The 54,755-nt window shown below is 51.2% G+C and overlaps 4 protein-coding genes across 7 annotated transcripts; 1 reads left to right on the top strand and 3 right to left on the bottom strand.

Moving 5' to 3' along the window:
- Positions 1-907: 907 nt before the first annotated feature.
- LOC122393673 (eclosion hormone-like) lies at positions 908-1,735 on the bottom strand. The gene is made up of 2 exons (XM_043389910.1): positions 1,653-1,735; positions 908-1,349 (listed from the first exon to the last, which is right to left on the bottom strand). Exons 1-2 carry the CDS (start codon positions 1,691-1,693, stop codon positions 1,115-1,117), a joined length of 276 nt encoding a protein of 91 aa, XP_043245845.1. The 5' UTR covers positions 1,694-1,735; the 3' UTR covers positions 908-1,114.
- A 10,284-nt stretch (positions 1,736-12,019) lies between these two features.
- On the bottom strand, positions 12,020-14,892 carry LOC122393671 (peptidyl-prolyl cis-trans isomerase NIMA-interacting 1-like). 3 transcript variants are annotated; one of them, XM_043389907.1, is made up of 5 exons: positions 14,785-14,892; positions 14,148-14,206; positions 13,661-13,861; positions 13,046-13,200; positions 12,020-12,838 (listed from the first exon to the last, which is right to left on the bottom strand). In XM_043389907.1, exons 2-5 carry the CDS (start codon positions 14,200-14,202, stop codon positions 12,773-12,775), a joined length of 477 nt encoding a protein of 158 aa, XP_043245842.1. In that variant the 5' UTR covers positions 14,203-14,206; positions 14,785-14,892; the 3' UTR covers positions 12,020-12,772. The 3 variants fall into 3 exon arrangements, with proteins under 3 accessions (XP_043245842.1, XP_043245844.1, XP_043245843.1); XM_043389909.1 differs by having other exon boundaries at positions 14,848-14,874; XM_043389908.1 differs by lacking the exon at positions 14,785-14,892 and adding an exon at positions 14,507-14,742.
- A 344-nt stretch (positions 14,893-15,236) lies between these two features.
- LOC122393659 (Golgi-associated PDZ and coiled-coil motif-containing protein-like) lies at positions 15,237-52,885 on the top strand. 2 transcript variants are annotated; one of them, XM_043389887.1, is made up of 11 exons: positions 15,237-15,300; positions 24,090-24,207; positions 24,342-24,514; positions 36,830-36,997; positions 37,384-37,559; positions 37,850-37,975; positions 44,688-44,784; positions 45,141-45,266; positions 45,620-45,744; positions 50,376-50,535; positions 51,208-52,885. In XM_043389887.1, exons 2-11 carry the CDS (start codon positions 24,120-24,122, stop codon positions 51,379-51,381), a joined length of 1,413 nt encoding a protein of 470 aa, XP_043245822.1. In that variant the 5' UTR covers positions 15,237-15,300; positions 24,090-24,119; the 3' UTR covers positions 51,382-52,885. The 2 variants fall into 2 exon arrangements, with proteins under 2 accessions (XP_043245822.1, XP_043245821.1); XM_043389886.1 differs by having other exon boundaries at positions 15,281-15,332.
- On the bottom strand, positions 25,705-36,089 carry LOC122393660. The gene is made up of 9 exons (XM_043389888.1): positions 35,297-36,089; positions 32,407-32,565; positions 30,571-30,696; positions 29,978-30,082; positions 29,510-29,761; positions 29,110-29,239; positions 27,745-27,961; positions 26,735-26,843; positions 25,705-26,576 (listed from the first exon to the last, which is right to left on the bottom strand). Exons 1-9 carry the CDS (start codon positions 35,429-35,431, stop codon positions 26,406-26,408), a joined length of 1,404 nt encoding a protein of 467 aa, XP_043245823.1. The 5' UTR covers positions 35,432-36,089; the 3' UTR covers positions 25,705-26,405.
- Positions 52,886-54,755: the final 1,870 nt, after the last annotated feature.

Genomic DNA, 54,755 nt, shown 5'->3' with positions numbered 1-54,755 from the left:
TTTGCAAGCTAAGGTCATGACCTGAACAGAAAAGGTCACTTTTCTGTTCAGGTCACAATGGTCCATTCATATTGTTACGCGGAACATGCCCATGTATTTTCATTGTTTCACTCATCTTTCATGCCTCGATTATAAAAACTGCATTTGTTTTGTTTTAAGTTGTTTATGGTAGTGAGCTGATAAGTCTTGCCTAATCCTCGTCTCAGATATACATAAAAATCATAGTAACCGAATCGCTAGGCACTCCACTGGTACAATTGCCTACGGAACAAAGTACCGGGGCTTGATCCACCCTTTGCCCTTTGGGCTCAGTCCATGGCAGCAGTTAGCACAGACAGCAGCCGCCTGGGACCGGTAGACTGTGCCGCTTGACGTAAGTGCTTGGCGGCACAGCCTATCCACGCCGTAAGACACCGGCCCTGGTCGACATGGATATGGAATGCTGTGCAGACCAGTCGTAAGTAACGTCAACGCAGTGCAGACCCCGATGACTTGAGTCCTGTTTCGCGACACGCCGCTGCCCACTGCTATCAGATATTGGTGCTTTGATTCCATCGAAAAGTAAACAAAATTACAAATTTGCTTTTGCTTCCATAGAAAGCGAACGCCAACGCCTGGTGGCATCGTGCAGCGCTGTGCAGCGGTGCGCCGTGAAGCAGGCCCAGCGCTGCCCGGCGCGGTGGCCCTGTTCGGTTTGGCGGCTGGCGCAGGCCGGGGAGTAATATTGGGCGTGAGCACCAAGCGTGAACCAGTGCAGCAACGGGTGGGCGAATGTGGTCGCCTCTCGGTTGGCACCGATGTCCGATCGTGTGGCCCAACAAATGCGCTCGAGCCGATGAGTTTTTGTTGCGATTTGAATATTTCTTGTGATATATGAAAAGAGTCCGTCTTACACACATACAAAGCCTGTTTGCTGAACAATCATGCTATATTTCATAATTCACACCAATAAGTTCAAACCACAGCAATGCATAGCAATGCCCAACGGACTGGGTCCACTGTACACCGAGATCATATGAACGGTCTGGCAGCTAGTGACAAAGGCAGCTGATGAGACGTCCCGACCCAGGCACTGGCTGACGCCCGTGACGAGATCGTGAACATGCCGCGGTTCCTACAGGAGTGGTGACGCTCCGGGGACCGCCGGCTGGCCGTCCAGGCCGTAGTACTCGTATTTGCCGCCGGAGGAGGCGTCTTGAACAGCGAGCGGTGCCGAGCGGCGCTTCATGAAGCGCGAGACCATGGACGGGTTTACGCAGTCGGGGCCCTCGTTTCCGGCCAGACAGGCGTCCGCACAGGCGGTGCCCTGGAAGAACCGGCCGTACATGCTCTTGCACTGGCCGCAGTTTCTGCGGAGAGAATTAAAGGAAAACGATATCAGTTGTTGACACGCTCAATTAAGAACTTCCTTGGATTGTTATTTATATGCGGAGACAGCTGGGAATATCGTTGCTGAGTACACTACTAATGTAATTAAATGCGTTTAACCTTGCTTTTGTCAGACGCTATCTAACATCAAAGAACTGAGAAAATCAGATGCCAGTAGAAGCAAGATCTTCGAGCCTCATCGTCCAAATTCATGCAGCAGTTATTTAATTGTTCGAGTCTCGCATGAAATCATTTCAGGCCACCCAGATCCAAACATGTCTTACCTCACGCAGGAGCCTATATCGGCGTGGGTCGGTCGGGTCATCAGGAGACAGACGAGAACGGAGCAGAGCAGCACGAGGGTGGACGACTGTGGACAGAGGTGGACAGCACGGTCAGACGAGAGTGGACGACTGTGGACGGAGGTGGACGGCGCGGTCAGACGAGAGTGGAACACAGTGTAATAGAGTGGACGACTGTGGACGGAGGTGGACGGGGTAAAACGGTCACAACAAAGCGCCCGACCGAACTATAGAAGAGCTCCACAGCCCATAGTTTTCAGAAAATCATTTAAACGTTTAGCATGAGTTTTCGCTATAGGATTTAGTCTTTACGCCTAACTTTTGGGTACCAGAAAAATCACTTAGGAACAATTCACAAGGAAAAAAAATAAAGAACACATCATCATAGGCATAAGAATTGTCCTTTTCGCTAAGTACCAGATTCTGGGTAAAACGGCAAACGTGTTGCGGGTAGGTATACCTGGCTCATGTTGATGTGTATCTGAGCTCGGTGGTGGAGCAGCCCAGCCTCAGCGGAGGTGACGGACACGGATGAGGTGCACGGCGCTCACTGGGCCGCTCTCAGCTGCTGTGCACGTGTCGACAGCGACGGAGCACACCTTATATGGAACGTCGGCGGCGACGCCGCGCAGACGCCTTGTCTTTGGGAGAAGTTTTCCCGCCCATGGCTCAATGAGAGCGCAGTGGCGGCGGAATAGGGGGTGCAGGGGGTGCAGCTGCACCCCCATCGAAAAACATGGGGGTGCAAACATATCTTTTTGCACCCCCAAAATCCGTACAAGGGGCCCATCGCACCATCCAATGCAATTTTCTCCTGAAAACCAGTGATCGGGAAACGAACACTGATCTGGAATCATCCGGGATGTCCAATTATGATCAGGAGCGCCCAATGCTAGTCTTTGGGGCCCCCACACCGGCTAGAAGTGTCCCGAGAGCGTTTGGTGCTCCACGCGGCATCTGAGGGCCCCCACGACGGCCTCAGAGGGCCCATTTATGACGATCTCTGAGGGATCCCACCTGAGGACTTTGTCCCCTGGGGCCCTACAACGGTCACTAAGGGCCCTCATGACGACCGCTGAGGGTCCCACAGGACTCCAGGGGCCCACTGGCCTCTGAGGGCCTCTACGACGGTCTCTGAGAGCCCTCGTGACGGCCCTAGACCCAACTCAAGTCTGAGAGCCCATTTGGCTTCAGACGGCCCAGCGACGGCCTCTGAGGGCCCCAACACAACCAGGCTGCAGGAGCTATGCTGGCATCTGAGGGCTCTGCAACGGTCTATTGAGGACCCTAACAAAGATGGCCTCTAGCGGTCTTACCAAGGCCTCTGAGAGCCCTGCAAAGGTATCTGAGGGCCCATGAAGACCCTCAATATGGCCAAGGACCCTCATGACGACCTCTGATGACCCTCTCGAAGGCTTCTAAGGGCCCTCACAACAACTTCTGAGGACCCCAGGACGGTCCCTGACGGGCTGAGGGCCCTGACGACGACCTCTCTGGGCCCTCACGATGGTCTCTAAGACCCAACGCAAGCTCCAAAGGCCCACACTAGCGTCTAAGGGCCCCACGACGGCCTCTTAGGGCCTCGACGCAGGCAGGCTCCAGGGGCCGTGCTGACCTCTGAGGGCCCTCTTGACGGCTTCGAGGGCCTAACGAAGGCTTCAAGGGCCAGCGCTGGCCTCTGAAGAACCCTACGACGGCGTCGGAGGGTCTCAACTCAACGCAGGCAGGTGCCAGGAGACATGCTGGGCTCTGAAGGTCCCGCAGAGTTCAGATTCAGAGGATCCAACGACCTTTGTGGACCTTACGAAATACGAAGGTCTCCGAGAGCTCACGCAGGCTCCTGGAATTCCACACAGATTTTCAAGCCCCATGTCGGCTTGTCGAGGCACTTTATCTGCTCTTGGTGCCCCGTCGCCGGCCTCTGAGAGTCTCAATGTCGGAACTTATGGGGCCATGGGCCCTACACCGGCTTTTATGGCCCTTACATCGACTCTTGGGACTCATGAACCATGAAATGTGGGTCTAAGCAGCTTCTAAGAATCCCCATGCTGGTTCTAGTAGCCGCCAGCCGAAGCGAGCTCCTGGGACCCCATGCATACCCCAGGGGTCTACCTGCCTCTAAGACCCCACACATACTTTTGGGGCTCAAACGCTTGCCCCTGAAGACCCCACTGAGACCCCTTTCCTCTATTCAGTCTTCCATACCGGCTCTTTAGGCTAAACATCGGCTCCTGTGGCCTCCATCCCGGCTTTGGAGGGCCTCCATACAAGCTTTTTGGGGGTCCGATGCCGGTTTCTGAGAGCCCTTAAAGACTTTCGAGCCTATACTGCCTTCTGAAACCTTTCAGCAACTTTCAAGGGACCGACCCTGATCGGAGGGCTTATTCAGTCTGGGGAGTCATGTAGATCTCTGGAGGAGTCTCTATGTGGTCGGTTTCCAAGGGGCTTCTAAACACGGTCTTCTTGGAACGGTCTCGTAGGGCCCTCAATGGTCCACTGCGGATCCAGAAAAGTGGTTTGAGACGCTGCGGGTGGTGGCTAGACTAAAAAATTAGCTGATACAAAACTAGCTGCATTTGCTTCTTTATGCTTTCATTATTTGAGACGGGTAGGTACACTGCAATTTCAAACCTTTTACAGAACTTGTGTGTATGGGCCATGGGGATAGTTTTCCAAAATCTTCGTTTTTCATAAGTCAATAATAATCACTAAAAAAAAACTGAAGGGGCCCAAAACTTCCAGAGGGGCCCCTTGAGAAAACTTTGCACCCCCATCCAAAATTACCTTCCGCCGCCACTGTGAGAGCGAACATCGTAGGTATGTGGAGAATGGAGATCATGTATTGCACAAACGATATTTGCCAACGCAAAGATATGAGATTGATAAAAAAAAATCAGCAATGAGTGAGCATGCTTTTTGTCAGGTGAAGGGATTACAATCTTGGGTGGCGATAGCATTTCATTCCGATCTCGATCGAGAAATGCCGACAATGCCGGTCATGAAAAATATCGGCAAAATCGCATGCAAAACCTATACCTGGGTCGCATGATCGTTGTGAGACTACGCATGCTTATTAACCCTCGCATGTGTGCGGCGTTTGCCAGCTTCTAATGTGTAGGGGGGGGGGGGGGGGTCGGTTGGACCCCCGCTTGCCGTTTGGCCCCTGATTGAGCTAGAGCTTCGCGGAAAAAACGAGCGTGTTGCCCGTGACGAGAGGAAGCCGATGATACCCAATTTTAAGGTCCTAGGTCATTGGTTGACCTTCCAGGTCAGGTCAATGACCCAAAGTCGGGAAAATCGGGACCTGTTAGAAAGTCGTAAAGTGTGGCTGCTAAGGGGGTTTTCGGGGTGCTGATCACGAATATCGTGTTAGTTATGATCACAGATGATGTCTTCAAGCATTTAAACCAGGTCGGGTCAGGTCAGGTCAGGTCAGCCAGTAGGCGTCGTGACGGGTATTCGTAGTACGTGTCAACCGCATCTGACAGCTTCGTAACATGTTACGAAGGCACCAAAACTACTTCGTAAATGTTCAAATGGTTGCTAAATTCGAATTCAGCTAAAAAAATAGCCTAGAAACATGTACAGCTCGAAAAAGTGAACCGAGGTCACCCGAGGTCACCAAAGGTCAATGACCTGACCTGACCTTCAGATGACCTTGACACCCACCCTTATGCATGGAAGCAACATCAAATCACATGTTTGAACGTTTGAAACCACGAAAAGCTTGCAAACGCGCGGCTAATGCGAGCCGACATACGCAGAAACGCGATTCCGGCCAAACATGGTCTCGGAAAAGAGGTCACAGGTCAAAGGTCATTTGGGTCAGGGTCATGAAATTTTTAGAGTAGGTGTAAAATTGATCAATGTGAGGGTACTGAAAGTTTCGTCGCGATCGGCCGCTTTTTACGCGAGTTATTCGCGAAAAACCATGGGGGGGGGTCCATCCGACCCCCCCTACACATGCGAGGGTTAACTATATAGTAAGCACATATAAGCACATAGTAAGCACCGCAGTCGCCATACATGCACTCATATGTCACATATTCACAACTTAACTCGGAACTCCTTTTCAACAATAATGTCTCATTTTGCAACCTGCCAACCGGCCTATAATGCGACCAAGGTTAAGGGTTACTCGTTTTGAATTATCTGAGTTGAAAATAGTTGCAAAACACATAGATTAACGACGTCATCATGAACGAACTTATACTTTTGTATGCCAACTTTACAGAATAAGTAATTAGGAACTTTTCCTGCACAGTATCTTGTAACATTTTCTTACATAAGAGAGCGTTACTTCAGAATTATTCTGGTACTAATTATTCTTCTCTTTATTTTTGCTCCCAGTAAGTGTTGGCAAAGCACCCTGGGACCGCACTATCAAGCCCATTAACCCACGAGCCGCTGGAGGGGGGGGGGGAGGGGGCGTAAAGTTGCCCCCCTTTACGTTTTGTAGAATATCTCCGAAACCTGATAAGGTACGAACGTGAAACTTGGCATAGCTTCAAATGAATACCTAGCCCCTAGCCAATGTTTGAGAAAAGTTTGGTGGTTGTAGCGCGATGACGTCAAAGTGTCGTCATAAAATTTTGTCGTTTTCCGATATGGACCATTTCTGATGTCGCTGAGCATGAAACAACTGTAAATGAACTAGACAGCACCTGCTGTCATCCTAAAACATCTAAGTACACTTCCAACTAGTTCCTGACCAATAATCGGTCCTTTATATTCGGTATCATATATCGGATATATCGTGAGGAAACCAAGAGTCGCAAATCTATACTTTGAATTCTGACGTCACTGTGACGTCATTTCACATGGGATCGACACCAAATTTGGACACAACCTCGGCTAGGTATTCAGGAGAAATTGTTCAAAGTTTCGCTTCTCTATCTCTTCGCGTTGCGACGATATCGTTGCAGAAGTAAAGGGGGCAAATAGGTATATGCCCCCCCCCCCCCCCCCCAGCGGCCGGCGGGTGGCGCGGAGACCCAGCGGCCGCCGTGTTAACTTAATTTAACATAATATACACTTATACAGGCAATCCACTATTTAGGTAATGACTTTTAATCATCAAGGCATTTCCTCACACCCTACAGAACCTACTTTCATTTCGAATCATTCTGGTATTTCGATCATTTTACATGCGAAGATTCAAACCATAAAAATATCGCATTTCCCTGTGGAAAAGTGTGCCTTCATAGCAGGAAAGAAATGCAGTTACAGTCTAACAGTCGAACTAGCTCAATGAAATTAGGACAGATTTAAGTGACAAATTCAACCGAGCTGACCACCGACTGCTTTCCAAATGGCTTTCTAAAATCTAATCGTCAGACGACTTACGCGCAAGAAATTGGATAAGTGTATAGAGTATCGTCGTTTTGAAGACCGACTTGGTCAATATTCATTTTGTAAAGCCTAAAGGGGATAATAGAAAGGTATGAATAGGGAGGCGCTAGTGCGCATGGTCGTGTGGCAGACTAATGCCTTTACTTCATACTTATTCTACATTTACTCAGCAAACGCAGTCATTTTATGAATAGATAGGTAACTACTTAGTGTTAGGAGACAGCAAAGTGCCGAATCTCGCTGATCTCGAAGCTATAATACCTTTTCAAAGTCGGCGGACCAAGGCCCCATCGGACTGACGTACAAAAGTCGTACAAACGAGGCCGCCGAGGAACACCGTATAAGGATTCCTATAGGAAGAATAGGTAGGTACAAAAATGTACCATTCCTCCTATCATAATGCATGATAATAAGAAAGAAGAAAATTATCTGCAAGACGGTAATGAATAGGAATCATCGCCTCGAAGTAGATATGTATACATAGGTATTTTCAAGTGACTGGTTTGAAACGTTCTTTTACACTCCTGCGCTGAAAGAAAAGCGGGACCAATGACTGACTGACCTGAGAGTGGTAGGACTTTTCCTTTTTCTAAGGTTTGACACGGATGCGATACATCATGGACAGTTTCTACAAATTTCGGTCTAAGCTGGTAAGTTCCAAGAATATAACTTGACAGCACTGGTTGACGTTTAAACGTAGGTATTAAACTGCTATTCAATCAAACAGCTTTTATGCATTTCAGTTAGGTAGCCCTTGGCGTCCTCAATAATCGGCCCGAGCTCAACGTCTGGCTCGAGTCAACGTTCTGACGTCCTCGGATGGATACGCTATTGCCAACACCAATATTAGGTACACATTTTGGCCGGAATGACAGAGTTACAGATGCCTTGAAATAGGGAAGTGCGACAGGTTGAGTCCACAGGTCGTGCCTACAAAAAAAGTTACGACGATCTTGTCTACAAAGAAGTTACCGCACTCGGACGGACCAAGTCAACTCTTAAATGCCTGAAGACAGTGAAGAGCCGCAGGCTGCACAAAACACAAATCATGGTTCTTTGGCGTCTTTTACCAGTGGCAGTCAATTTCATATCCTTCCACTTAACCCTCGCCGGACCTATTGGTTTTCTACATACGCGCCGGCCGAGGAGGGGGGGGGGCGGGTACGACCCCCCCCCTCGCCGTTTCGCCCCTGGTGGAGCTAGCGCGTCGCGGAAAAACGAGCGTGTGCGCCGTTACGAGACGCAGAGATTGGTACCCGATTTTAAGGTCCTAGGTCAACCGGTGACCTCTGAGGTCAGGTCAAGTGCCCCAGGGTACGGTTCAGTTTTTGGTGAACAACTTCGCAAAAAACGGCCGCAGAGCCGCGATTTTGGCAGCATCGTGTTCGCCTTGCTCAGGCGCGTCGAATGATATACTTTTTGTTCGGGTCAGGTCAACTTAGGGTGTTGACCTCAGGTCAAGGTCAGGTCAGCACCCCCAGGTCACGAAGTTGGTCGAAAGAGGTCATGTCGCATATCATTCGATTTGACAGGTCTTCCTGAGTCCATTGGTGGCTTTCTCGACTCGCTAGCTCAATTTGGTCGGGAGTTATTGACGAAAAACTAATATGACCTTGATGACGTCATAAATGACGTCACGGAAGGTCAACATTGCAAAAGTGACGCATCTAACCTTGCAAGGAGTGCATCAAATCACGATTCTGTGTGCTTGAGATAGTTGGAGATCGTTCCCGGCGCCAGAATAGCAGTTTTCATTTTTCCCCATTGACTTATAATGGTGAGGTCACGAAAATGACCTGACCTCATATGACCTTTAGGAAAAATCCGAGATATACAAGTTGTGAGACTCATAATGGATACCAGATCCTGCAAGTTTCATTTCCCTGTGACATCTCCTCTGGCAGTGAGGGCGTGCGAAGTTGCGACATCTGAAGACCGTGCAGAGGTTCACTTATGACGTCATAGGTCAGTGACCTGACCTGACCCAAAAATGCGGTTGGTGTCAAAAGATGCGGCTTGGATCAAAGGTCAGGTATGCCAAGTTTCAGCTCTCTATCGCCAGCGTGTCCGGAGTTATTGCGAAAAAACCCTATGGGGGGGGGGGCGGCACCCGCCCCCCCCCCCCTCGGCCGGCGAGGGTTAAGGATTGCATGCGAAAATTTAATAGCGCTTATCGCTGAAATTAAATCACTCGTCGTGATTTGATAGGTAAAACATAGATTGCAGTAACGAACACTGGTCTTCATTGAAGTGTCATGAGCACTGAGCATGAGCATGAGCCGGACACGGCGTCTGCGCGGCGTCACCGCCGACGTTCCATATAAGGTGTGCTCCGTCGCTGTCGACACGTGCACAGCAGCTGAGAGCGGCCCCGTGAGCGCCGTGCACCTCATCTGTGTCCGTCACTTCCGCTGCGGCTGGGCTGCTCCACCACCGAGCACAGGATACACATCAACATGAGCCAGGTATATATACCAATAGCCAACAATAGGTAAAATCAATACCATCGTTATAATTAAAAGACCTGGTAAAATAAGGTAAAATGATGCTCTTATATATATGTGCGCTTCGTAGGAGAGGACTTTGGGAAAGACGTACCTACTTACGCAAATTTTAGCTTCATAGTAATGGGTGACGTGTTCCACTCTCGTCTGTCTGCTGCTGACCGTTCTGTCCGCCTCCGTCCACAGTCGTCCACTCTGTTACAGCTGTGTCCCACAGTCGTCTGACTGTGCTGTCCACCTCCGTCCACAGTCGTCCACCCTCGTCTGACCGCCCCGTCCACCTCCGTCCACAGTCGTCCACTCTCGTGCTGCTCTGCTCCGTCCTCGTCTGTCTATTGTTGACCAGGCCGGCTGACGCAAACATAGGCTCCTGTGTAAGGTGAGTTTTTAGATTTAAGTCAGAGATACTTGAATTCGATATTAGGCAATAACTACGCAATCTCGACATCTGAATGCTTTACACGGTGACGTCCTTTCTATCTAACTACGAGACAATGGATCTATTTTAGGGATGACGATTTAGCCCTGAGAAAATGGTATACATCAAGGAAAGGAATGGTTACGTCCTTTGGATTAAACAAATCGATTTAAAATGAAAATCTACCTATACTCCTTGTCCTGGCCTACCTATTGTTCAGTGTCATCCATTTCTGAACGATTGAAAGTCGTCCCTTTTGTTGCAGAAATTGCGGCCAGTGCAAGAGCATGTACGGCCGGTTCTTCCAGGGCACCGCCTGTGCGGACGCCTGCCTGGCCGGAAACGAGAGCCCTGACTGCGTCAATCCGTCCATGGTCTCCCGCTTCATGAAGCGCCGCTGGTCGCCGGTCGCCGCGTCGGAGGTGCCCCTCAGTGGCAAATACGAGTACTACAATGTCGATGGCCAGCCGGTAGAGGTGCCACTGCCGAGTGGGCCCGCTCTATTCAAAATGCTTTCAGCCGGGGGAACGGAAGCAAGAAAGTGATTTAACCGCCATACTAGTCCATAAGCCATAAACACTAAACAGCCTGCCAGAAACGTTCTCTTAGTCTCCACGAGGGACTAGTTCTCAGTCAATGAAACTATCGTGAGATGTATTCGCAATTTGAAATAAAGATTAAAACCGCACCGTAAGTCGCCGAAATTTGTGCTCCAACAACTCCCAGAGTAACTGTCGATTGGAAATAGGCAGGTCTGTGATCGATTCTAGGACTTCGCCCCGCAGTGACCTCACAAATCACACGTACCGCTCCATTTTTGCCCGCCAGCTACCGAACATGCTCCGCTGCCACAAGCCACCTGTTTCAATGACTGATCGGTAACCGTCACCGAGGAATGCTCATACACACACAATGCGGGTAAAAAATGACTGCGTGGGATGAGGTGACCGAGGGCTGAGGGTGTCCTGAGTCTGCGCTACAGGTCACCAACAAACCAACGTGAAAGGCTTATCGACCACAAGGCGTCGCCTAGACACATCTCGATGGATATATCGTTGGCATGGGCAGTGGCGCGGGAACTTCTTCCAGACTGGGGGGGCTGAACCATCATAGAGATCAACCTAGGGTACCCCCAAATCTAGTTTTCTCATCGGTTTTAGGCCACTTATTTTTCAGACCTTGGCCTTTTCAACGAAAAAAAAAGAAGAAAATATTTGCAAAAAAGTGAGATAGGTATTCCGTCTCAGCTGAGTGAAGAAACTACCGTTTTGGCAACCTGGAATAAAGGTTTTAAGCTGCCAAATGAGTTGCCGAGTCAGTAAAATAGGTAGAGTTTTTCACTTACATGCTTTCTTTCTTTGTGACTCACAACCCCTAATTTGGGGAGGACAAGCTGCCCCAACGGTTCCTGGCCTCATAAAAAGATGTGAGGCACCGCCCCCACGGCCCCAGAGTTGTGAGGGCGAGCTTCCCCCACTGCCCTCTCCCCCGGTTCCCGCGCCCAAGATTACTTTCTCGCGCCTATGTATGAATCTATGAAATTGTGTTGGTAGATTTCCGATTTCGATTCCTCCAGCTGGGGGGGGGGGGGGGGCTCAAATACATTACGAGCCCCCCCAGCCGAAAAGTTGGAGGGGCTCAGCCCCCCCTAGCCCCCCCGTTTCCCGCGCCACTGGGCATGGGGTCATATCTGCCGTGAAGTCATGGTAAACAACCCAAACAATTTCTTTTCATCGAAAGATCACGTTTAGCTCGCCCCATATGATTTTCAGCGACCATTGCCGCTGTGGTCAAATTCAAAGCCCGTGTATTTTCGCGAGGCTGTGGACTCTGTTCGATAGCAAGATAGCCTGCGCAGTGCGCAGTGTGCTCATAATGCAGATTCGTGTGCTTCATCAGCACGTAATTTTCGATGGGAGGGAACGATGCGGTGAGCACTGTCTTTCGTCATCTGCTTGCAGTTCATTGCTGACACCTTGTCACAGGCCACCCCCAATAACTTCCAGATCAAGATCAGCTACGAGGATTACCGGCGCAAAAACTACATCTTTCATCCCCATATTTCAGAGCGAGCATCATTTCTAACACATTTATTGGCAAACAACAATATGTTGTCCAAGGGCAGGCTAGCCAAACATTGCAAGTTCATGAAAGCGGCGACAGTAAAGTGAAATTCCAGTAACAATTATTAGCTCGTCAATGCAAATGCCACCGCCTCAATCACACGACACTGTAGCAAGGTCGATACTCGGAAACACCAACAAATGATTCGACGTGCAACCGTCCGAAAATAGCCAGTCGACGCCTAGCTCAGGCATGAGGCAGCCGGGAGGCCGGGAGAGGGGCAGGTTCACCGTATCTTGGAGCAAGACAACTCGATGGCAGCGGAACAAAAGGCCAGCGCATCACTTTCCAAGCATGATTCCCATACGACTTCCCAGCGTTGAACTGATTGTAAGTGCGTTCCCATCCAGCAGCTTATACACAGCCCAGGCAAACGAGCCGACGGCTCGACGGCCGGTGCTGCCGGGACACATAAGCTATCGGGAGTAGAGCGGGGAACGGGGCTCTACAGCACGGCGATCGTCCGGAACCATCCCAACTCAGAGGGACCCGCTGGCAAGGGTCCGCGGCTACGGCTCACAACACTGCCTCCATCCGCGAGCGGGAGTCGTCCACGGGGAGGGACACGACACCGGTCCTACTGCATTCCCGGTCGGGAGGGTCGGCTGGGAGGTGCTCACGTCGCTCCGGGAGGGTCCATGTAGCGGAATGTGCCGGCGCTGCTCCGACGGCTGATGGCCGGCTCTGTGGGACGGGCTCGGAGCTCAGGCCAGCCGTTTTATGATGTGGACGCCGGAGTCGGTCCAGACGGGCTCACTCATCTCTCCGACCTGCGGGCGACACGGAACGTCAGCGACTACTACCGACTGGGACCAGATAAGGAATGCAAAGCAGTATAGCTTCTTCAAAGAAAAACTGATGAAATGTAGAAAAAAATCGACAGCGATGCTGAATAATCTAGGACTGAGGATTTATTCTAGCAGATAAAAGCCGGAAATGATACAAAATCGCACCCCGCCGCGATCGCCCGTAGTCACCTGCAGCGCGAAGGCGGCGTCCTCGAAGGGTTTTTGCATGGCGCCGCGTCCGAAAGGCCCGAGGTCACCGCCACGCTTGGCCGAGCTGCAGTCGGAGAACTGAGAGGCCAGGTTCTCGAACGTGTCCTCGCCGGAGACAATGCGGTCCCGGTACCCTGCCGGACCGGAACACACCAGTAAGAACCGGAAAACACAGGTCAGAGCCGGATGACAGCAGTCAGAGCCGGAAAACAAAGGTCGAAACCGTAACGGAACCGTAAAACAGCAGTCGGAACCGGAAAACGCAGGTCAGAGCCGGACAACACAGATCAGGAAGTGGAGAACAAAGGTCAGAGCCGGAAAGCACAGATTAAAGCCGGAGCACACAGATCAGAACCAGAAACTGCTGATCAAAGCCGGACAACGGTCATAGCCGAAAACACTGATCAGAACCGGACACCGGAAAATAAAGGTCAGAAGCGGCAAGCACCGGTTAGATCAGAGCCGTGGTACAGTGTGGATCACATGGAAAGCATATCAGCCGCATTTATTGTACCAGGTGATGCTTGAGACAAACATCATCCACTCTCAATGTTAGGTATTTCCCACTTTGCGGAGAACTACCGGCGGACTTACCCTGCAGGATCTGCAGCGCCTCCTCCTTGGTGCGGGTGATGGGATCCTGGCGCCAGGAGGCCGGCCGGCGCGAGTCGCGGTGCTTCACCAGCAGGTGGGACGCCTGCACCTTGGCCGGACCGTCGCCGCCGCCGCGCGCTGGCTCGGTGGGCACCTCCCACTGACTGTCCTTGGTGTACAGGTTCAGGTAGTAGACCTGACCTGGGGTGGATTACGCATAGCAGAGGGTCACCAGTCCACACAATATACATCCTACCAATAACAGCCCATTGATAATGCATAGGTATCCAGTTACTGCACATCCAATTTCACCAATGGCAACATCATTAATCCTGCATCTATAGTTGTTAAAAAGTATGAAGCCAGCCTTCATTCTGATATTAAGCATTTAATGCTTCTTGATATTTGTCTAGTTAGGTAGAGGAGAGGATAGGTACCTACCTACATCTGCAATTCTACAATGACCTTATAATGTAAAAAGTCTCACCTGTGGACCTGCTGGTCTTCTTCTCCCATCCTTCAGGCAAGTTATCTCCAGCCATTTTCCTGAAATGCATAATAAATGTTGAATCAAAGCCTGAAGGTATGTACAGTCAGTCTTTAAAGTACCGCTCAACAGTGTGGTGGATCTATCAAGCCTGACTGAGGAAAAGTCTGCTATAATTTGAGTCACCGAACCAACTGAACTGGGGAATAGACAAGGATGTCAACTGCTTCAGTGACTCAAACTTAGCAGTCCTTCCATGGTCGGGCTTGATAGATTCCCCAAAGTGTTGCTCAGTACTTTTTAGACTGACTCGACTGGCTGTACAATAGGCAGGATCGAAGGTAGGTACATGTTCTTACCAAAATTTTAATTACTAGAATGTAGGCAGATGGAGAATGTATGCACGCAAACTTCACCAGAATTACTAAAATTTGAGTACAGGCTTTGAAATGCGATGTCACGACCGACTTATACCAGAATTTAATGAAAATTAGTTAGCCGGCTCAGCTCAAGCTTGAGCTTGAGTGTAGGCACGCCGTCGCCAGCCTTTGGGATCGGTCTGCGACTGACAGGAGGAAGACAAACATATAGAATCATGGAGGGGTGGGTTATCTTGGCGCTCTGATGATCTACCTACCTGTTCAAACAAAATTTATCAGAAAAACACAGCCAGCTACCACTCAGCTCTCCCAATTCACACCTTGTGTACCAAACACACAGCGTGAGCAGCGACGGCGCTTGTGTATTCGTCCCACTCGCGCCAGAATTGACGCATGTAATTACAAAAGTCAACGGTGAAGTAGCTTTTCTAGAGGTAAGGTAAATATCTAGGGAGTTTATGAAAAAGCTCTCTTATTCTGGCGACTTTCTTAAAATCATTTTTGAATGTTTTTATATTATTTTATCTTTTAAAGTAACAAATACATTAAAGTTACATCAAATGTATTACCTCCGGTCAAATTTAAAGCTTGTGATTGATCGAGAAGCATCTTTTTAATTTTTTTGCTGAGTACTATTTCCAGCCTTTTCAGCATTCCCAAGGATTCCCTATGAGCTAAGACAATAGTTGCAGTAATTGACCTGCGCCTCAAAACAAGTGTGTGCATTGCCGATTCCAGCCGATTCCTACTGCTTCACAACACAATAGCACGGTGTATTTAAATGGGTGGCTTGGGTGCACGATAGGTGCTTGTTGTTTATTTATATTTACTGGGGTCTGGTTTGTCTTTAGTGAAGAACCTTACCTTACCTTACCTTACACTATCGGGAATTTTGAAAGGCAACTTGCCTGTAGGTCCCGCTCTCGTCGAGCTCGTGACTGGTGGTCATCTCTAGTCGTGAGTAGGAGTCAGGTACATCAGATTGGCCCAATGCTTGTCAAGTCTGGATTTGAAGGCATTGAGGGATGGGGCCTGGACAACTGTTGCAGGGAGGGAGTTCCAGTCGTTGAGCGCTCGAATAGTGAATAGTTGTCTTCTGGCTCGTGACTTGGCATGTGGTTTGTACAGCTTCCAGGGATGGCCACGGTTGGACCTCGTGGACGCAGGCTTGACAAACTTGTCCGAGTCGATATCGATCTCGTTATGCAGCAGCTGGTACATTCCAATCATGTCACCACGGCGTCTTCGGTGGAGCAGTGAAGGAAGCTTCAGGCATTTCAGTCTCTCAGTATATGGTTTGCTCCTGATGCTGGACACTAATCGAGTAGCGCGGCGCTGGACTCGCTCCACAAGCTTGATGTCTGCACGATTGAACGGGCCCCATATGAGGTTACCGTATTCAAGGTGGGGCCTGACAAATGCCTTGAACAAAATCGGCAGGGTGATCTCGTCCAGATTCGAGAATGACCTCCGGATCAGAGACAGAATCTGTGAAGCCTTTGATACAGCTGAGGAAGCCTGCCTCCTGAACTTCAGCTCGGGATCGATGATGACACCCAGATCTCTCTCAGCTGAGGTGGAGGCGAGGCAGACACCGTTCATAGAGTAGGAGTGACCAGAGTTCTTGGCCCCGACGTTCAAGGACGCACACTTGCTCTGGTTGAATGCAAGCTGCCACTTCTTGGACCAGGTGGTGAGAGCATCAATGTCGAGCTGGAGCAGGGATGCATCACTGGGAGTATCAATGCTGCGGTACAACTTCGTGTCATCAGCAAAAATCTTGATGCAGGACCTCACCGCGTCGGGGATGTCGTTAATATATACAAGGAACAGAAGGGGCCCTAGTACAGAACCCTGTGGCACCCCGCTGGTGACAGGAGACCAGGTGGATTGACAACCTTGCACGACGACTCGTTGTTGCCGATTGGATAGAAACGACCTTATCCACTCAAGGAGGTGTCCAGTCACACCGTAAGCTCTCAGTTTGACCAGTAGGCGTTCGTGAGGGACGGAATCGAAAGCTTTTCTGAAGTCCAGATATATGACGTCGACCGGGCTCCCGTCTTCAATCGCACGGCTCCAGTCATCCAAGACTTCCAGTAGCTGAGTCGTACAGGATCGGTGTGGGCGAAAACCATGCTGGTGACGCGACAACAGTCCATTCGAGGTGAGGTATGCCATCAATTGGTCCCTTATCAGCGACTCCATGACATTGCACGTCACTGCAGTTAAGCTAATTGGACGATAGTTCTCTGGTCGTCTTCTGTCTCCTTTTTTGAAGATGGGCACAACTGTGGCAAGTGTCCAGTCGTGGGGAACACATCCTTCATCTAGTGACTTGCGGTAGATGGAAGCGAGAGGAGCACTGATAGAGTTGGCCGACTCAGACAGAATTCTTGGGTGGATGTCGTCGGGGCCAGGAGAGCTCGTGGTCTTCAGGGATGCCAGCTTCTGTCGGACCATTTCTGGGGAGATGGACACATCGCTGATGTTGAGTGAGGTTTGCTGCCGGGCGAGTTCGGGAACTTCATGTTCCTCAGTAGTGAAGACACTGGAGAAGTAGTCATTCAAGATGTCGGCTTTTGCTGAGTCGTCACTGACTGACCTGCCTTCGGGGTCGAGAATATCTCCGATACCCGTCCTCACTTTCAGGCGTGAATTCGTGTACTGCCAGAAGGCCTTTGGATTGGTTTTGATCTTGGCCGCCAGTTGGAGCTCAAAGTTTCTTCGCAAGCTTCTGGTGAGGCTCCTGAGCTCGTTTCGACAGCGTGCAAATCTGGCATGATCAATGGGGTCTTTGGTTACCGTGTACTGGCGCCACAAGGTTACTTTCTTCTTTTTGAGCTGGTTGGCCTTCCCGTTGATGTATAGATTCTTCTTCCTCTGTCCTGCCCTAGCAGTGGGAACAGAGGCCTTGACAGCCCCAGCAACTGAGTGTTTGAAGAAGTTGTAGCTTTGGTCCACATTCAACTGGGCCAGCACACCCCAGTTAACATCGCTCAGCAGTGCATTCAGGGTGGAAAAGTTTGCACGCCTGAAATCTAGCTTCGGGATGTCAGATTTCCCTGGGCCAGCATAACAATTCAGGTCAAACTTCAGCAGAACGTGATCGCTGTTTCCTAGACCAGGCATGTAGTTTAAATTGGAGACCAGTCCCGCTTCATTGGTGAGAATCAAGTCCAGCACATTACAGGCTTCACCTTGTCTATATCTGGTTGGTTTGGAGACATGCTGCTCGAGGAGACAGTCGTTGAAAGTTTGCACCAGTAAGTGAGAGTAATGGTTGTCAGGAGCGGTTGAGAAGCCACTATCCCAGTCGACATCAGGCACATTAAAGTCCCCAGCAATAAGCAGATGGGATGGATTCAGTGAACACACCTGTTCAAGAAGGTCTGCAAGCTCATGCATGCTTTGGAGATTGTTTCCTGAAGGACTTCGGTAGATGCACCCAACAAGCAAGATGTCAGAGTTCATCAGTTCAAACCTCACCCACAATTGCTCCTCGAAGTTGTGGCCACTAAATTCAACTAGAACAGCCTGTAGATTGTTTCTCACATAGATACAAACACCCCTTTTTCCACTAGAGCCGAGATTGGGTTGGTCAGGCTCAAAGTTACAATGTAGAGTGAAGCCAGGGATAGACAAGATGGCTGGAGAAATAGGATGAACTTGTGCTTTCGGGATGACCTCGGTGAGCAAGATTACATCAGGTTCGTTACCAGCGATAAGCATGCAAAGGTCGTCCTTCTTGTTAGGGAACTGGTCAGTGTTCGTATAAATTACTTTCAGCCCCGTTTTGCCATGTTCCTTGAGGTGGGAGGCTAGTCATTTGTGACCACCTCTCTGGTGAGTGCTGGTTGGTCTAGCACTTGGAGTTGGATTGAGAGCATCGGCTGAGGCTGAAGCAGACTCCTGGTTGGCTCCAGATTCCTGTACAGGGAGAGTTCCTTCCTGGCCAACAACAGTGCGTGGCCCTGGAGCAGGAGCTTGGGGTGGCACTGAGTTGAGGTTTGGTTGCGGAGCAGATGAACGAGCTGTTCCCTCGGGAGCAGATGCGCGAGCTGCTCCATCATCTCTCTGGATAATTCTGCCTCTTCTGATAGTGAGGTTTGTTTCGCCAGCTCTTCTACGGGCAGCAAGTTCATCTCTTAGCTTCTTTCCCAGTTCCCGTTCTTTCTGGGTCATGTCTGGGTTGATAAAGATGTCGCTAAACTCATCCGAGCTCCTTAGTTGAGGGGACATCTTTAGTATGTCATACTTGGAGGACAAGCTGTCAAGTGTGACTATAAGAAGTCGTGGTCTATCAGGGAGTTTCTTTCCAACTCGAAATGTTTTCACAGGAGTGACAGACAACTTAAAAGCATTCTTTATCATGGATGTGAACAGGGCAGCATCTCCCTCAGACCTTTCCTTGAAAGAGTCACCCGGGGACTCCTTCAGATTGTGAACAACCACGTTTAACTTCCGCTTCTCTTTGTCGAGGAAGTCATCGAATACAGATGAGATATCCTGGACAGTTTTCCCAGATGCACCTGTGGTCTGAGCTTCACCCTTACCATTGTTGGCTGGAAGGGATGCCACCCTTTCTGACACCTTTTGGGCAACTTCTTCACATGTACCTTTCAAGATTTCTGCATATGTTTTTTTCTCTTCACTGTAGGTTTTTAGGCTTTGTTCTAGCTGTTTACTTTGCTCCATGTGAGTTTTTTCCTGGTCCTTGAGGAAGTTCTCGACAAACTCCATGTGCTTACGTACATCCGTGTCAAGGTTGTGAACTTTTGTTTCGAGACAGTCTACCTTCTTGGACTCATCCTTCTTTTTGATGTTGTACTTGCATTCGGCACAGAGCCATGAGAGAATCTTGTACTTGTCCAGAGCTCGGATTGCTGGGACTTCGATTCCCTGACATGTATCGTGGAACCACCCGGAGCAGCAGTCACATTGGACCCCCTCCTGGCTATCAAGAACTGGATTCCCACAATCCATGTTTAGGGGCCCACCTTTGCAGATTGCTGATTCACTCCCAGTGTCACTAGATGCTCTAGAACAGCCTCCCCAGAGTCGGTAGGCGTTCTCATCGAGCTTCTGAATGTTTCGTTTGCACTTACTAGCAGCTGAAAGGGTTTTCTCACCTTTTTCTGGGGTTATGTCCTCATCTCCGCTCCTCTGCTGTTCCACACCACCGTCTTTTGACTCGGATCCTCGGATCCTCCCGTCTTTTGACCCAGAAGAACACATCCCATTTATGATTTATTAGTTTTCGTCTCAGTATTCATTGTGTAGTGCAAGGTTAACCTAGTTTTTATGTCAGGCTTAATTCAAATTGATTCACTAGATACCTTTTGATACATTGGGTTGATAACTTAAATATTTAATGTTTTGAGGTATCTACCTACCTACTGGTGACCCTGCCCCTGGTCATGGGCATGGTTATCAATATTTGACGGCCTATGCTTTTAAGACTGCAACATTTAGTCTGGTGCATGTTGTGTTGTAGAGGAAGCAAACAGTTCTGAATCGGAACGACCCTCTCCAGCGCCGCGAGGGTCCTCATCCTAGTGGTGGCCACTCAGCTGCTGCTGGGTTGCTGAGACTCCCTTCTCTCAACTATTCCACAAATCTAACTCCACAAGATCTTAGAAGTACATTGATGCGATCACAGTGTATATGAATATCGTGCGATCATGTCCATCTTTATGGCACTCCAGTCTCCAAGTCCAATGCTGGGGCCCAGGCGGCCAGGCCTGACTGGATGGTGCTCAGGGCTGGCAGCCTCGCACAAGCTTCAAATATTTGAGCTAGATTGAGATCAAGAAACATTTTAGCTAGATGGATTACAAAGCAATATAGGCATAAAGAAACTGCTGAGGAATAGCTGTATCTGATGTCTCTGTTTGTGCTTTGTTTTGTCACAATAGTGTTTATTAGGGTGTGTCGATAGTCGCAGATTCGCGTTAGACAAAGATATAAATTGGCGCGAGCATGCCAAAACACTAGCCCTGCAGTTGGTTTTGCGTAAAAATGCGATTTGACGAGGCTCGGGCAGGTCGAAGTTACAGCGAAAAAGTCGCAGTCGACGGTGCTGCCACCTACATTGCCAATAACGGGCACTATCATATCGTGATAATTGGGGTAGTTTCAAATGAGAAATGACTTCTATTTTTGTTGAAACTGCTTAAGAAGAAATAAAACTTTTCGGAAACACACATTTTTCCCAAATATCGCGTTCCATTTTTTCCTGTTGAGTTGTTAGGAAAGTGGTAAATTTCAAGGTTGACGGCTAAAAAACGAAACAGGAGGAACAGAGCAGGAATCACCAAGACGTGTGCCGCGCCGATGCTGTAGCCTGTAGATAAGGGGTGAGCAGCAGAACCAGCATACCTAACGATTTTGATTACTGATAGATATTTTTCTCTAAATGGAAGACTTTTAGTAACTCAGGCAAGCCTTCTAATATAGGTATCGACAGGGTTGCGGTAAAAGGTACAATCGATGGCACATTTATACAATTATTCTGAGTTGGGTGACAACACTCTTCAGATACCTACCATCAACAACCTCACTATCTCCTATATGGGAGCTATATCATCTGATTCCAGCGCCCTGAAAACAAACAGGTTATTACCAAAAATCTCTATATTAGCGCCTACCGACATACGCTGAATGACGCTATCAATACCCGACATTTGTAAAAGGTGATTCGCCACACAGCCCGCCGGCGTCTGAGGGGTTGAATAAGTGAGCCAGATTGCCAGCGACTCACCGCTGAACTACCGGGCATAACAAAACGGACGATGCGACATGACTCAGAGATCATCACAGACGCAACGAAAAATGTAACCGAAGGCCATCTGAGCTGTTGTTGTTGTTGTTGTTGTGTGTTCCCTCCAGCCGCGTCACCGCGGTGTAGCCGTGCGGCTCTGGAGGTCCCTCACGGCGGCCGCCAGGGCCGCCACCTCTCCGTCGTCGCGGACGTCTTCCGGGTTCAGGAAAATCGTTCCGTACATCCGGAGACGCCAGCCCATGAGGGCCGGGCACCGGAAGAAGAAGTGCCGGGGCGTGTGGCCTCCTCCCGGCACACGGTGCACCGGCCCGCCGCACAGTCGGTGTCAGGGCACTGGCGGCAATCATCGGAAGGGTTCCGTCCAATCCGGTGAAGGTATTGGCGGGATCCTGACCAGTGGCCCGCGCGGAGCTGGTGGACGTCGACGGCCGACGATCTGTCCCCCGTCGCGGCCGGCGGCGGCAGCCGGTTCTCCATCAGGGTCCGGTACCAGCCCTCCGGCCAGGCGGCGATGGTGCGGTCGCGGGCCAGTCTGGCGGCCGCGCGGTGGGCGGTAGCGACGTCCACCGGGACCGCCGCCTGGGGGAGCGGGGTCGCCTCCTTGGCGATCTGGTCGGCGCGCTCGTTTTCGTCGACGCCGCAATGGGACGGCACCCACTGTAGGTGGATCCGGCGGGACGGACCGGCCAGGGCCGCTAGTTCGGTCCAGATGGCGGCTCCTAGCAGGGTCTTCTGGGACGCCGGGCCCTCTCTCAGCGTCGCGAGGGCCGACTGCGAATCCGAGCAGATGGTGATCGGCGCGCTCGGCTGGTGCGGGTGGTCGCGCAGGTGGTTCAGGGCCGCGCGGAGTGTGACCATCTCCGCCCTGAAGCTCGAGCAGAGTTGACCGGCAGGGACGCGTAGCTCGTCGGTTGCACCGTCCGGCCACTCCACAAAGGCTCCTGCTCCTCCGCTGCGGACTCCCGCATCCGCCGACCCATCCGTCCAAACCCAGATGGCTTGCTGGGGGAGGGACGCTAGGTGTCTCTGCGCCGCCTGGTGCAGTTCGTCAGGAGGGGCGTCCCGCCGCAACGCTCCGATGTCCAGGGAGAATGTGACGTGTGGGCAGGCGGCCACCTCCCACGGCGGCGCGCGGGCGGGCAGCAGGGGCTCGATCGTGAGCACGATCCCAGCAGCCCGCCAGGTGTCGTGCCCCACCCCGCCCCATCTGAGCTCGTGCGGAACCCTCGTTCAGATACGTAATATCGCTATCTGCCACCTCGCGGTTCCCTTGTCAAGCCGAACTCATAGGCGGCGGAACAGGGAGGGCACCGCGGCACCGTGCCCCCTTTGATTTTGGCATTTTAACATTAGCCCTATGGGCGTTGCATGGAATGAATGGGACTAAAAGTCGGCAGTGCCCCCCTTAATTGAAGGTATTCCGCCGCTACTGGCCGAACTGATGACACGCAATGGCCAGTCAGTCACAGCTCAGCTTCCTGCGGAACACAGGAAGACACATTCAGTGAGAGTCGGTGGTCATTGATTGTGTCAATATTATTGACATGGTGACTAAAGAACGGTTATATTGCGCCAATACTGTTGCCAGTAGCAGCACCATCAATCTTTTGAACTAAAACCACTTGACATCGGTAAAAAGAAACCCTCTAGCTTTTTTTCAAGCAATCCGTGAAATAGAGGGGATTAGAAAAACCGAAAACCCAAATATTAGCACTAGATAACATAGATCTTAAATTTTGGCCAAACATTTTTAAAGCATAGGCACATCAGAGGCGCGGTTGGCTACCGTCGCGTCTGTGATGATCTCTGAGTCATGTCGCATCGTCCGTTTTGTTACGCCCGGTAGTTCAGCGGTGAGTCGCTGGCAATCTGGCTCACTGATTCAACCCCTCCGACGCCGGCGGGCTGCGTGGCGAATCACCTTTTACAAATGTTGGGTATTGATAGCATCATTCAGCATATGTCGGTAGGCGCTAATACAGAGATTTTTGATGATAACCTGTTTGTTTTCAGGGCGCTGGAATCAGATGAAATAGCTCCCATATAGGAGATAGTGAGGTTGTTGATGGTAGGTATCTGAAGAGTGTTGTTTCCCAACTCAGAATAATTGTAATGTGCCATCGATTGTACCTTTTACCGCAACCCTGTCGATACCTATATTAGAAGGCTTGCCTGAGTTACTAATAGTCTTTCATTTAGAGAAAAATATCCATCACTAATCAAAATCGTTAGGTATGCTGGTTCTGTTGCTCACTCCTTATCTACAGGCTACAGCATCGGCGCGGCGCACGTCTTGGTGATTCCTGCTCTGTTCCTCCTGTTTCGTTTTTTAGCCGTCAACCTTGAAATTTACCACTTTCCTAACAACTCAACAGGAAAAAATGGAACGCGATATTTGGGAAAAATGTATGTTTCCGAATTGTTTTATTTCTTCTTATGCAGTTTGAACAAAAATAGAAGTCATTTCTCATTTGAAACTACCCCAATTATAACGATATGATAGTGCCCGTTATTGGCAATGTAGGTGGCAGCACCGTCGACTGCGACTTTTTCGCTGTAACTTCGACCTGCCCGAGCCTCGTCAAATCGCATTTTTACGCAAAACCAACTGCAGGGCTAGTGTTTTGGCATGCTCCCGCCAATTTATATCTTTGTCTAACGCGAATCTGTGAGAAAAACCCCTCTGTCGACACACCCTAGTGTTTATACTTAATATGGGTTTTCACCCCATGGCCATACATAGGCAGGCTACTGACGGAATTGTGCTCATGTTTTCAGTATTTTAGGCAACTACAGTTGTGAAGAACCATGGCAGTGGCTGCAATGTCATTCCAGTGGTTAGATACACTGGAAAAAGACTTTGATGTTGCCTTTGTAGATTTGGATACCATTTTGGGTAAGTGGAATACCTACCAGTCATACTGGATTGAAATTGCCAAAACTACAGCTTATAAATGTGTTTTTGTCATGGACCGAGTTCTTACTGATGTGCCAGCCACCACCCCTCATGAGTCACCCCGGTTCCCGCAGGCAGCGGTATCCTGGACTCCCTCGAGGAGGCGGGTGATATGCCGCCGGAGCTGGACGAGGCGCCCGGAGGCCTCACGGGCGCCGTGCGGCACAAACTGGCTGCCATGGCCTCGTGCTGGGCGCAGCTCGTCCACAAGGCGCAGACCGTCTTCCAGAACAACGCCAAGCTCGAGGTGGGTCCCAGCGACGGCCTCTCAAAGACGGCGTATCTAGCGGAATAGTATCACTCTGGTGTTTGTTTGAATTCATAGGCGCAAGGTACATACTACGCACATAGGGACGGTGATACAGTAATGGCGATACACGAATTAGTCGATGCTTTCTTTGTTGTGCGAAAACGTGGCAGGTCAATCAGATAGTGAGAATGGATTAACACGCGCAGTGGAAGGGGGGGGGGGCGGATTTCGCCCACCCCTCCTGTTTTTCGCCAATAACTCGCGCCGCAAACATAATATTAATGTGCAATTTCGGCTACCTGTCTAGAATTGAATTGCGGATCTTCTCGTGCAAGAAATAAGAAAATCGGTTCACAACTTTTCTAGTAATAGCGGTGTAAAGTCAAACATCCTGCCGCGGCGGCGGCGCGGCGGCCGGCGCTAGCCGTTACGCGCCGCCTGAATTGTAGACTGTGCCGGGGCGGGACGGTTCCGTCTTTACATCGCGCTCCTTACCGCTGATTACATTAGATTCACGTCAAATTTGGTGAGAAGACTGAGAAATGTACAGGCAATCGTATGGTCAAAGAATTTTGAAAATCGGCCGGTAACAACTTGAGTTATGAGTGTGTAAACATAAAATTGTGATTGCCGCGTTTCCCGCGTCGGCCGATCCCGCTTCAGCCGGCGACATCTTACCCTTAGCAGGCTTCTAACTGCCATATTCATTGTTGGATTAACTTGAAATTCACCATACATACTCACAAAGGTTTGGTCTTTCGTATAGTGAAAGAAAAAAAGAAAATCGGCCGGTAACTTTTCGAGTTATCGGCGTGTAAACGCAAAAAAGTCGCAAATATGGCAGATTTGACCACATTTGACCTCATTTGACCTTGAAGATATTGACCTAGGGTCATGACATTCACACACAACAGAGTTCCCTATGGCCTCCACCTACCCTCCAAATTTCGTCTTTCTAGCTCCAGTGGGAGCTGAGATCTTGGGGGGGGGGGCGACATCCGCCCCCCCCCCCTTCCACTGGGCGTAGTACTCGCAACCCTTCCACTGCGCGTGTTAATGTAATAAACCGAAAAAGCGTAAAACACGCCATGTAGTTGCGTTCCATCGAGATGCCCTATCCCCTGAGCAATCTTCATTCTGGAGGATGCTCCTCTGGAAAGCTGTTTTGTCATTATAAATTAAACATCTTTCATAACTTTGTAACAATCCATCTTTATTACAGTTAAAACGTATAAAAACACACCTCGCACGTAATCGTCCACTCTCGACGTAAACGTGCTCGTAAACACAAACCTCATAATCATTAAAAGTTTGATTGACGTTTAACAGAAACACGTTTAGTGTAGAGAAGGACCCTAACTGATGACACGATAATGACGCTCAGAAGCCACCTGGCTTCTTCGTACGGAGTTTGTAGACCGTGTATCGGACGGCGCTGGTAGGAGGTGGCTCGCACACGGCCACACGTCCTGGCGTGTCACCGTTCGGCGGCAGCGCCCGGTGCCGAGCCGACGGTGCTGCGTTCACTGTCACCCTGAACACTGATAGCGCTGTGCTTCATCCCGGTCATCGGAACTCCTCGTCCCGGCATGTCAGTGCCGAGTGTAGTGTCCGTAGTTCAGTGTTCTGTTACACAGTGCCCCTCGGGGAAAGGATGACGTGTCTATTTTCCCACGAGCTTGAATAGCCGTCCGTGCGATTAGCCGTTTCTATGAACGGGCTACCTTACCGGGCGAAGAAGACTGAGTGAACCACCATCATATTCTGCGCTGGTTTATTTTACATTCCGTAAATTATGACTGAGAGGTGTGTACACTGTACAAGGCGTGGGCTCGCGGTCCGCTGCTGAGCTGGCGTCGGTGTGAGCGCGATGCAACGGTGTCGGCTGTCAGGTGGTCTGCCCGCCGGCCAGCTTCAGCTCGATGTCGCGCAGCTGACTGCTGATGTTGCTGAACATGTGTCCCATCTGGGCGGCCAGTTCGGCGTCAATGTGGTCCCGGGAGGCGTCGGCCGTGTCCGGGGGCGCCTTCAGCAGACTGTACAGCGCCGTCAGCTTGGCCTGCCGACACACGGGGAGGGTAGGGGGAGGAAAGAAACCGCCCGTCAGGGTCGTATAAAATAATGACTATCCAAGGACGAAGGAAGTATACAAAGCATGTGGTTAAATAAGATATAACGTAATTTTATCGCGTTGAAATTAGGCTTTGAGCTGCTTACGTTCAGTTTGCTGAAGCCCTGGTCGATGTCGCTCTCCATCTGCCCGAGTTTGGCCGTCACGTTGCCCTGTCCGCTGACGGCCTCCTCCAGTTTGGTGGACAGCACGTACCTGGCCATACAGAGTCCGTCATAGTATAGGTACAACACTTACACTGCCATGGCCGCTGACGTACCGACTACGAAGGTACGAGCGATGGTAGGAGAGCCACTATAGCGCCGCACCTGAATTCACGTATTTTCCATTCTTTATCATAAGATGCTGCAACACCAGTGCCAATGGGGGATAAGCTCTAACCAGGGATGCGGAGCCGTGGAAATTTCAGACGGCTCCGACTCCGGCTCCGGCTCCGGAGAAAAAAATCGGCTCCGTCTCCGGCTCCGGCTCCGGGTGAAATGTCATGGCGGCTCCGGCTCCGGCTCCGGCTCCGAGTAAAATGATCCGGCTCCGGCGGCTCCGGCTCCGGCATCTACTAAGTACATCCCCTATGCGATCAATTAAATACGGGTGGAAGAAAAAAGGCGATGGGATTGGTGCACGTTGCTACTGTATTTGTATAACAAGGCTATTTTGAATACCACATTGTTTTACGCCTTGTAGGTGGTGGCAGCATTGCTTTGAATGCGAGGCGAGGTGTAACCGTGTATGCGAACACTGAAGGTAGAGAACACTGACCCTCGACGGTCCCTACTATCAAACCGAACTAGGTAAATAATTGTTTCCTCTAAAGAAAAGGAGCCGGAGTTGCCCCCTTTTTTGACGGCTCCGGCTCCGGCTCCGGCTCCGGGCTACATTGTTTCACGGCTCCGGCTCCGGCTCCGGCTCCGGGCAAAATATGCCGGCTCCGGCGGCTCCGGCTCCGGCTCCGACTCCGGCTCCGCATCCCTGGCTAACCCATAATTACTTTGGACTCCTTGAGACACCGCTGCGTGCCATATGTCCCGGGATCTGCACTAACAACAGCTACTTTCCATCTCCCTGAAAGGGACCAACAGTCCATCTGTCACGTTACCACATATCCGAATCGAAGACGTCATATAGTATGGCCTCCAGTGCGGTGATGACGCTGTCGTGCGTTGCCACCTGTCGGTCGCCGCCGGCGTCAGCCCGCTGTCCGTCAGTGGCGGCTGTCTGCAGGCGCAGAATCTTCTCGGCCACCTCCTCCAGGTGGTCGCGCCGCTCGAAGAAGCGCGTGCGCAGCGACGAGGCCATGGTGGCCAGGTTCTCCTCTGCCGGAGCGGAACGTCGTCAGCGGAGACACGACTCGGGAGTTGTTACTGAACAACGTGTTTCAGCGGTGGATTGTGATGCTTCGTTGAGGGTTTTAGAGCTCAGATGCCGTAGTTTGTCCATATCTACAGATCACCTATCCTGTGGCAGAGCTGATCTCAAAGACATCGCAAAGAAGCTATTGACGGGAAGATCTGAGAGAGGTGCGATAATATAGAGAGCTGTCATTGAGGTCGGCTGTGTCGGATGGCTGAGCTACCTTAAGGTCAAGCCGCCCTATCTCTGCCCCGCGAATACCAGCAGTAGGTACGCGCTATCCAGGGAGTCCAGCTCACCCCTACCGGACCGGTAGGGGGCGCTAGGAGCGCGACGGCCACCATGAGGTGGATACTTGCGGCGATGCAGCCAGGGCGCATTGAGAGACGAAGCGAGAAGTATGAGTGAGATCGATCCACCTGTACTCGAGGTCGCTTTTAGAGGCCAATTTATACTACAGTGATATTTGATCATTTATTGACTCTGGCTTTATAGCAGACTTTTACAAATGTTATTAAGAGAATCTGCAGTCTGGAGCGCTGTCCACCCTCGGTCGTAAAGAGCTCAGCATGTAACATAAGGAAATGATGCTCTCACGCTGCTCGGCATTTAGCGTCAGGACATGTCATGTGACGTCAGAATATATCGTGTAGCATCAGGATGCCTTTTGAGAACTATCGTGCTCAGTCAAGCCCCCGCTGCACTCTCCGCCGAAACTCGCATTACGATGCGTCTCGGCTGTGTGGGCCGATGTTTCTGACGAGATCCGTCTGCTGTCTGTGCCCAAACAGCAGTCAGGGTCACTGAGTGCCTGGGCGCTCCATCACCGGGGGGGGGGGGGGGGGGCATGTAAGCCATCGGCTTCTGTCCTCTGACTTATGGAAACTACCGTATCTACCGCAGTATCCACCGCGGTATCCATGCTTCCCTACATGATAGGGGATGGTAGGCAACCATGCGTTGAATCGTATCGGTTTTCATTTGGGGTCATTCGTACGGTAGCATGCTTGTATGAATTTATCCATTCAAAATGATTAATCTCAATTATTGCTTGTTAGATAGAATGGCGTGCTGCTGAGCCCCCTAATTAAGTTCAACTCCGTGGTCATACTTAGTCCTCTGAACTTGTATCCGACGCGCCCGTCCAGCCACTCCAGGCCCTCCTCGAGCTGCAGGCTGACTTGAAAAATCTGCCTCTCCACCGCTCTGAGCAGCCGCAGCGCCGGCAGGAGCCCCTTCGTCTGGGGACATAGTGGGACGCGAACAGCTGGAGCGCACGATGCCATGGGTTACAACGTGCCTCTTATTCCCAGCAAACTACTGTCTGGCCATGAGTTTCGCAGTGCATCTGTCAGCGACACCAATGACGATGCGCTCAACACGACAACACACTAATGCGTACGAGCTCCGTGATCTGGACCCTAGTATTCGTCTATTTGTTGGTGCACTGTGTAAGGTCAATCCGTCCCTATCCGGGTCCGGCAGCCCCTGCTGCAGTCTCAGCTCCCCACCTTTGAGCGGCCAGCGGTGACGGCCCCGCTCTCGCTCTCCGGCGGCTGTTGGTCCGTGTCTCCGGCAGCGTCTCCACCGTCCTCGTCCTCCGGCGGGGCGGTCCCGCGTCCCTCTGTCCGGTCGGCCGCGCTCCCGCCACTGTCCCCACACTGGAGCCGCTCCATGCCGTCCGCCAGCCGGCGCAGAGCGGCCGTGACGTCACTGGCTCCCTGGCTGCTGGTGACGTCATCGGTGACAGCAGGCTGCTGCCTCTGATGGACCGGGAAGGGTGGATGTGTAAGTTCCTGGCCAATGGAGTAACTCCTTCACGCTAATGCTCAATTTTGCTTCAGATGAGGTAGAAGTCTGTTGAATGGATGGGAGCTTGCCACCTGATTGATTTCATTGATTTGATTTATACGATGGTCTACATTGTTCCAGATATCCTGCTATGTGTGGGCCACAGGTTGGCATTATTACCTACTCACTGTTATCTGCTCAGTTGTCGCTGGATCAGAGGGGACGGCGTTCCGGAGGACTTGGAGCTGGCTCTCCAGAGTTGTGATCTTCTGATTTATTTCATCTAAATTTCCCTGAGGACAGCAATAACATTAAAGTCTTATTTCTGTTCTACGCCTTCTTGCAGAGTTTGTTTATTCATTAGCATATCAGCAGGTAATGTGTATTATGCATTGTTTTCCCATGTCCTTCAGAAATGAAGAACCTGCCGCCCCCCGTGACCCAACCTGATCTGCTGCGCCCTGTAACCTGACCGTGACCTGCCGCGGGCCTTGACCTGACCCTGACCTATCAGTGGCCCTGTCGCGGCCGTGTCCTGCCGCGGGCCTTGACCTGACCCTAACCTATCAGTGGTCCTGACGCGGCCGTGACCTGCCGCGGGCCGTAACCTGACCCTGACCTGCCACGGGCCGTAACTTGACCCTGACCTGCCGCCGGCTGTGACCTGACCCTAACCTGCCGCGGGCTGTGACCTGACCCTGACCTGCCGCCGGCTGTGACCTGACCCTAACCTGCCGCGGGCTGTGACCTGACCCTGACCTGCCGCCGGCTGTGACCTGACCTGGAGACTGGAGTCGAGCTGTAGGAGCTGGCCGTTGACCTCTGTGAGGAGCAGGGCGGTCCGCTCCAGCTGAGCCCCCTGGCGGCGGCTGGTGGCGTCCTCCTTGATGTCTCTGCCGATCAACACCTAGAGCGGAGACAGGGGTTGTCCTCAGACAGTGCCCAGGGGTGGCTGCGGGGTGACTGTTGTGACCTGCGGTCTGAAGGGGTAGCGTTTTGCTAGGTTGCGCCGATTTCACTGATTTCATTTATGGCCATCACATGATTCACGTCTTAACCCTATTCCCGGCGGGCTCCGCCGGGACAAGAAACTGGCGGGGGGGGGGCCGATTCGGCCCCCCTTCAGATCTCAAAAACTACACATCGCAGCGACAAACGGTAAACGGCATCGGATACGCACGGTCAAGATCTACAATTTTTACTAAGGTCATTTTCAGGTCAGGTCAAAGATGACGTCACAGGGGTCGAAAAAGTCAAAATGGTGGCGCTAGATATGGAGAGAGTTTTTCTCGAATAACTTTCGAATTAGTCAAGCTAGGAACAAACTAAGGGCATCATCGTGATCCTCTCGTCAATCCGCATCGAATGATATATATGTTGACCTCGAAAGGTCAAGGTCAAAGGTTGACCTCAGGTCACGTGACCTCGAGGTCATCATGTATATCATTCGATGAGTCTTGACGAGCTGAACACAATGAGACCATCCACGCGTCTGTATCTTGTTCCTGTACGGAGTTATTGGCCAAAAACCTTTGGTGACCTTTGATGACGTCACATGACCTCACAGCTGCCCAACAGCAAAACAGACCTCAAGGTAGTGAAGGTTGATCGTATATGAAGTCATGTATGGTATATGGGGCCATTCCGACCCGTTTTAGTGGTAAAAACAGGGAGTTGATTTTTCCCCCATTGACTTATAATGGGGAGGTCGCGAAACTGACCTGACCTTAGGTCACCGATATCAAAATTCCGAGATATACAAATTGCACATACTGGTACCCTAACTAAAGCCTGAAGAGAAGAAATTGATCTGTCAAAAACTCTAGCTCTGGCGTGATTGCAAACTTTTCTGAGGTAGGGTCACCAAACCGCCTCTGGTGACCTGACCTGAGGTCAGATCAACTCAAGATTTTCAGACAAGTTGCGTAGAAGCCTTTTAGGAAAAGTCAGAAAATTTGAGCTTCCTAGCTCAACGCGTTTGGGAGAAATAACCAAAAAACCTCAGGGGGGGGGGGCTCCTGAGGCCCGCCCCCCGCCAGGAATAGGGTTAACTCGTCTGCTCTGTATCCCAGGCACATACGGTGCCGAGTCGCGCTGTTCTGAGCCGCACCGATCACCCTGAGGGCGACTCTCTGTACTTTGGCCGGGCCGTTTTCCCGGTATTTACAATCGCCGGCGTCTGGCGGCGGCCGTGACGCGTGTTTGTCCGACCCACCGGACGTGGGTGCTGCCACACTGTCTCCATGAGCGCCGCACGGCCGTATATTGACGCACTGGTGTGCCAACGGAGGATATCATCGCCCTCTGTTGTTTGTTGGAACTAGTGGCCTGTGACTGATGGGGCGTTGAAACCGACCACCCAGCTGGTCACTTCTACCCTTCCAACGGCGCTGTCTCAGCAATTGAGGCCAACTGGAGTCACTGACGAGTTAATGAGCCTACCGCGCACAATACGTTATATTTTTGTTTTCTTTTAGGAACCTAAAACTTCCTGTGTCTCCTATTTCGGTGTCGCTCAGGGTAGACGGTTTGCGGGAGGACGCTCCCATCCCATCCTTCCACTGCGCGCTAATTGGACCTAACAAGGTTTAGTCTAGTGCCGCCGGGCGGTATCTACCTCCTGAAGACGGTCCATCTTGAGGTCCATCTTGGTCTCGATGCGCTCCAGCTCCAGCGCCACCTTGTCCAGCTGCTGGCGGACCGAGTCCAGGTCCTGACGCTGCTGACGCCGTACCGCATCCTCCGAGTCCAGCCAGGCGGCCAGCCGGCGCAGAACCTGCGGCAAGATAGAACCTCAGTGTGAGTGGTATGTACGGCTCTCGCGAGATTAAGCGGTAGGTTTTGCCCTTTTACATTTCCGGTTATATCTCAGAAACTAATCGAGCTACGATGAAGCCATTTTGGAAGGCTTATGAACGAACAATTTTATCGCATTTTCAACACTCAAAAGCTTAAGACGACCAAGATATCGCCTGAAGTATACTAAATTTCATAGGTGCAAAACCTGCCGCTAAAACCCGCGAGACCTGTACCTACTGAAGAAGACTGCAGGGGGGGGGGGGGGTGACAGCCAGGAGACGGAGGATGGTGGATGTGACGAAGGAGCGCAGCGAACGAGGAACTTAAACTTGTTTTAAGCTGAATAACTTATGACAGGAGAGCTGCCTCGCAGAAGAGCAGCTGGACTTTATTGCTGACATATCAAACATTAGCGTGATATGCTAACAAGTTAGTAAGGTCATTTCTGGCGGGTGACGCTAGTACTGATTTCTGTCACAGCTTGTTTACGATAATCTGATCACACGATTGCGCTGAATTTTGTTGATCCAAGCATGTTTTGTTTATCCGGGAGGTCGCATGTCTCTGCACATGTATTCAACATAGGCCAACGTCGCCGAGTACTCCCAGCTGGGTAGTCGGACTTTCCGTGTTGCGCCCGCGTTTGTGTTTATCAGTTAGGCCTGTTTGAGAACAGCGAGTCTCCTGCAATCCATGCAACATTGTTCCGGGTCCCAGCTCCCGCAAAGTTGACCTTTGCTTGGAGATGTAGCTGGTACATTTGACTTCTTCAAAGAGCTAGCAACGCATACTCGCCATTTCTGCTGATCATTCTACTGATTATTATCAACCCTCTTCACTGAATCGTGTTCTGATGTGGTTTGTTTTGTCAGTCTCGATGTCCATATGATTCCGCGTCCTCGAACACAGATAATTTATGGGCATGATTTACAGTGTTGGAAATGAGGTCCCGTTTGTGTTCCCCAGTGGGTCAAAAAGATTTAGTTCTCTTTCATAGATATATGTATCCTCCCTTCTATTTGTGTCATCTAGGAGGCTGCGAACAATGATGATATGGGGCTGTTTCTCTATCCCTCCCATGCCCTCCTCCCGCGCAACAATTTTTCAACGATTTTTCTTCTTCTGCAGTTTGTTTAAACACATTTTCTATGAAAGTCTATGAACTCTGATGGGCAAAAAGCTACTCCCCGATTTCATTTTATTCTCCGCCTGATGAGGGAATTCCAACACTGTGCAATCTGCATGAATGCCATGGATAAGTGCATAGGTATTAGCTACTCGACATGCATATGTCCTACGATTCATATTACATCAATGGGAAACTTCATTCTTCCATAAAAATGTTGGTATTTGAACAGGCGAAGTAACTGATAAAATAGAACACAACAAAATCAACTTACGAAAGAAAAGGAGACATGGCGAAGCTCTAGCGAAGGGGTCAGCTGCACAACTTAGATCTATTTCACTCGATCAATTAACTGACGCATACCAAAGGCAAATAGCGTTCCTCATGAGGTAAACTAGGTCACGACTATACCTAAGTGCGTATTTTGAAACGCACCCTTTATACCTGTCCTTTCTGTTGTCGTTTTTTTCCGGTCGCTCTGTTCGACTAAACCAAGGCGTATGGGACTTCAGACCGTGTTTATCTAAAATGCGTCTGTCTCCAATCCGTTTCTGTAGACAGCTAAGCCTAGGTAGTTTCCGTAATGAAAGAGAAGTTACACCGTTATTTGCCATGCCTTGCAGGGATGCCTTGCATACCTCCAGCTCTCTTTCGCCTCAGTCTTCTTACTTTGTTTGTAGTTTTATTGGTTACATTCGATTCAACTGTCTGTGATGCAGACTGGCGTGTTCCGTGGTCCCACGGCTGCCGCTGGACCAGGGATTGGTCCGGAGTCTTACTACCGCTGGACCTGGGATTGGTCCGTGGTCCCGCGGCTGCCGCTGGACCAGTGATTGGTCCGGTGTCTCTCTCTACCCCAGATAGATCGCTCGGGACGCGCCTGTGTTCCGTCCGGCGCGGCGCCGGTGACGTGCGGTCGGTTCGGCGACCCTCGCCTCTCCTCTCCCCCGGTGTCGAGCTGTGTTTGTTTATCGGGAACAGCCGCGGTGGCGACTGGCGACTGACGCCGCGGAGACTGCTGGGAACCGGCCGAGAACGGCCGCGGTCACATCCGGTGATCTGGCGCAGGCCACCCTCTGGGATGAGACGCGGGATCTGCGCAGATAACACTGATAAACCACGTTGAACTGTTCAGCAATTTGATGCTTGAGTGGAGTTCGAATAATTCCCCGTTCGACGCTTGTTAGATTAGTTGGTTTGGCTAATGATTGTTCTGTATTCATGTGATCCAATTTGATTCAACAAGGTTTACGTTTTGTGTCTCAAATTTTCCTGCTTCCTGTCCTGATTAAATTGCCGCTTGATGTCTTGTCTCATCCCGATCCACGATTTTTAGACTGATAATTTGTTTGATGGCTTCTGAGTGTTGTAGTTTTTATAATAGCATACCACACTTGTTGTCCTGTTCGTCTGATCACATTTTACATGAAACCCATCAAAGTTCAGTAGTTTTGATAGCGATCTGAAACGCGGGGGCTGGTGAAGAGACCAAACTCTCGTTGGATGTTCGAGGGCGACCCGCTCGAGTCACTGGCCCGGTTCTCGGCCTGGTCGCCCCTGTAGCGAGCCCTCGCGCCCTTACCTGATCGCTGCTGAGTGCCGCTGGCTCCACGTCCACCGGACTGGCGCCAACAGAGCCGGTCAGCAGCGTCTTTAGGAGGATAACGGTCAGCAGGATCCCGCCGACCGCTCCACGGCCCCGTCCTCCGACAGTCATAGCGTCACCGCAGCTCGCTCGCCCCTCAGGAGACAGGCGGCCCGACGCGCCGGTCTGAGTCGATCACTTTCACAGGCACACGCGCACGTGTGGGCTCCGGCTCACTTGTGTACCGCTCACTCACAGGTCGCGCTGCTCCGTCCCGACTCACGACGCTCGGGTCGAACTCACAATCCTCGGGACCAACTGACGGCTCACGTTTCTGCCATTCCGCGCTCGTTTCGGCACCATTCGCCCGGTCTGTCTCGGCGGGCGACTGCCGTCGTTGGTGTCGCCGCGCCGCCTTCCCCGCCGCCGTCACACGGACCACTGTTTACACTCGCCGCGCGGGGTGTGTGGTAGGCACTCCGGCGGCGGTGGATGACGCCAGGCGCCGGCCACGCGCTCTGGCGGGCGGCATCGGCTGGGTGATGATGTCTCGGGCGATGACGTACCCAGGGGATGAGGTGTGAACTGCTGATCTCAGGGCGGTGATGTGATTCCGCTGATTGCGTAACGGCACAGAGTGATGAACGATGCGGAGGACAGGAAGGTGTCTGTTTCATCTGCTGGGATGTGCTGCTCCAGGCTGTTCATTGCCCAATGGGAGAGGATGGTAGGTGGTGATGTGGTGGCGTTTAACGCCTTATCAAACTTCTTCAGTTGTTTTTCCACATGCCTGAAACATGGAGCAGAAGATGTTGACCTGATGCTAAAGCTCAGAGGAGTGAATAGTTTCGTTGTTTTCAGTAGCCACTTTTTAAGACAAATTAGTTTCCATTTTATTTTTCGCCTGCGCCCCGGATTTAATCAAAATGAGCTGAAAGATGATCTTAGGACTTAGATTACCGAGCTACTTGGAAGATATTCTCGGATTACTGCGCTAATCTAAAAACGAAGTTAAAGAAATGTGAGTACGTTATATTTTCAAAAAAAAAAAAGAACAGCAACACCAATCATATTATCAGGACCTGATGGTGATGCAAGGTCCTACAATACAAACCTCCACGTGTGGAAGACGGTTTTCTGTCCCATGTCCCGCCCAGTTGCCGGGCTGGTGTCGCTCCGCACGAACACACCCCTACCGGAAGCGCTGTCTCCGGCCGGGTCGGTGCTCGCCGCCGCCCGTTTTTATCAGAGGCGGCCGCTCTGCGTCTGTCATCAGGCTCTGAGCGGCGGCGGCAGTCGTCTGGCAGGCGTCTGTCGGCCGCCCCCGCCCCCGCCCCCGCCCCCGCCCGCGGCGCGATCCCCCGCCGCCCCAGAGGTGATGACAACTCCCGGTGTTCGGTGTCCTTTGAAGCCGGGGAGGCGAGACATAAAGAGGTTGGCAGGACGAGGCCTGAGCTTTGAACCGTAGAGCTGCAGCCCTGCTCTCTGCTGAGCGCGGCGCGCACTAACAGTTGTGTGTTTGGCCGACAGGCGGCGCTGGTGCAGGCGCGGGACGAGCTGCAGCAGGCGGAGGCGGCGCGTCGGGTGGCGGAAAAGGAGATGCGTGACCAGCTGCTGCAGCTACACGCTGCCCAGCTGCAGCTGCACAAACACACAGCTGCCGCCGCCGCCGACTCCGACACCATCATGAAGAAACTGGTGAGACCAGCCCGCCCCCTCTGTCTGTTTCAGTACCCCGTGAGGCTATAGCGAGTTGCGAGTTCTGTAGAAATCGTTTCGTACTGATCGGGGTTTCTACTTATCAGAAATTGAACCGGTTTAGTATTTGATCGCTAGAATCCAGGCCTGCATGTTTAATGTTCATGGCAGGTTGCGACGTTCGCCTGCACCCTGCAGTATGTTATTTTCTTCCATAGTCAAGGACACTGACCTTCACTGTCTGATGACCACTTGTTCCCAGATCTCAGACCTGTACTCTGTGCTCTCCAGGACTCTGAACTGTGCCGTGTGCTCCCCAGGACTCTGACCTGTATTGATCGCGTGCTCCCCAGGACTCTGACCTGTACTGACCGCGTGCTCCCCAGGACTCTGACCTGTACCTGCGGCGCCGTGACCTGCTCCGGGAGGAAAAGATGGTGTCTGAGCTGCAGCGACTGCGCTCCGAGGTGGACCAGCTGAACGCCTACATCGTCAGCCTGCAGAGCGAAGTGGTCGGCTGCCGGCTGGCCGCCAAGTACATGGACAAGGAGCTGGCCGGAAGGTGGGCGATAGGGAGATATCAACGGGGATTGCTTTAAAGCAGCCTATATCGAACCGAGTCAAAGACCTCTGTTTACTGTTATGCAGAGGCCTATGACTGAGCATAATGGATGTAGCAAGGATATAGCACATTACGACACTGGGGAGGGCACCAATAGCCCAGCAGACCTAGCTGTCGCGTTTGATTCGTGTTAACCATGTATTTGCCGTTGTTTCCCTTAAGGATTCAATGGATCCATCGGACTAAGCTGCCCCTTTGGACCCGTGCTGATCTCCGTTGTGCCCCGTTAGGATCCAGCAGATCCAGCTGCTGGGCCGGGGTCTGCACGGCCCCGAGCACGACCGGCTGTGGGCGCAGCTGGAGGCCGAGATTCAGCTGCACCGACACAAGACGCTCATCAGGGCGTGCCGCAGCAGGTGCGTACATACGGACCGCGCACAGGGACAGGGCGGGTGGGCGAGGTGCGCCAGTGAGCAGAGGGGTACAGGGGAGAGGGAGGGCAGATGGGGGTGGCTGTATTCACAGTTAGTCACTGTAGCCGCCGAGCCGCTGTTCGCTGTAACGGACATTATTTTCGATTCGTTGGGTGAGATGCTTTTGGTGAAATGCGAAACTTCAGCTAATGATTTATTCATATATATTACTGACCGGGCCGACGAAATTATTTGGAAACGAGGTTTGCAAAATTGACGGAGGCCCGAGTGCGGAGCACGAGGGCCGGAGTCAAATTTTGCAAGCCGAGTTTCCAAATAATTTCGTACGGCTGAGGTCAGTAAGATTTTTCCTACATGCCGCATATACCCGCTAAGTAGTTTCGACAGGTTTTGGTGACACTTTTATACAATTGTTTTGTCCATAAATTCCTAACAGTGATTGCGCTACTGCTGTGGATAAAGCTTTAAAGGAAATTGATAGAAGAAAATGCATCAAAACACCTTACTTCAAAAAGAATCGTGTCTGAAAATATCAACTCAGAATGGCACAACAACTGGATATCCAAGGAACATAATACATGAATATTTTGCCACGACATAAGAACAAGAAGAAGGCATAATATTCCTAGTGATTAACGTGAATTTTCCAGTGTTCTTGCAAGAATGTTTTCTTTATTTATGTAATCGTACTTTGCTGATGCCCTATAATGGCTAAACTTTCGTGAAATACATTATATTTTCCATATTTTACATGTTTGTTTCGAGGAATGGACTACAACTGTCAAATAATAACGCAATAACTTAGGCCCAAGTTATCAGTGGACATATCAAACGAAGATAAGACAACAAGCGATAACGGATTTCGATTACCTAGGCGCACAACTTACCATCATTTCGGCTTTGTAACCAATATAAATATTTCAAAACCCTTGATAAGCAGAGCAGATATTTTTTACCAAAAAATGTTAGTTTTCTAATTGTACGCGGCAAATATCATGCAATAATGATGTCAAATATACATTCCCTGTCAATTATACCTCTGGGCTAATGCGATAATCAATAGTTTAGAGGTCATTGCCCTGGGCAGTAAACTCGGGCAGTAAACTTTTGTTTCCTGCCCGGCCTATCAAATAACATGGCATTTTGACACCGACAGTTTCTTGGTCATAGTTTTACTGCCCGGCTCGTGCTGTGCTTAAGACATACCCCGGCATGTAGGAAATCTTAGTTCATCTCTATGTCTTGTCGTTAAAGCTTTATGCATCTTACGGCTCAGTGCTAAATCAATTAGTATACACAAAACTACGCATCGTAATGCGGCAATCGAAAAGCCAATTTTAGCCTTTTTCGATGACCTGGAAATTTAAATTAAATCTCGCGGGCATCGCACGCGAATATAACTAACGGCGCCGCCACATCTATACTACTATTTGAACAGGATCCATCTGTTTGTCTGTCTGTCCGCCACGACGTGTAGTGGGTTCAATTTAGCCGGCCTACAGGGCAGACGGTATATCGTAGGGGGTTGAAATTTGCACACCTTATAGGTGACAGAGCGGGTCAGCGCCTTTTCTAGGTTTCGGCTCGCTGGGGTGCACGGTTCGCGCGTGGGGCGCGCTGGAAGAACGTCAATGAAATTTTGATCGGTTCGTATATCTTCATTGAGAGCCGGGGTCGACAAACTTTGTGAGCTAAATGCATGCCGATCGGTGGCGGGTGCCTCGCATTGGCGGATGGGCAAGTTTTAATTTGAATAAAAAGTGGCGAGAGAATGTGTTGATTTTCGTTCAATGGAAACAGTTTGTGATACGAGTATACAAATGCACCACGTTTGCCGCAATGCGTCACATTTGTCCCAAGGCTCCATCTTCGTCGCAAATCGCACAGTTTTGTCAAATATAGTCCGATATGGGTGCAATTTGGTGCCAAGATGCATGCTCAAACAACAGGTACAGATGCACCGCACTTGCCGCAATGCGCCACATTTGCCACAAAGCGCCATTTCCGACAAAATCGAGTAAGGGTAATGGAATGGCACGAATAGGGGCAGAGCTGGGAACACTTTAAGTCTGATATTTTAGTACTGATTGGATCCAATTATTCTGTGACCTGACATGACCCAGCGGTGTTGGTAGGGGTAGGGGTAGTGGTAGTGGTAGGGGTAGTGTAGTGGTAGGGGTAGGGGTAGTGGTAGTAGGGGTAGGGGTAGTAGTAGGGGTAGTAGTAGGGGTAGGGGTTGGGGTAGTGGTAGGAGTAGTAGTAGGGGTAGGGGTAGTAGTAGGGGTAGTAGTAGGGGTAGTGGTAGGGGTAGGGGTAGTGGTAGGGGTAGTGGTAGGGGTAGGAGTATGGGTAGTAGTAGTGGTAGGGGTAGGGGTAGATGTAGTGGTAGGGGTAGGGGTAGGGGTAGGAGCAGTGGTAGTGGTAGGGGTAGTGGTAGGGGTAGGGGTAGGGGTAGGGGTAGTGGTAGGGGTAGTGGTAGTGGTAGGGGTAGGGGTAGTGGTGGAGGCAAAAGTAGAACAGTGGCCCGGGCTGATCCCAGCGGACGAGAGGTGACCTATGTGACCTGGCCTGACCCAAAGCGACCGGGGCTGACCCCTTTGACCCGTCTTGACCCCGTATCACCCAAATTTCATCCAACAACGCCCTCAGAACAGTTTTTTTAATTCTCTTCACATTTCCGTCCATATCTATGCTTCTAGACGACACATCGACATGAATCAAACACCATTCGAAAGCAAATTGGCTGGTGCCGCAATTTTTTCCTACCACGCAGCAAAGCAAGTGGCGCAGCCGCTTGTCTATCTTACTATTTAAACAGGATCCATCTGTCTGTAAGTCTGTCTGTCCGCCACGCCGTGTAGTGGGTTCAATTTAGCCGGCCTACAGGGCAGACGGTATATCGTAGGGGGTTGAAAGTTGCACACCTTCTAGGTGACAGAGCGGGTCAGCGCCTTTTCTAGGTTTCGGCTCGCTGGGGTGCACGGTTCGCGCGTGGGGCGCGCTGGAAGTACGCCAATGAAATTTTGATCGGTTCGTAGATCTTCATTGAGAGCCGGGGTCGACAAACTTTGTGGACTAAATGCATGCCGATCGGTGGCGGGTGCCTCGCATTGAAGGATGGTGAAATTATTGATTTTGATAAATGGTGGCGAAAAAATGTGTTGATTGTTGCTAAATGGGTACAGTTTGTGATAAGATTGTACAAATGAACCGCGTTTGCCGCAATGCGTCACATTGGTCACAGGGCGCCATTTTTGCCGCAGCTCGCACAGTTTTGTCAAATATGGCCCGATAAGGGTACAATTTGGTGCAAGGGTGCATGCTCAAACAACAGGTACAGATGCGCCGCATTTGCCGCAATGCGCCACATTTGCCACAAAGCGCCATTTCCGACAAAATCGAGTAAGGGCAATGGAATGGCACGAATTATTCTGTGACCTGACATGACCCAGCGGTGTTAGTAGGGGTAGGGGTAGTGGTAGGAGTAGTAGTAGGGGTAGGGGTAGTGGTAGGGGTAGGAGTATGGGTAGTAGTAGTGGCAGGGGTAGATGTAGTGGTAGGGGTAGGGGTAGGGGTAGGGGTAGGGGTAGGGGTAGTGGTAGGGGTAGTGGTAGGGGTAGTGGTAGGGGTAGGGGTAGGGGTAGGGGTAGTGGTAGGGTAGGGGTAGGGGTAGTGGTAGGGGAAGGGGTAGTGGTGGAGACAAAAGCAGAACAGTGGCCCGGGCTGATCCCAGCGGACGAGAGGTGACCTATGTGACCTGGCCTGACCCAAAGTGACCGGGGCTGACCCCTTTGACCAGTATTGACCCCGTATCACCCAAATTTCATCCAACAACGCCCTCAGAACAGTTCTTTTTTAAATTCTCTTCACATTTCCGTCCATATCTATGCTTCTAGACGACACATCGACATGAATCAAACACCATTCGAAGGCAAATTGGCTGGTGCCGCAATTTTTCCTACCACGCAGCAAAGCAAGTGGCGCAGCCGCTTGTCTATATTACTATTTAAACAGGATCCATCTGTCTGTTTGTCCGCCACGCCGTGTAGTGGGTTCAATTTAGCCGGCCTACAGGGCAGACGGTATATCGTAGGGGGTTGAAATTTGCACACCTTCTAGGTGACAGAGCGGGTCAGCGCCTTTTCTAGGTTCCGACTCGCTGGGGTGCACGGTTCGCGCGTGGGGCGCGCCGGAAGAACGCCACTGAAATTTTGATCGGTTCGTAGATCTTCATTGAGAGCCGGGGTCGAAGAACTTTGTGGACTAAATGCATGCCGATCGGTGGCGGGTGCCTCGCATTGAAGGATGGTGAAATTATTGATTTTGATAAATGGTGGCGAAAAAATGTGTTGATTGTCGCTAAATGGGTGCAGTTTGTGATAAGATTGTACAAATGAACCGCGTTTGCCGCAATGCGTCACATTGTTCACAAGGCGCCATTTTTGCCGCAAATCGCACAGTTTTGTCAAATATGGTCCGGTAAGGGTACATTTTGGTACAAAGATACATGCTCAATCGACGGGTTAAAATGCGCCGCATTTGCCGCAATGCGCCACATTTGTCACAATGCGCCATTTCCGGCAAATACGATTAAGCGTAATGGAATGGCACGAATAGGGGCAGGGCTGGGAACACTTAAAGTCTCATATTTTAGTACTGATTGGATCCAATTATTCTGTGACCTGACATGACCCGGCGGTTTTGGTAGGGGTAGGGGTAGGGGTAGGGGTAGGGGTAGTGGTAGGGGTAGGGGTAGTGGTAGGAGTAGGGGTAGTGGTAGGGGTAGTGGTAGGGGTAGTAGTAGGGGTAGTGGTAGGGGTAGTGGTAGGGGTAGTGGTAGGGGTAGGAGTATGGGTAGTAGTAGTGGTAGGGGTAGGGGTAGATGTAGTGGTAGTGGTATGGGTAGTGGTAGTGGTAGTGGTAGGGGTAGTGGTAGGGGTAGGGGTAGGGGTAGTGGTAGGGGTAGGGGTAGTGGCAGGGGTAGTGGTAGGGTAGGGTTAGTGGTAGGGGTAGGGGTAGTGGTGGAGACAAAAGCAAAACAGTGGCCCGGGCTGATCCCAGCGGACGAGAGGTGACCTATGTGACCTGGCCTGACCCAGAGTGACCAGGGCTGACCCCTATGACCCGTCTTGACCCTGTATCACCCAACTTTCATCCAACGAAGTCCTCAGAGCAGTATTTTTTAAATTCTCTTCACATTTCCGTCCATATCTATGCTTCTAGACGACACATCGACATGAATCAAACACCATTCGAAAGCAAATTGGCTGGTGCCGCAATTTTTCCTACCACGCAGCAAAGCAAGTGGCGCAGCCGCTTGTCTATATTACTATTTGAGGTGACGTAGTTTCTGTCTGTAACCGAGGTCGCGACATGGTGCTACGTAGCGCGGGTTACAGGTCACATCGTTGCACCCACCGCGCTGAAATTTGCGCAACTTATAGAACAAGGATGGACAACGTGCCTTTGGGGGGTCTCAGCTCGATCGGATCGATAGCGAGCGCGTCGCGCGTGCCCGAAAAGTGCAAATTCGCGTCATAGACTTTACATGTATAAATCGGCTTGCAAAATCGGGCGAAAATGGCAAAATTCGCCCGACACGGGTCCGGTACTCGTGCAATATCTCGGTAACCGTGCGCCCGATCGGTACGGGGAAAAAAGCATCGTGTAGAGAATCGAACGGGCTATCGAATGATGTGCGTTGCGGATGATGGCACGCGCCACGTGCACCCGTGAGGGCGCTTTTGTTTGAAAAATTGACGTTTCGGACGGATTTTGGATTTTATTTTATTTTCACGTGACCGTCAGACTGAGAGAGTTAAAACAATGCCTATTGGCAAGGGAAATGTACCGCCTCTCATGGAAAAATTGTGAAAAGCTAATTGATCAAAAACAAGGTGGAACAAATCGCTGGAGAAAATGGTATTTGTCCATAATGTGCCACTAAATAATTACACGGGATTTGCTGCTTAACCTGATAAGTTTGGCAATTGAAAATGCTATCATTAGAAAGAACATTCAATTCTCTCCAAGATCCAATCATCACGTTTGCATGACAAGCAACAGTACTCTTAAAAATATAAATGTTTTAAACCTCTGCAAAACCATTTTTAGCGAAAATTATCTACGCCTTTCATTTGTCACAAAACTACGCACCTGAATTATAAAACACATTTGACAGGTTCACTGAACTATTGACAGGTTCTGAAGTAGAAAGCATGCTTATCAGACACGGGCACCTCGATCCGATGGATATTTTTTTTCCAAACCAAAACGTTTAGCCATCAAAAAGCAATCGACCGAAATGGATAGATAACCCAACCGACACAAGAACAACCAAACACCCGCCGATCGTAAATACCCCCTTTTCGCGTTGCGGAGCACGCGGGTCACCCTAGTGACAGACTATTTACAAATATGTACAATACCGTATTGGAATAACGTGATGAGGCGGCAACAGTCAGAGTGTAATGTATAATCGATTTCAGTCGTGGAATAATCACCCGAGCTTAGCGATGTCGTCTGTGATTGGTGAGCTGGGAATGCTACTGTACCGCATTCGTGTCACTGCCCCATATATTGGCGCGTCCTGCACTTTTAACCGTCGCGTCCCTTGCCGTCTTCGGTCTCCTTCCGTTCCACGCTACCTCATGTCGTCCCGTACTATATAACCCGCTCACCCTACTGCCACCAGGTCGTGGCGGGACCCTCCCCCAGAGCCAGCCGTGTCCGGCTCTCGGCTGGTCACCGTCACAAAAGCCGACAAGGAGGGACTCGGCATGTCCATCACGGTGAGAGGGTAGTTTGGGAGTTCGGAAGGGGGAGTCACGGAGCGGGGAGGGTGTCACGGGTGGAGTTTTAGTCCAGGTGGCGCAGTCAGCCGCGCACCGTGGGGGCGCTGAGGTCAGGCCGCCTGCCCGTCGGGTGGCAAAGGGACTTGGTCGGATGAATATTGACGGACTGCGTGCTTTGTCGCTAGTTTACGGTTGAAATGTGAAATAAGCCCTGCCGTGCCGTCCGTTAATTTCATAAATGTGACCCCGTCGTATTCCCTCGTGCCACATCCAGTGGCCTTAGCCGAACCCCACCGCTCCCACTGACCCACGCTAACCCCCACTGACCCCACCGCCCCCTCTCTCACCGTTAGGGCGGCGACGACCACGGCGTGCCGATCGTCGTCTCTGCCCTGAAGCCGTCCGGTCCGGCGGCTCGCTCTGGCCAGGTGCATGTGGGCGACACGATCCTCTCCGTCAACGGCATCAGTCTGCAGCAGGTGAGGAAAGGCGGCGGTGACCGGTCTGGTTTGGAGGGACGGGGAAGGGTTCACGTGATTCGGGATTCTTGGATTCGGGAAACCATTTTCGACATGAGTGGAATACTCCACGTGAAGTCGGTGTCTTATGGAATTCAATAGTCTAAGAAAGCTCTTACTTTGTGGTACCTACTCTACTTTGGTAGCTGCTTATGGGTAGCGATTACTAATAAACAATTGGTGAATATTGCCTAATTTACTCTCTGCCAGTCTTTCTCTAGAAAGCGGTTCTGAAGCTATATCCCTCCGCCCGCAGGTTCGTCACGACGAGGAGGGGGAGGTGCTTAAATTCCCCCCCCCCTCACTGCCCCCAGGTTCGTCACGACGAGGCGGTGGAGGTGCTGTCCTCTGTGACGGGCGACATCCGCCTGGAGCTGCTGTACCTGCCCACGCTGCCCGAGGACGTCAGTGAGGGCATCTACGACATGGAGCGCTTCAGGTGAGGTCGGGGAAGTCAGAACGACGTGGAGCGCTTCAGGTGAGCGGCCGGCCATCGGGAGCTGAGCAGGAGGGCCTTTTATGCTACTAAGCCACCAGAGGTTAACGGCAGGGAAGGGTATCGGTGGCATGGCCGGAACAGACAGTTGCTGGCGAAGCGGAGCTTGGTTCGTTTATGAAGAGTCGAGTGCCGGTGGGAGTTTTAGGAGGCGCTCTGTCAATGGTACCGAACGGGATGATATGGTCAGATGTTATTGAAGGATTGCATTTCATTGATATTCAATTGTCGTTTTTACTAGCTTTACTGGTTTCAGCAGAGATCATTTTATCTGAATGATTTTATCCAATTGCAACGATTTATCATCTTCAGTTCGATTTTCCATTCGCTTCAGCGCTGTGTAAAAATGATGACATGGTAGATGTTCTGGGTTTGGCACATCTGCCAACGAATACCGTGATTTGCAGCCTGCGAAATGTCAGCTCACTGTTGAATCACTCAACCCGCCGAAAGATGATATTTTCACCCGCTCGCGGGCACACAGGGCGTGTGCCAGTGGTATTCTGGCATGTTATGACAGCTCGAAGATACACAACCGTACACACCGGAAAATAACACACACAAGCGCATTCTTTCGCCTCTGTCGGGTGACCTCTGTTCCAAAACACACTAAAAGCTTAATCTGCTTTGAGCAGCTTCACTAAACATTGCCGTTGGCACCTCACAAAGAGTTGGAGCGGGCGCCTCAGAGGGCGCGTCGGGACTCGTCCTGCGCAGTTGGGGGGCTCCGTGTCAGTCCAGATACGGTGGTGGGGTGTGACGTCCGCCACCTGCCCTGTGCTGACGCCAAGGTCACAGAACAATGAACGTGGAGGCATCCAAGGCGACTGGGATACCATACCTGAAATCATACCGACGTCTGGCGAAGCCTCGAAGGGACTAGGCCAGTGCAGCTGCTCCGGGCCGTCGCTAATGGGTGACTTTGTCAAACGGGATTTTTATAAGCTTGTTACATGTGCTGGTATTTGGATGTGGGTCGATAGCACATCATATGAAAGAGGCGACGAATCTATAAGAATGCATATGTGTGCTAAAAAAAAACTGTCACGGCAGGAGATGAACTCTTCTTTCTATTGTTGCCATCCCATTGCAACTAAATTGTTGGCGCTTGTACGGTAGTGGAATTACGCTCTCAGGACATTCTGAATCCTATAAATTTTGTAGGTTATCGAGATAAAACGAGATCCCGCTGTCGTGATGAGTAGATCTTGTTGTCTTTGGTGTAAAGCCCCCGCGACAGCTGCCAGCATTCTGTCCGCTTTCGAAGCTGGGTACTTCTAACTGAGCCCTTACATAATCTCTTTCTCCTTCAAGTCGATCCTGCTTACATAAACAGGTTGTCTTCTCTTCCAATAAAGTTGCTTTCTAGAAATCGCCTGAAGGCACACCAGCAGAAACCATCAACATTTGCTCCACATGTAAACTATCAAAGACCTCCAAACATTTTGTAGTGGCAGCGGCTTGCTGCCTCTGACAACACGGGCTGGCTATGGAGCTGTCAGTGTGCGTGAGTCGGCGCCGCTGTGAGTCAGACGTTAGGCCCGCGCCTCACATTACCACCTGCCAGGGAACAGCGACACGCGTTATAGGCGATACGCCAGAGGCAGACACGCACATTCCGGGACTGACGCCGCGTCACCGTTCCCCGGGGGAGGGAGGGGGCGTCACGCGGTGTGTCCGTAACTGCGCCGCTGCCGCCGAGCTGCCAGGGGGCGGGTATTTGTGGCCGGGGGAGGGGGCTCGAAGGACGTCGAGGAGTGACAGAGGGGGGGGGGGGACGCTGGGGACCGCGGGGAGGGGGACCTAGAGGACCTCGGAGACTGACAGAGATTGACAGGCTGGGCGGCCGTTGATGGGACTGGGAGTGTCGGCAGTCGGTCCGACTGGCACCGGCCGAGGCGTCTTCCCAGAGCTACAATATATTTACACGACCGTAGAATGCTCCACCGAGATGAATTTAAGTGTTACAATCAAATGACGAAGCACTCTGGTGAACAGCATTATATGTAATATATTTAATGGAATAACCTTCTGTTCAAAATTCTAAAAATTGCCAAAAGTTACCAAAAACACTTGAATATATTTCGGAGGCGTTCCTTCATCGGTTCAAGTGATAAACATTTATAGCGCCACATTTGCCGTTAACATATCTGATCCATGTTTTTAAATATAAATCTCGCGTCTAGGTTGAGATGTGTCTTCTAATTTACATCGACAGAATTACCTTTACAGCGTACGAACAAAATTAGCTCCTACACTTAACAGGTTAATAGGTCATAAAGTTGATACTATTCACACTTACAATGTTAATAGGTTACAATATAGGGAGAGAGAAAGCGGGCAGGGATGAAGGGGGGGGAATTCTAGGCAGATCACATTAGTACTATGCCTACCAAAAGTAAACACCGCTGCCTGACAGGATAATTAAGCATGCAAACGAATGAATGACTTGAATGAATGCACGAATGAATGAAGTATGAAAGAGAGGGGCATAAGCATATTATAGGTGAGCAGTCGAATAAGAGAGAGAGAAATACACACAATAATAATCGCTTCACATGAAGTGTGTGTGTGTGGGAGGGGGGGGGGGGGTCGTTCAACAAATCGAAACACGTCTCATACCAGAGCCTATGATCAATACCCGTGTGGTATTCTAGCTCCTACCGGGGACCCGTAACGGACACCACTACGTGACGGTTTACACGATCGTCCATGATGCCACGTTTGTGTTGAGTGCTGGTCGCTCGTCTCTAATATGAAGAGATTCAGCAATCTTTCTCTCGCGCTCAGTCTTGCACACTTGCATTAGTGCAGCTGTCACGTGTGATGGGCTCGGTTGTATGCCACGGTGTTCTTCCCGGAAATGGTCCCCGAGAGGTGAATCTCTGCGTTGGTTTTTGGCGTCTCGTAAATGTTCATTGTACCGGAGTCGCACCATTCTGCCGGTTTCCCCGATGTATGTCTTCTGACAGAGGGTACACGTCAGTTGGTAGATGACTCCGGATGTGTGACATCGTCCTCGAAGACCCGCCGCGCACGCATGACAGCGAGCTCCTCCCGGGCAGGGTGGGGGTTTAAGGGCTGACCGTACCAGATGTTGTTTGATGGTGTTATCGTTCGTCCAGGCCACTCCCAGATCCTGCTGGCCGCTGCCCCTCACCACCGCCTGTACGGATCTTGTCAGCTGGTCGTCGATGAAGGGGAGAACTAGTCGGGTGATTGATGTTCTGTTCCTTTTTCTTTGGTCTGTGGATTTCATACAGTCTTCAATGGCTCTGTTGATTGTCTTGAGCTTGTATCCATTGTCGGTGAAAAGGTGTGTGATCCGTGCGATGCTACGCTGCCGTGCGTCTTCGCTGCTTGAGAGTTTAAGAGCACGTCGTATTTGAGCATAGATGACTGATTTCTTGACCTTCCATGGCTGTGCGAGATTTATATTTAAAAACATGGATCAGATATGTTAACGGCAAATGTGGCGCTATAAATGTTTATCACTTGAACCGATGAAGGAACGCCTCCGAAATATATTCAAGTGTTTTTGGTAACTTTTGGCAATTTTTAGAATTTTGAACAGAAGGTTATTCCATTAAATATATTAAGTGTTACAAATGAAAATACCGACGATGGCAGGACAGCAATATCAAAGGACTATATACTCGCCGATAAGTTTGTGCAATTTAAAATGTTTTCTTGCCTATTTTGGTAGTATATCTAGAAATGTCACATAATTTTAATGAAAATGCTCATCCTGAACGTACAGTCATTGCCAGTTGCTTAGTTCCTGACTGATGCATTTGAAGGGATAATGAATATACTTCAAGTGATAAGCGTAGAGAAACTTTTTTCGTACCTAGGTCTTGCCCTGAAAGGTGCCCAAGGTAGAGAGGCAGTTGCAGTGTGTGTCACCTGTTTTGATTTCGTCACACTCTGTGGTGTTTCGGACGCCGGTGAGTAATGTTGTTGGTGTACACATCTCGGTGGCATCAGCTGTAAAAGCAGAGCGGCCATTTTTCCGCTGTGTCGCATCCCGGCGGCGGCCATAACTCCACGTGATTTGGCCGTGGTGTCAGCTGCACAGCGCTGAGCGCGGCGGGGACTAACGGCGACCGTCCACCGCCGACGGCGCTCGGCTGTCTCAGACCGACCCTCGGCTGTCTCAGACGGACACTCGGCTGTCTCAGACCGACCTTCTGCTGCCTCAGACCGACTGTCTGCTGTCTCAGAGGGGTTCCATGCTGTCTCAGACCGTTTGCCGTCTCAGACCGACTGTCTGCTGCCTCTGACTGGTCATTGGTCACTGTTGTCGCAGATCATCTGGTTTCTCAGACGGGTCATTTGCTCACGGTGTCTGACCCCACAGCGACCCCAGCCATTCACTTCATGCACCATGATGACACCTGCTTGAAACCGATGACCATTCGCTGGTATTTTAATCGGGTCAGCTCTCCGTAAATACAGCTGTGCGGCCACTGGGTCACACATGTACCATATGACACCATTTTTCCCGGCCAACCGGCGCTACCATACATTAGCGGGCGCTGATCGGTACTGATACCCTGCCACTGGGCCGTCAGGTACAGTATGTCGGACGAGGAGGCCCTGGTGACTCCGGTGACCCGGCCCGCCCCGGCCGGCCCCCCGCCGGTGCCGCTGGCCCGCTCCACCCCTGTCCGACGGCCCGGAGTGGCCACCAGACGGCTACCGGAGCCCTCAGCAGCGCCCGACGGCCCTCAGGTGAGAGGTGGGGAGGGCTTTTCGCCTCATTTTAGTGCAACTTCAGTGATAATGAGTGGTGGAGGTTAATATCAGCTCTCCGGATATTTTAGGCAGTGTGGTTGCCGGTTGGACTGCTGCACGTCTTTCGCGTAGCTAATCCTAATAGTTATTTGGTGCTAGTTTTCCTCATTTTCTACATTCCAGCACGGGCTATCCAAACATTTTCCACTACCTACACCTATCTACCCGTGCCCTCGCCGCTCCCTCACTCTGTAAACACCCTTGCCGCGCTCAGTCGTCGGTGTTGGCTCCGGCGGCCCCGCGGCCAGGATACTCTCCCGCAGTAAACACCCCCTCCCCCGTCCCCGGTCGTCCCGTGTGTCCTGACGATGGCCGAGGGCGACCGGGCACAGGCCGCGCCCACCGCTCCGCCAAATTACACCCAGTCATCGTCACTCGTGCTACTACGGGATGCTCGGTGAGCGCAGGGGGTCATGTAATGTGGACACTCGTGACGGGCCTGATTCAAGTCACCATCACTTCTGCCTGAGTGTGGCGGTTGTTTAGACGGGAGCTGTTACGTCTATTCAAAGATTGTGTTCCGAGATTAGGCTGTAGCTGTGAGATGCCTCCCGTCTGGAGGTTGTAATTTGTACCGGAGTGTGGCAGCAGTCGTTCCCGTGTTGACAGGAGGTCTCCGGGAGCGGCTCCCCGGACGGCTCGGGCCCCTCCCCGCCGCCGCCGGGGCCCGTCAGTAACGGCGGCGCGTCTCCGTCCGTCCCGGCGGCACCGCTCACCAACGGCGTCCCTCCGACCCGGCCGGCGACACTCGACCAGCAGCTGGTCCCCTGTCGAGAGGTGTAACACAACCGACCGCCCGATCAAAGTGCTTCGCAGCAAGAATTCCAAGGTACCGTGACTATAGTAGGGTGATGCTTTGGCATTTCTCCACGAGGTGACGGGAGTCTTCGTCGTATGGCGATACCACACAGAGCGGGTTGCTGTATTGTCACGAACGGTGTTATACGAGTCATGTAACAGTTACCTATCGGTAAAGCAATTTCCATTGCTATCATGGTACCAGGGTGGGAAAAGTTTTGCCAGTAATCAGAGTTTGCTCATGATGTTGACATTACTTTAAAGGCTACATTTTTTGTGTGTTAAACAAAACAATGCCGTTTTGATACCAAAGTAAGTTATATCATGAGGTAATATATTAATTGTTTTAAAGTTAACCTTTTTATTTTGTAGCAGAACGCCCATTAGGAATATGTTGCAGGTATGCTAAGTGTCAAGCTAGATGTACTATGTGTTTCTTGCCTCCTTCGCCATAGCTTCAGTTTTACTACGAACTCTGAATATCGTAAACAATAAGCACTGCATTCCCAGAGATTATATATGTAATAGGAGTCGGACTCTCCTGGTTGCCACCTCACCCGCGTTTTATACTGAGAGACAGCTGACGCCAGGCGTGCTGGTAAATTTCGACAATCGTGCACTGTCCTGTCTCGCGTGTTAAATGTTACGGCAACCGTGTCGGGTAGATGCGTAACTCTTCTGAAGTGTTTCGCGGAAAAAGGTACTACGCGAGTGTCCAATAATTTTCCGTGTTAATTAAGAGCCGTCGTATTTTTCTCGCGGATGCCATGAGACGCTTTTGAAATCCGGCGTAGCTATTAGCCTACACTCGGAAAATGTCAATGGTGTTATTCTTCCAGTGTTTGTATTGCGGCTAACTCCGGAGTAATAGGTGCATTTGGCCAGGTTGTGTGTCGGTGTTAGCGTGTGAAACCGGGGTCAAACTGTGTGCTGTGCTTTTCGGGCGTGGGGGAACGGATTATCGAGGTGGCGTGTTTTTTCGGCGCTGAGCGCATAGCGCAGTATCGGTCCATGTGCACAAGGTTGTCGCTCTCCTCTCCCGTGTATCATTGCGGCCGGTGGTGGCGCACAAGGTTGTCGCTCTGGTGGCACGCGTGTCGATGCCGGCGTTTGTTGTTCTGGGCAGTGTCGCCGGGCTCCGTTCGGGACCGGCGAGGAATGCGGGCTATTTTCGCCTCTGGTGGCGCAGCACTGCCCGCGGCCGATGGGTGCAGGGCAGGGGAACTGCGCCGGAGAGGGCGGCCTCTCGGTCACTGCGCGCCACCTCAGGGCAAGGGGTGCCCCCCTCAGTCGCCACCCGGGCCCGGCCGGTCGACCCGAACCGTGTGATATGGTGTCTCCCGCTCACCGTCCTGTTGCTATCTCGTCGCTCTTAACTGCTCCGCTCTGCGCTTTCTCCGTGGGTCTGTTTGGGCTGGGATTATTAGGCTTTTTGTTGCATATTTTATTTGTATTGTTAAGTTTTGTATAATAAATTGCTTTTACTCAATGCCTCAGTGTTTCGAAAAGTGAACCTATGTCGCGCTTTTGAAACTCAGAAGTCTCAGTACGCTTTACATTAAGAAAAAATATTTCAGACCCTCTCACCTTTATTATTTTATGATTCGTGGTTTCTTTTTTATGGTTTGCCATACATCGATCTTAGAGTCTTCAGTTGGTAGCTTGCCGATTTCAGCAGCCCCTGTTTCATATGAGTTTATTGATGTGTTGATTTCTTGATACCATTCGTTATTGTTGTGGTGACGGGATTTATACCGCCTCTGTCCGTGGCCGTGTGGGCCGGTGTGTGTCGCTGCCTGCCCCTGTGTACGGCCGATGAATAACAGTGGGCGGCTTCAGAGGCGGTGTGACGTCGGAGAGAGAGTGGCTGACCGACCGGTATGTGGCGCCTGACCTTCTCGGGGCCTCCAACGCAAACAGCGCGTCAGTCGCCCCCGCCCCCGCCCCCGCCCCCGCCCCCGCCCCCGCCCGCCGCCCCGCCGGTCACCGTACCGGGCGCCATTCATGGCCGGCGCGGCGGGCGGTGCTCGGTGCTCTGATTCAGAGACAATACAGCAGACTGCCAACACCTGACATCGGATGCAAACCAAAAACGGCGGGAAAGAGATTGCACACAGATAGGAAGGATGCATGCGAACACATACTTCTTTATATATAGAGAAGCATGTAATACAGTGAACAGCTACCCTTTCTTAGAACCGTCCGTCAGTGGCGGATCCGGGGGGGGGGGCAAAATGGGCATTTGCCCCCCCCCCCAAACGGCATAATTTTAACATTACGCCTATGGACGATGCATGGAAAGAATCGATAAATTGTTATGGTTTGCCCCCCCCCCCCCAAAAAAAAAACTCTGAGCTGGATCCGCCTCTGCCGTCCGTCGAAGGATGTGGGGCTGCGAAAATAAAGACCTCAAAACTAATCGAAATTGGTCTGTAATGGTCGCCCATTTAGATTTATCCGTTGATGTTGAGGCACGCCTTTCGATCTCGCTGGTAATCATTTTGCATTGTGCGGGGGCCCGGAACGTATTGTGATGCGCAGATTTGTAACGATGCGCATCTGTTGACAAATACGCCACTTTGATCTAATCCAAAAGGCCGGGAAGCGACAGTGATGGCAGAGAAGCGGTGCCGGCGGAATCTGCCTGTCTTGGTAGACTGTCCCGCCGGACACCAGAGCATTGCGGGTAGCCTGCCTTCCAGGCAAATGGCGTCGGGCCGGAGACAGCCCGAGCGCAGCGCGGCTAGACCGGCTCGCTCGTTTGGAATGTCTCCGACGTCCGTATGCTTCTGGGCACCGTGGATGTATTCAGGATTATGAACAAATGGATGTTTCTCCATAATATTCAATATATTTCAAGCTATGGTTCTCAGAGCTGTGCGTGTTTTTTTTTAAAGCTATTATCTGTTTTCCCATACAGTTTACCGAGCTCCATTACAAGCCGCACTGTCCAATGTTGACAAGCGTTGATGCTGAAGTGGGGCTCTCACTGGTGCACTATTTAGACCGATGCCATTTTGAGTGGATTCCCGTGCTGTTTTTGGACGAAGGCACGTTCTGGGCCTCACTGTAGCACGTGCCACCTCCGAACGACGCATGCCTTCCCAGTGTGGCGGCCAGTTGGTAAACAGGCGAACTGCGTCTCGGGCGAGAGTCGCGGACGCTGAGTGATGGCCACTGGGCGCCGTTGGCCAGAGTCGCGGGGGATCAATCAGACCACGGTGTGTCGTGAGTCACGAGCTGTTGAGTCATACTCGGCGAGTCGGGGGCTGGCCGGGTGTCTGAGAGGACCATCAGTAACGGCTGGGGAGCGGACAGTGTTGTCATTCCACGGGACAGGCTGAGTAAGGGCGGTATAA

The sequence above is a fragment of the Amphibalanus amphitrite genome, unplaced genomic scaffold (assembly GCF_019059575.1).
Source record: "Amphibalanus amphitrite isolate SeventyFive unplaced genomic scaffold, NRLGWU_Aamphi_draft 000547F_arrow, whole genome shotgun sequence".
In the NCBI taxonomy this organism is placed as follows: Eukaryota; Metazoa; Arthropoda; class Thecostraca; order Balanomorpha; family Balanidae; genus Amphibalanus; species Amphibalanus amphitrite.
The sequence above is the reverse complement of the archived record's forward strand: the minus strand, read 5'-3'. Positions and strand labels throughout refer to the sequence as shown.

Coding starts and splice junctions, on each gene's coding strand:
- LOC122393673 (XM_043389910.1), bottom strand. CDS start 1,693: ATGACCCGACCGACCCACGCCGATATAGGCTCCTGCGTGAG. Junction 1,350..1,652: donor GATATAGGCTCCTGCGTGAG/GTAAGACATGTT, acceptor TTCTCTCCGCAG/AAACTGCGGCCAGTGCAAGA.
- LOC122393660 (XM_043389888.1), bottom strand. CDS start 35,431: ATGACTGTCGGAGGACGGGGCCGTGGAGCGGTCGGCGGGATCCTGCTG. Junction 27,962..29,109: donor ATACAAGTTCAGAGGACTAA/GTATGACCACGG, acceptor CCGCTCCGGCAG/AGGAGAACCTGGCCACCATG. Junction 26,844..27,744: donor GTCTTCGATTCGGATATGTG/GTAACGTGACAG, acceptor CTGTATGGCCAG/GTACGTGCTGTCCACCAAAC.
- LOC122393659 (XM_043389887.1), top strand. CDS start 24,120: ATGGCAGTGGCTGCAATGTCATTCCAGTGGTTAGATACACTGGAAAAA. Junction 37,560..37,849: donor GACAAGGAGCTGGCCGGAAG/GTGGGCGATAGG, acceptor GTGCCCCGTTAG/GATCCAGCAGATCCAGCTGC. Junction 44,785..45,140: donor GACTCGGCATGTCCATCACG/GTGAGAGGGTAG, acceptor TCTCACCGTTAG/GGCGGCGACGACCACGGCGT.
- LOC122393671 (XM_043389907.1), bottom strand. CDS start 14,202: ATGGCTGGAGATAACTTGCCTGAAGGATGGGAGAAGAAGACCAGCAGG. Junction 13,201..13,660: donor GGCGCTGCAGATCCTGCAGG/GTAAGTCCGCCG, acceptor CCGGTCCGGCAG/GGTACCGGGACCGCATTGTC. Junction 12,839..13,045: donor ACGCCGCCTTCGCGCTGCAG/GTGACTACGGGC, acceptor TGTCGCCCGCAG/GTCGGAGAGATGAGTGAGCC.